The sequence below is a fragment of the Plectropomus leopardus genome, chromosome 9 (assembly GCF_008729295.1).
Source record: "Plectropomus leopardus isolate mb chromosome 9, YSFRI_Pleo_2.0, whole genome shotgun sequence".
Taxonomy (NCBI): Eukaryota; Metazoa; Chordata; class Actinopteri; order Perciformes; family Serranidae; genus Plectropomus; species Plectropomus leopardus.
The window spans coordinates 10527916-10600004 of NC_056471.1; positions in this window are offsets into that span (position 1 = coordinate 10527916).

Here is a 72089-nt window from a genome sequence, read left to right on the forward strand (position 1 = left end):
GAAGATATTGAGCTGGGGAACACAGAACCCTGAGAACATGTGCTCCCTGGTTAAGTCCCATGCTCCATGTGTGTCATGATTTATTCATTGGGTGTGTTTCCATTGCACATCTTCCATTTTGCTTTTATCAGTACACCAGCCACTCCTGCTGTTTGATGTCTAGTGTCATTTTAAAGCTGCTCTACTCAATACTTTTGATAATAACAATGAAACACATGACTATATGTAGCTATCTTCAGTAAAAAATGCTCTGATTAAACTGACTATATGCTACATGCATGGCACCAAACAGCAAATAGACAAAGACAGAAAACAGATGCCAGTAAGCTTAGAGGAGCATTTAGCTGCTAAAGAGCAACATATTCCACTCAACAGTTGATGGAGACCAAAACAAAGCTAAGGAAAGACTACAAATGGTGTGAAAAGGTTCATGTCGTCTCCACTGAAACTTAATTAAACTTTAGGAGAGCCTAAAATCAGCCACATCGGACCAATACAAAAGAGAAAACCACATCAAGGCCACAGGTCATTTGGTCAGAGAGCAACAACCACCACCGTTGGATCAGTAAGGCCATTGAGATCCAGAAACGGGCCCAAAAGACAGTAAACGGGGCAAGGGGGCATACATGTTAGCGGTCGACAGATTATTGGGGCTGATATTTGGCATTTTACTGATGATCTGCACCAGCATTTTATTTTAATGATCACTGATCACATTTATTAATTAAAAAGTGCAAGAAAAGGGTCAGCATGGAAGGAACTTTTACTATGCAAAACCTGAGGGAACTATTTTTATTTATTGATTTTTAGACTTTATGAAAAAAAGAAGTTGCTGGGTACTTGCTGTATATGAGGTTGAACGTTTCAGTTTTGAATAAACATTTGCTAAAGGCATTTAAACAAAGTTTTGTGTTGGAGTTTGTTATATTCCAAATTCTAAATATTGACAAAAAGATCTTCATTTTTATTGTAAATGCATATCGATTCCAAATATCGGTTATCGGCCTCAAAAAAATACTATCGGCTGGGATACTGTACTCAAGAAACTGCCGGACAACAGAGGGATTAGTTGCTCTGTCAAAACTAGATGGGACAACCCAACCTGTATGAAAAAGCTGACAGGACATGTCACAACAACATCACGTGACTCTTCTGAGAAAGACTGCAGGAAGACCGCAGTTGAAACATGTCAAAGTAAAAAACACCTTATTAATCTGTCGATGAGAAAATAATTAAAAATAGAGCTACAAATGGATTATAATATTGTTCAGTGTCTATTGAGTGTGGAAATACGCACAAGTCCATCAACATTAGCCATATCCAGTGTATTGTTATTTTATTTTATTGCTCATTTTATTTATTTATATGTATGTATATTGTATATATATGTATATATATATATGTATATGTATAATGTATGTATGTGCACGTGTGTATATATATATATATATTTGTTCTTGTTTTATGTCTTTTAATCTGTCTTGTATTTTACTTTTGTACAGCACTTTGGTCCACTGTGGTTGTTTTAAAGTGCTTTATAAATAAAGTTGGTATGGTATGGTATGGTATGAGTTTATAGTATGTTAATGTTGGATTTACAGCTTGTTCTGCTGCCCCCAGGTGGCCAAAAAAACGTGATCTGAATCCCATGAATGTATACTGCCAAAGCAATCTGAAGATTCGGCAACACTGCTGCATGACACATATTACTCATTTATGAAAGATATTGCTGAGGTAATGACATCACATCAATAATTGATAGACATTTACAAATGCAGAAAGCGTATATTGATGTAATTTGAGTCCTGGCATATGAAGTGGGTCTAGTTAATGTACCCAGGGGATTTAAAATTCATTAATTCTCTGTAGCTCCGATGGTTTAGGCTTAGTATTGAGGATGTGCCAGGAGAGAGAGAGCGAGAGAGAGAGAGAGAGAGAGAGAGAGAGAGAGAGAGAGAGAGAGAGGGAGGACAGTGAGCACCAGGTCAAAGGTCAATCCACTGAGGTATAATATAACATGCACAAATGAATGAGCTCACTTCTTCTCATTCACTCTCCCTCTCTGGTTTTCAGGGGCTTGGAGGGATTTCTTTAATCAGGGGGATCAGAGGGACTTATGAATGTCCACTACTTTACACAGCCACGTACAGTGTGTGTGCAGAGGTGATTGGTCTTTGGCTTGTCTCGTATAGGGTTATGTGTGTAATGTCACCCAATTAAATGAGACAATGTCTCTGACAGATTAAGATTAATTTAAGGTATCCGCAGCCATATTAGATGCGTATTAGCTGGCCAGAAGTATGTAGATGTCCCAGTCGAGATTGGCTACCTTTGTACATTCTTGTATGGGGCTTGGGCTAAGCCTCTTAGTTCCAATTAAGGGGAAAGTTAATGCTACTGCACACAGTAATATTTTACACAGTTACATCCCTTTTACTTTGTGGTGAGAGTTTGGTGAAGACCAGGGTCATGTCCTAAAATCTGGCCATCCCTGGTTAAAACACCATCCTAAACTACTTGAGCCCAGTCAGAGGCGAGATATTAGTTTGAACCAACTTTTTGATGATTCATATTCAAATATAAGACACTGTAAGATATTGTGATGTTAGTCATTAAAGTAGATGTGAGTGGTGGTCCAACGTCTGTGTGTGTGTGTGTGTGTGTGTGTGTGTGTGATGATGTCCTTGTGCACACAGTAACGAATTATTTTCCCAGTTTGATGTGGAAGAGCTTTACTGGCCTGCACAGAGCCCTGACCTCAACCCTATCCAACAGCTTTGGGATGGATTTTAGGTCTAATCTCCAGCATCAAAGGCCGCCTGCACTAACACTCCTGTTGCTGAATGGGAGCAAATAACACCCACCATCCCAAAGAATTAAATCCATATTGGACCAATCTGTGCCTCACGATTTATGTCAGATGCCAACATTCTGGGACAAAGCAGGAGGTAGTGTGTCCTATATAGAGCAAGGAGGAAAGAAAGAATGTGTGCAGCAGTCAGGGTTTTGGATGGGTCGTAGCAACCCAATCCTTTCCGAAACTTTTCGGATATGTAACATTTGTACTTGCACAGCAGATGTGTTGAAAATTTATGTCTGCTTACCTTTTAACAATGCTGCGGTTAACTCGTGGTTATGTTAAGACATGAAAACCACTTGGTAATGGTTAGGAAAAGATTATATTTTGTCTTAAAATACCTGAAATTAGTAGCACAGTGAGATCTGGAAAAGCTAACCATGTCTCACTAAAAAAACAACCAGTTTTGGTGGCACAATGCCCCCTTGAATTGTTGCAATGTCTTGCTAAAAAAACAACCACTTAGACTGTTTGTTGTCTTGAACAGCGGTTTGCAGCACTCTGCCTCATTCCCTCTCCCCTTGATCAGAAACTAAGCTTATACATACATGTAATTTGAACTACATCAGTTTAGAAACATTAATATGGTACATATAGGTACAAATTTAACATATAGTTTTAAGAAAAATGTTAAATAGCAACATTTCCTTATGCAAATGGACTGCGTATACAGAATCAGACTAAGACAACCAGAGCTTGCATCATTTCACAGACCAGGCCACCAATGTAGTTCGGCATCAATATTTGGTCAAATTTAAGTTGTGACAAAAATGACAAAAATTCAGTGACAGGGCAAAGTCTAATGCCCATGTCAATTTGATGTAGTATACTGATTACATATTATGATGATTTCTGAAGGTCTACAGTATGGAGAACAAAACTGTAAAATGTCATAATGTTAATATCCACACAATTAAAATTCAAACATCGTTGGACCTTGAAAATATAGTCAACCCGATTGTCATACCAACCAAAATTTGATGAAGGAGTTCAATGCCCTCCTGTCATATTGATGTCCAGTGCAAGATGGATACTGTTTGCTTATTTATTCACCATAACCACCATCTTACCATATACTTTTGGCCATACAGTCTATCTAATCTCTGGATTTAGAAAAAGGAGTCAAACTTACTCATCATATTTTAGTGTTTTCAATTCAAAACTGTTCCCAAAGTTGCCTCTTTTTTTTCACTTTAGCGGTGAAGAGCTCATCTACTGGATATCGCAACAGGTACTTAGGTGATGTAATCAGGTCAAGGCCTCAATGTTCAATATCCATTTTTGGAAGAATGGTCCTTGTTTGAAAAGAGTGTGCGGATAGAGATATCCCTAGAGCTCTTATCAGTTTCACTTCTAGCTGATACATGCTGACACACTTGAAGACGCACACGTGCACGCGTGCATGCGCGCACGCACACACGCACACGCACACACACACACACACACACACACACACACACTATTATCCAGAAGAAATGCCTTGGGTACGATAAAAAAGGGGCTTTACACTGCCTAGTCCACTGTTGCCACTTCATCTGACACGCACTGGATTTGGGTTCCAGTACAACCACACACATACATAAATACAGACAGACAAAAACACTTGTACATGACTACACACACACACACACACACACACACACACACTCACAGGTTTGTGTTCTCCATGATGCAACTCTCAGGTGTAAAAGTGAAAGAAAAGACGTAAGTGTTGAGCTGTCGCCAGATGCCACTTTTTCAAATCCACTTTCCTTAAAGTCAGTGAAAGCTTTATTTACAGACTTTCACTGCTCGGCTGTAACAATAGTTACTTTTCCATTACTTTCTCCACCTATAAAAGCACAAATTTGCCAAGAATGTTATGAAATGTGATGCAGAGGACAACACTTTGTTTAAAACTTTCCTTTTCTTCTATTGCCCCTTAGTTTGTTTGGCCAATAAAGTAGGGCTGCATTTGGCCGTAGAAACACAGCATCCTTCTGTGTGGACACCTACAGGATTGGTCATGATTATTCCGCACTGTACCAAGGCTCAGAAAACCCTGGTACGAACACAGAGAGGAAGAGAAGAGAGGAGAGACAAGAACAGAGAAATTCCGGACCACACGCTGATGTGAAACTGCAGAGCGGCCAAAGAAAGGGAGAAAATAGAAACCCTATTTGATATTTAATTGGAATTGATCCTGTGGAGCAGCTGAAAATTTTAACACTGGACAAATCCATACATTTCAGGCACCTGTGTGCGTTCTGTGCCCGAGATACAGAGAAAACGCCACGCAAAAACAAAAAAAAGGGAACAAAATCCTTGTGAGTCATCAGAGGAAGGGGGGTGAGCGGAATAAGGGAAGGACATGAAAAAAAAAGGATGAATGAGAGAGGATTCACAGCAACAGAGAGCAGGAGGTGGGAAAACAACAGACAAGTTTTAATATTTCTTCAGAGGTTATTTATTTATCTACCTTATGGCAACACCACCCATCTGGGAAAAACAAACCAGAAAGATCCTCAATAATGTAGGCACAGGAGCAGGGGAAATGTTTAGTTTGAGCTCATAGATGTTGTGTTTAAAAATATATGTGTTGCAAAATCAACCACCTGTTTATCAGACAATACTGTAATACGGCTATAATTGGCTCCTCTTGGTCAGCTGTGTGAAAAACTGCCGATATTCTTCTTTTTGAAGACTTTTACTGACTTAATGCATCTGTTGACTATAAATAATAAATCGTTTCAATCAATAAATCATAATTGATTGTGTGTGTAATGTGTCAGTGAGCTGTAATAGATAGTGTGTGTGTGTGTGCGCATGCAGCATTATAACAGAAAAACCGGCCGTTCTGTACCCACCGGTTTCTCTGAAAATGGCAGTAATGAGCCCAGATAAAAGAAACACATGAAAGGAGGAGGGATACATTACTGTGTGTGAGAATGACGTCCCGTTCCTTCCCTCCTCCATCTTTGTCTACGTGCCCGCATGTGGGCATATATATGCACCTGTGCACAAACACTTTCGCACACATGCCTACACAAACACAGAGGCACGCAAACAAAAACACAGAAAGCCAATGCCTAAAGACAAAAGCTGCGCTGCGGAACAAAAGACGACCAAAAAAGCCATCAAGACACCCGCAGCAGGCACCCATTGTGATTAATGAAAACAAATATTGGGAGAGAGTGGGGAACAGGCGCAGAGAAACAGCACAAACAATGGAGCAGACAGCATAATGCATTCAGGGTTCGCTGACGGCCCTCTAGTGCAGAATGAGAATAATAGGAGGAGAGAGAAAGTGGGATAGAGGGACAAGAGGGAGAAGGAGGGGAGGAAGAGGAAACAAGGGCACTAATGCGAAATCCATTCTCCCGAAAAAACATCAACACACACACACAAACACATGCACGACCTCACACCAGCCAGCTTTCAAACCCACGGTGCTGTCAGTGCGTCTGTGCTTACACCTGCTATACCGAGCGGTGCAACTGTCTTTCTTGCCAACCTGAAAGAGTGTGTGCGTGTCTCACACACATAGCCACATCTCAAGCTATATCTGAATGCATTTGAGAGCTTAAGTGGGTTAAATATTGCTGTGGCATATTTGAGAGTGTTGGGTTCTTAATGTCATGCCGTCTTGGGACGTGAAACCTGTCATTGCAGAGTAATGACAGCTTTAGGCTACATCAAAATTACACGTAAGCATGCAGGTTGACAAACAGCCTATGATTTTTTTGCTCCTTTTATGATGGGTCAGTTCAGAGTTTATTGGTCTGCAGCTTGGTACCTTTAGAAAATGTTTTTAAATAGACTTATTTGAAAAAATGATCTCACTTTCCACCTACATGGTCCACATCACATCAGGTATGTGCAGAGGGGGAGGCTGAAGGTGCTTGAGTACCCGCACCTTTGCCTCTTTGTCTTAAGTGCCCTTTTGACAAGGCTTTTTTTTTTTTTAGTTTTTTTGAATGCTGATGTGTGCCCTTTATATAGTTCCCCAGGAATGAGTCCTATTTTGAAAATGAGTTAGAATTTTGCACTTTTTTTTACTGTTGCTGTTTTTGTTTGTGAAATAAAGAATAAAAGGTAATTAAAATAATAAAATAATAAAAGATAATTTGTTTAGTTCTCACGAAATATTTCAAATCAAACTTTTAATTTATCTGACATATAAAACTAACACTTATTTTGTTGCAGTTGTATGTTCTTGAGATTAATAATATAAAAATTGTTTCCATATTTTGTGATATCATCAAGAATATCATTATTGCAAAAATGTCCTAAAATATCATGATATTATTTTAGGATAACATCACTCACCCTTATTTGCGTTTCCACTTTCTTTGTCGTCAATGGGTAATTTGAATGGGTTTTTGGTTGGAAGGCTAAAATAAGGTGTGTGGTTAACACAACCTTAAGAGATGTTCATGTTTTGTTCTATGACATAAAATATGTCAGTAAATACCCCACCTGTGAATTTTAAATCATTTATGTTTGTTTAAAAAGCTGACTGGTAACAAGTGGAGAAATGAGACTACAGGGCTGTGAAGAACGTCATAGCACCGAACATGGCGTGAGGATGTTCCTTACAGCCCTGTTGTGGTAGCAATTCTCAATCATGCAACCGCAGTGTTGTTTATTTATAGCCCAATGTTAGCATTTTACTTCTGGTGATTGCATTTATACTTCAGCAATCCTAAATCTGTTCATCTGTGAAGATTATCTTGATAAGCAAAATATTTGAGTATCATATAGGCCTACATTTGTTTACCACAGAGTTTATTTTCTGCCATAATCCAAAATCCAATGGAAAAATCCCATAAGTTTCAGGCAAAGACCCCATGGCGACCTCAACTTCTGTGTCAGCCTATAGAAAAACAGCACTCTCTCTAGTAGAGCATTTAACAATTATATAATACTATAACTGTTAATAAAATGATCTGGCTGCCATCAGTCAATTCATATCACATGATGACCTTTACCTGGGGGAAGTTGAAAGGTCATCCATGACATGCCCTCTGCTGCAACACAGGACGCCACAGAAAGACACTGAACACTGGGGACATTCAGATAGGCTAATGAGTCTCATCTGTGTTAATGGTTATCATGTTATATTTATTTAAAGTTACACAGCATCACCTTCAAATCAGTTATCGCTTGAATTCTGATGATCTGTATTCCACCCATTATGTCTCACATTAGATACACCAAGTTAATTCACATTATAATTCACATCAAATTAAAATTAAGTTTAAAGTCATTCTGCTGTACGCTTTTTTTAAAAATTATTATTCAAAAAAGGGAGCTCTAAAGTTTAAATGTTAAATAGCCTGATCATCTTTGACCTATCATAAGAGCTTTTCTTTCGTTGGTTTGCTGAGAGGATGACCCTGGCTACGACTTCACAAGAGTTCACATGGATTTATTGTACAGTTTTTGAGAAATATGAAGGTAAAGTCACTTCAAATTACATCACTCATTCATAATTTCCTGACATGAGACTTTACATTAAAAAAATCCTTTATAAGTTATTTTCATTTTAAAAGCACTCCTGTTCACTGTGACCCTGACTATGCCAATGTCAAATTTCAAGTGATTATTGAAAAGTGCAAAGGGAAAGTAAGCTCAAATGACAATATTACATTCATCATTTCCTCATATATATCTATCAAAACGAAACAATGACAGTCGTATGATGTGGTTTGTTGTAAGGTTCCAATAATTCAACAGGTTTTGCTGTAAATTATGTTGGTGTTTAACCCTTGAAGCACCTGCCCCCCCTAAAGGTCTCTGCATCATATGGTCCTTATCAGCAGGTTTACAGCAGCTTGCTCATGGGTAATGGATCTGTTGATGTTTAAACTATCCATTACCGCAATTTGTAGGATTCTAATGCTGGCTTAAAAGTGGACATCAGGTTGACGCGATTCTAATAATTCTGGTTTGCAAGGTCAAAAATGAAGTCAGTCCTTGAAGGTTATAAAACTTCATTAAAATCCATTCTGATGTTCATCTTGAAGGCTTTTTCGAAAACATAAAAAAGGTTTAATATCAAAAATCTTTTTAAGCACTTCACTGTTTAACTTCTAGTTATATTGCTGAGTTGATGCTCCCCAACCAGCTAGAGCACAGCCTCAGATTTTCAGGCAGCACATTTCTGGCTGTTCCAAAGTCCCTCGCGACTGCAGTGACCGGGCTTCTGCAGTCAGGGACCGTCAGTGTTGAAACTCCCTGCCTGCAGAACTGAGGCTTGCAGAATCTGTGACATCCTTCAAGTCACTTCTTGATGCAAAAAAAAAAATCTTTTGTTTTTTTTTGAGACAAAATTTTATTTGTTCTGCACGTTATGTTTTATGTGTTGAATTTGCTCATCTACCTGTTTCTATCTTATTTTATTGTATTTTTCATTTTACTTTTGTTTCTTGGATATTTATTTTATGGTGGTGCCCATTTGCTTTATGTTTGTTTTCCTCTTGTAAAGCTCTTTTTAACATTGTTTTGTAATGTGCTGTATAAATAACATTTATTATCATCAGTGTAATGTCCTGGATCTTAGGGAGCTGAAATCAACAGTCACTGGCTAGTAAAGGTTAATCGTTTGGTTCTAATGCTTAGTTTATGTTAAGTGTACAATCATTTGTAAGCAGTAACATTTAAAGGTTAGATATTTGCATTATTACAAAATGACATCACTTAAATGTTGTGGCACATTAAGTATGTGATCATCTCTGTTTACTGTCAGACAGTGGTCCCCTGAACAATCTGACAAGTCAGATGATTCAAGAAAAATAAACATGTTTGTTACAAAAATAAATATCTTTTCACCTTTAGAAATCCTTCAGAGAAACATGAAGTATCACTCTTTGGTTGAACTGCTCATAAATCATATCCACACATAATCCATAACCTGTGATTAGGGGTCACAGGTTGACACTGTTTCAATTTCAAAGCGTCACGAGCCAAAAGGTTTGGGAAACCACCAACACTAAGGTGTTACACTTTTTGAATTTTCACCAAATCTCTTATTAAAGACACTGCAGTGCATGCTCTGCAGCTTCATCAAATGAAAGACAGCGGGGAAACAAACATTTGTGATGACACTAACAAGACAAACTAAGATCCACAAGACACCTCTGCTCATTAAGCTGCAGCTAATTAGACCTCCGCTGCTTAAATCCTCCTCTTGAACCTTATGTTCCTCAAAGGAATGAATGACACCTACTGATCCTGAATGTCATCTATTAGCCCGAGATGATGTAAAGCCAACTGATGTCAGACTTGATCATTTCGCTCTGAAAGTCCACATTTAGCTCCGCCGCTTAAACGTCCCTGCTTGAAGCCGTCTGTCTGATAAGACAAACGTGGAGCTTCCAGTGGCTTGACTACCCGCTGGGAATCAGTGCAACTTATTTTCCTTCATCGACAGTCCCTAAACAAACAGAGCCAGCAGGAGAGGGATGAAGGAGCAAATTTATATTGTGAGACAAAGGGTAGCCGAGGGAGGAGGGATGGAAGCAACAGTTTCTGGCCGAAGGCTTCCTTTGGTGGTCTGTGTTATTCCCATCCGGCTTCATTACAGTCTTATCTCGAAGCGAGCCACACAGCCAGCAAGGACGGGCCAGAGAAGCTCTGCAAGGTTGTGGACATGGCACACCTGCCACCTCAGATAAAATAAACATCAGAATTAGGGCGCAATTTTGGCTCCTGCTTCTCGACTTTTTACAGTCGCTTTACTGCTTCTCATCTGCCTTTCTGATTAATCCCTCTCCTTTCTCTCTCCATCTGTTTGTCTCTGTTTAGTTCTTTCTCTTCCTTTCCCTCCCCTTCCTTTTGTCCCCCCTCCTCTCTCATTCTCCTTCCTGACAGGCCCGTGATAATGGGACAGTAAATTAGGACCATCCCGTTTCCCACCCATCATTCTCCCAGCGGTTGATTTGATCTCTCACCTATAAGGTCAGAGGCTAATCGTTGTAAAGCGGTCAGTGCCATGGTCAGAATAATCAATCACTCTGCTCTGCGATATCACAGGCGCCACAAAATGCTGTAAACATCACTTTGAAATCTCCCCGTCCCCGGCTCCTACAAACACACCTGCTGCCTTCATGTGCATTTAAAAAAATAAATAAAAAACACACACCGGCAGGTTTTCACTTACTGACGCAGAGATTGAATCATATCCAGATTTAATGTCATTAACAGGCATTTATTTTGCAACCTGTTTCAAGATCAGCCACAGTCATCACACTGCCAAATATTTGTCATTTCACAGTCAAAAAAATGCTCCTTCTGCAAATGCTGCTGGCATAATAGCAAGTGTTTACATGGTTTTCTAGCCTTTCACGTTCTTCCCTTTGCTGGAAAATCTAATCACTCTCACAGGTTTCACTTAATCACATGAAAAACAAAACCTGAACTATTGAGTCTCTTTAATCCACTTTGTGAATACATATTGGAGAACACAGCTTTCAAATTCCAAAAGGGATTAGTTCTAAACGGCAGAGACAGAGAGGCCTTTGAGGGGAGCTAAAATTACAGGTGGAGTGATCCCTTCTAAAATTATCCAACTCTTTTATATTGCGCCTCTGAAGAATTCATGCTCATGTTTAATTCCCAAGCTCTGATAACGAATGTCTCCTCCAAGCACCTGAAGATTAATAGACTTTTACCAGGTGCTCTCTGTCTTTTTATAACACACTCCAGCTATTTAAACGCTCAGCTGTCTGGCTGTCAGCTTACAGCATGAGGTCATTTAGAGGCAGTCTTAACCCATGGATATACCTACACAGCCGTATGGCAAATACAGTCTGACAAACGTATAAAGGAAAGTAAATTCAAAGGAAAACGGAGATGCAAACACAGCTTTGACTTCGGATGTTTACAAGTGCTTTGGCTTGAATAAAACCAAGCTAGCAGCTTTGTGAGGATACACTGAGCAAAATGCTAACATAAGCATGCTAATATGCTCACAATGATAACGCTAATATGCTAATGTTTATTAGGTATAGGTAGGTATGTTTATCATCTTTACCACGTGTCAGCATGGTAATATTTACAAAATAGGACTTGCCATAGAGTACAGCTGAGGTTGATGGGAATGTTAGTGGTTTTGCAGCAATGTGGTTATACTGTTCTGATAATGGCACTAGATGGAAAATGTTTTCATGATTCATCTTCAGAGGGGCAAGAATGTACATACCAAAAAGTGGTTGAAACATTTCACTCAAAAACACAAATGTAAACCTGCTGGTGATGTGAAAGGAAAAACTCAGGATATCAATAAAGACATTCGGAATCATCCTCTGGGGACCTTCAATGTCGAGGTAGGAAAAGTCACAGGATCACTGATGTCTGTAGGATTCATTCTGTAGGAATCACGAATGTCCGTACAAAGTTTAGTGGCAATCGATCATAAAATTTCAATCCGCACCAAAATGGTGGTCTAACCAACTGACCAAAAGCCCAACACTGCCATCCCTAAAATCCACAGAAAACCAATTTCAAAGATGTTGTTGAATGCTTTGATTTAAATAAAACATGTTTTTAAAAGACCCCAAAAGTTCAGACTCTGCAACACCGCAACTAGGAACACAAATTCAGACCAACTACACATCATAAAACCAAACACTCTGCTGTTGCCCACGCGCCTCCGTGCACCAACACAAGCCGAACTTTGAGTGATGAAAAAGCATATTCAGATTTCACACTCCAATAACAACAAGTAATCAAAGCCAGTGGTGGAGCCGCGCCGACAGAGGCAGCAGACCGAGGCAGAGTGACGCTGCCGCAGCCCTCAGTCACACTCTAAACACCTGTCTTCAAATGGACACATCAATCCCTATTTCACAGCCCGCCTGGCCTCCTACACTGATACACATAAACACACACACAGTATGCAATATACTGTATATGCGCACACAAAAACTATGCAGACATTTCCACATATCTGTCCTAGCAGATGTTTAAAAAATGACAGCGGGAAAAGACTTTTGGACAAAGTAGTTATCTACAAAGCTAGAACAGGAAACACCAAAAGGATAGAGGTGAAAGAAGATGGAAAGTGGGAGAGTAGAAATCAATCCGTTACAATGCAGCATACGGTAATCTCACTCTTCTGCAGGACGGACTGATTCACAGCCCTGTAGTGGCGAGAGATCGGTGCGGTATGTGAGAAAATGGTTCTGGACCGAAAAGAGGGTAGTGAGAAGCACTTAGCACCTGGTCTAGGATAATACCCATTCTCTCTCTCTCTCTTTCTCTCTCTCTCACTTGTACACACAAACACACACACACACACACACACACACACACACACACACACACACACACACACACACACACACAAGCACTTTGCCTAATAGAGTAGCAGCAGTAGTCAGCGTTTCCCATGGCAGGCTGTAATCGCATGGCTGGACTCAGTGATGGATTTTGGGTTAGAGGCAGCATCAGCACCACTGCAATAAACACGCGCACACACACCATGTGCATAAACTTAGGTGTTTGCACAAAAGGTTCTGTGTACAAAAGGATTAAAGCTGATATGTGAAAATTAAATGGAAGAGGCATATGAGGGACAATGGTTGTTTTGGGGAGTTTTTTCCTCCTCCATACAATACAGAAACATCTGTATTCTTTACTATGATAATATTCTAAAGTCTCAGAGATGTGCATTTACAGTTTTTTTTTTTTACAGGATGCTTAACAATGCAAAGGGGGTGTAATCTTTCCCTTATTTTCACGTGTTTGAAAAATAAGTAAGTACCCATGCATTATTTATAATCCTGTGATTTCTTTGAAAGGCCGCTCTTCATTAAATCCCATCAACAAGTAGCCCCAGTTTGTGCTGCTCATGTTTTACCATTTGATTTTATTCACAGAGCTGAACTTTGGTTGCTCCAAAAAATAAATTGCTAGTGATCTTTGAAAAACCCAGAAGCTCATTTAAGCACTTACCGCTTGTGCAAAGGTAGTTCAGGAATCCTCAAAGACTCTTTTAACCATCTGGATGAAAAAGATCCCTCTGCCACCTAAAGTAAAAAAATGCAATTACTGATGGTGGCGCCATTGCTCAATCCAAACAAAGATGCTCAATTTGTAGCATGTAAAGCCACATGTAAAAGCTTTATTATCATTTATATTCAGTAGTGAGCACAACACAGATATGTGGTTTTTTTTAGTAACAAGTAGTGTATGAGATTTACATTGAAGTTACTACGTAATACAGGATGACCATATTTTCAAACCCCAAAACCAGGATCCTTAAATGCACACACTCATGCACCTACCATAGGCTTTTTCATCAGTATTGGGGCCAATTTTTTCAGAACTTAGCAGAAGTATTGAGTGTACCTCTCAACACAATGGATGCCATGAACACAGTAATTTTGTTGGCGGCTTCTTTACAACAAAGGAAGGATTAGGCATCCTGGAGCTCCTTACAAAAGACAAACTTTCTCTTCAACATGACAGCTAAGTGTTAGAAAAAGATGCAAGCATTATTGCCTTTGACGCTTGTCTGCAACTCATATGCTAGCAACTGCCTTGACAGTGACACTGATTGATTGACACACATACAGACAAATCAGTGCTGTATTCAGATTCTTGTTTATGTTTTTACATTGAATAAGGTACAGAACTTAATGAACACCTATGTAAACCAGGACAATTCTCGACAAACAAGGACGTCTGGTTGCCATACAGCAAACATTTGGGGATCAACTTTTTTGTTGTATTCCCAGGCATTTAATGGTGGTTTGATACCAATTTAATTTCATTTTATATGTTGTTTATGACTTGCTGCCAATTGCCACTGGTAGCTTTGCCTACATGTAGTTGGGTAGCCTTAAGTTAACAACAGCACATGTTGTGTTTTGCAGGCGCACTGCCTTTCAATATTACGGGGTTTATTCTGTTTAATTCATAGGGGCTTCCCTTGACATGGGAAAAGTTACGTCTACATTGCCAAAACAAGTGTGGAACAAAAACAAAAACTGTATGTAGTGCAATAAATAAAGATCTGCCAGAATGTGATGTATATACACATCACTGCTGCTTGGCTAACACCTCTGACTCACCCACCAAACACAAAAAAATACACCTCAAAGCCTGTTGGTGCACATTTTCCCACCTTTTTGAGGAAACATGGCGTTCCAACCTGGAAATTGTAGCAAAACACTGCACACCATTTTTAGATTTACCAAGCCCCTCACTTTAAGTCCCACCCACTTCTAGTTCAAACTCTACTCATACCAAGTACAGATACAGATACAGTTAATAAGGTACTGATATTGATCATGGTGTGCTCACTCATCCCAATTATTTCAGGTCTTATGTTGTTGTAGTAAGTTTATATTTTGAATAATCAAAACTTTTTAAAGTTTTCTCTTAAATTTTCTTATACCCCTTAAAATCAAGAAGGCCTCATGACCCCCATGAAGCTTTGATGATCCCTAGTAGTGGTCAGGCCCCCAGGTTCAGAACCAGTGTTCTCACCATAGGCGGGCTAATTGTTTAACAACAATGAAGCTTTTTTTTTTAATTATTGTTAGAAACAGAAAATTATAAATATGTGTGTAACTGTAACCGTTTTAATAATTGGTTACTTCACTTTCAACGAGTAGATGATCACATTTTTCAAGTAACTTACCCAACCACACACACACACACACACACACACACACACACACACATATATATAGTTTGCCATTCATAAGAAATAAAATCAAATAATTTTTTTTTGTATCACAGTGAATATTTTTCATCCGGATTATTTGTGGAGATTTTGAGGACTCTGAAAATACCCTCAGAGGGGCGATAAGTGTTGTTTAACTACCTTCTTGATTTGCAAAAGATTGTCTGTTATTTATTTTGGAGAAAAAAAACAACCTGATATTTAGCTCTGTGTTGTGAATGTCATGTGAATACATGAGAGGCACAAACTGCAGCTAATCAACAAGTTAGTGTTTACCAGTTGATGCAAGAGCGCGTAAAGGCTGATTTGGAAGTGAAGACACACGGAGCTGTGATTAGGATCGTAGATTTACGCCGTGTGGCTTCAGGTGCAGTGAGGGATGAGATAAAGCATGTTTGCTTAGAGAGATCTATGGCCTGAGAAGGCTTACAGACAGCTAAATTATTCACAAGCCACCGCAAAGGAATCCTCAGTGCTCAAAACACATGTAGACCTTGAGTAAGTGAGTATACATGTACACAAACTGGCGGACTCTTACAAGTAGGTGTTCCTGCACTACACAAATATACGTTCAATACTGTTATAAGTGAATGAGAACATATTGCAACTGTGAGCAGATGAATAATTTTCAGGGATCCATCAGAATTCCTCCAACTGTCTCTCTCAACTCCTTGAGTACTGCGTTGGTCCATAAATATGGGGTGAGGGTGATGATGTGAAAACTGGTTGCGATAAAAAAAAAAAAAATTATAAAAAGAGGTCATAAAAACGACAAACAGAACAGTCATCTCCATCTTATTCAGCCTCACTTCCATTAGTGTGACAATTTCATTAAACAAACATAATGTACAAAATCATTTCCTCGACTTGGCTGGCTCCGAGAAATTAACAGCAACATGGAAGTCATGCATAATGAATGTGAACATTTGCCATCTACAAGTCTCCCACAGTCAAACATTAATTCAACCTCGCACAGGGTGTGGAAAGGGAGGAGGAGGACAAATGGAGCGGAGGGAAGAGGAAGGACTTTGGTGAGTGAAAGTGAAACCTTTAGAGGTGGTCTGAGCAAGAGATACACTGCTGCGTTTAAGTTCTCCCAGTCTGGATTGATTGCATTAGAGTGTGGGGTGAAAATATGAAAGATAAGAGGGTATAAATTGCCTGACAAATCTTATATCAAAATGATTTAGTTTATGTTTACTGAAATGAAAAAAAGGCCATTATGCTGGTCCTTAAAAATTATACGGCGGACACTGATGGGAATGATAACTTTTCTCATTTGGAAGACAAGAGGAAACAGTTTGCTGTCACAGCCATTAGAATGTGTAATGCTCGGTCCAAAGTGCGTCAGCAAGACAAATATAGCCGTTCGTATAGCATAAAAAAAGACAAATATCAAATAATTAAATTCAGCTTGACAGGGAGTTAAAAGTACACGTCAAGTCGAATGAAGTCAACTTGCTGCTCTTTTCCCATTGATCAAAAACAGGAGAGTTTGACATGACTCTCATGACCGTGCCAGAAACACTTGGCATCATCTAATTCTCTTTGCATAAATCTTACAATCATTTATCTCGACACAACACAACAAAATGCTAATGGTAACATTTTAGGGAGGGGAGCTGGGAAAAAAAAAAAGAAATGCTCATCCTTCATGAAGGGTGATTTATTACCCAGTACAGCAGGGTCATACATTAATTTCGCTCTTTATATAAAAGGCCTGTTATTCATGCATGCATAAATAAAACACTGGGACAGACATGCACACATAAACACATGCATACGAGCACGCGTGCACAGCCACGTGCGTTCTGCAGCCTTCACACTCAGCTTGCATTGGGGAAAATGTCACAGTGTCGAGAGGATGTTTATCTGGCGGGGACAGATTTGATGGCTTGACGGCGGCCCGCTGCAGCTTCGTTGCCTTTTCCATGATGCAATGTGTGTATCTGTGTGTGTATTTTTTTTTTTTTTTTGATTGTGATGTGTGTTGTCTTTGACTGACGCGGGACTATGGGAGATGCCAGCGTGCCGTGCGGCGCTCAACCAGACGCACATCAGATCTGACACTGCTGAGCCAGCGGTGTGACAGGCATGTGACAGGGCAGAGCTGGTTCTAAATGACTTCTTAGGCTCCATTACCCTGCCAAAACACTGGACACGCCATCTCCCATTTCCCATTTCCCCTTCATGGTCACAGAGCCCCTTTCCTATTCACAAATGGAGCGCTGATTGCACCCTACCTTTCGCTCAGTATAGATTAATCACACATAGATGCAAGCTTGCACGCACACAGATAAGACAACCCCTACACACCCCCCCATGCTGCAAATCAAAGAGAGAAGCCGAGCAGGCCGCTGAGTGCTAGGAGCAGGCCAGCAGCAGTGGTGATTATCCTGAAGGAAGCATCAGTTGTTGGTATTTACACTGCCACTCTACCCTCTGATGTTTTGACACTGGCGGCCTCTAGAAAGCGAGAGCATTTGTCAAGAACTGCTTTGAGAGGCATCGTGTTGAAGGTGACCGAAGATGAATGTGTCATTAGCCGAGACACAAATTAGTATAGGGGGAGTAGAGAGGGTAAAGGAGAGAAAGGAAGGGGGGGACAGCTGCAGCTCTGGGACAGGACAAGCAAAAACAGTGTGACAAAGTAATACTGCTATTGTGCAGAAAATTAAAGCCCAAGGAACACTTTAAAGCTGGAGCTGTTATTTGGAGTATAAAGGGCAGCGACCCATTACCTTAAAAGTTGCAGCAAGTGCAACTCTCAAGTGACTTTGTGGCAGATGTAGAACCAAGTTATTGTTTTGCAAATCACAAGTAAGTCCCAAGTCAAAACCAACATGTCCAAAGTCACGTCCCAAGTGCTACACCTTTGGAATCCTACACAAGTCAAATCCTTTAAAAGTCATTTTAACAACAGAATAATAATGTTACATTTGAAAAAAAAATCATGAATGCTTTTTGAAGGTTATAGGTTGTTGAAAGTTGTGTCTCAGTCATAGACTGTAAAAGTAATGAGCGTAACTACCGTGGTTGGTACCATTGGTTTTTGGACTGCAATTTTGAAGCCTTTGGTTCACGGCACCAGAAGTGACCATATTTAGACGAGAGGCTGGTGCTGTAACAGAGTGAGAGGTGGATCTGAAATTACCTATAAAGACCAAGACTATTTTTTTGTCCTAGGATGAAAACAGGTTTATTTCTGCTGTAAAGATGGACATTTTAACATGAAGGTCTATGGGGATTTACTCTGTTTTGAAGCCAGCTTCAAGTGGCCATTTGATGGACTGCAGTTTTTTTGCACTTCTACATTGGCTTTATTTTCAGGCCTAGGAGGTTTCCGCTTGGTCAAGACAGGCAAGTCCTGAGTCAGGTCCCAATTCAAGACTGACAAGTCATGTCTCAAATCCTGAACTTTGGTGGTAAACAAGTCAAATGGGCTCTTCAACAAAAATATGATTTCTTTTAGACAACATCATCATAATATTGAATTTGCAAATTTGAAGTTTGCATTTCCGTCTGCAATTTTTTGACCCACAAGTTTTGCAAACTGCAGTTTGTTTTTTGTTGACCACATGTAGATTTTAAACATGAACAAAATTGTCTTCAGTATAATCTTTTCCAACTGGTAAGTAAAATAACTTCATGGTTCTCCCCCTGCTAATTTATATGATGCTGTTGGATTGGTTCAAACAAAACTGATCTGGGGAATTGTCATCTTGCTGGGAATGAACAGACTATTTCACTGGAATTGTAGTACTAGGTCAACAGCTTGTGAATTTGCGAATACTAGGATGGTGAAGGAATAGCTCGCCTTACTGTGCCTCTAACTGGCTTACCCTGATATTCTAACCCTAACCAATCCCAGTCCACTTGCCTAAACCTAACCAATCCTACCAACGAAGCCATTGAGGACTAGCCACCCAAGTAAGGCAGGTTTACCTAGGATTTGCAAATTTGCGAAACAGCTTGGATCTATGTTTACTTCCTGTCAGCTGCTGTTATTCACATACACTTCAAAACACTCCAACATTTGGAATTCTTATGTAGTCACATTTGAAATGGTCTATAGCATTAAGGTTAGTTGAATTAGTTAGTTAAAAAATAATCATTTGTGGCACATATTCTAATCTTTGGGTTTTGACCAAGGTTTCAAGTATTTTCAAGTTAAAATACCCAGATCCCAAAGTCTAAATCATGTCTAATTTCTTCTAATTTCTTCAAATTCATCCAACCCTCACCCAGGTCTTGTGACTCAAGTCCACTCCCCTGTTTTGTGGTGAGAATGAAAATCAAAAGAATGTATGATCTCCAGTGCAGATGGAGAAAAATATAGGACCCTTATATGTAAACACCTTCTGATGTGAGAAAACTGAAGTCACATTATATGGTCATGAGGGTTTATGATTTGATGCGCTGCTTCTTTCTTTCTATATCAAAGGGGGTTTTGATGTCTCGCCAATTTGCCGAGCCGAACGCCCGCATTAGCCTCCCCTAATGAGGATCGTGAAGTGTACGTTAAACCCTGATGCCTGTTAGTCTGTTTTTCTGACAGGTAGAGTGCTTGTCATCGTTTAGCCAGTTTAGCTCAGTCGAGTGTGGTGACATTTCTGCTGTTTTTCCTCCCTGGCTACTCTGCACACTGGGTAATTGCAGTCTTATATAAAGAGCCACATCACATTTAAAGCGTGTGCGCAGGGAGTTGGGGGGGGGGGGGGGGGGGCAAGTAAACAAGGATATGAATTCCGCCATCAGATGCAAAGACGCATGAATGATTTATGGAACAAAATATTTGCAGACATGTGTTGGGGGCAGATAAGATCTTCTAGATTTGTGAGGTTGTTGACAGAACAGGCCCCTTTCTCTCGATTAGCGGGTGATGTGTGATAACTAGCCGGCACGGACTATGAGAGAGGAATTGATAAGGTGGAGACAGAGATAAAAAAAAAAAAAAAAAAATGGAAAAAAGGGGCAGAGAAAAAGAAAGGGGACGAGGAAATGGCCGGGGTAATTTCCAAAACTGTTTTTTTTTTTCTTCTTTTTGGGCAATTCTCAGCCCGTTGTTGCAGGGCCCCTGGCGCATTGTTTTGAATGAACTCTGGCAGGTATGAATGAAAATGAGATTTCACTGTATCCTGTCCGCTTAACACCGCATGAGTCTCAATAAACACTAAAGCTCTTCTCATTTCATGCTTCCCAACGTGTAGCGGCAGACAGCAACACCACAGCAAGCAATCACAAATTCAAATGAAAAGAGAGAGGGAGGAATTTCTCCTTCACAGCCTTGTTTAATTTGCCGCCTCCTGGGCAATTGAAACGTGCCTCTGCTGTGCTGTTGTCTGGAGGTGTGTGAGGTTCACAGAAGATGTCTTACATGTATTCAGGGCTAGGGAGAAGAGGGCCAGGAGAGAGAGAAAAAAAGGAGAAAGAAGCAGAGCCAAATAAGAAGACAAATTGAATAAACTTGATATGTTCGTTTTCTTTTACCTGGAGCGTCGTACTGAAGTTGAAACACGACGCCAACGCGAGCAGACCTGCACACCCCAAGATAGTTGCAGTGTGTGTTAATGCCTGGAGCTCTCCAGCCGTGCAGCTGCCTCAAGGGAGACATCCTGATAACACAAACTCACTCCTGGCTCGTGGTCCCAGCGGACAGACAAACAAAAGACAAGGTTTTATCTGCTTTTATCTCATTAAACACTCTATAACTTGCCTAATTGTTTACGGAGGGATTTAGAAGAATATCCCACCCAAGGTTTACGACTTTGGCGTGTGTGCTGGCTCCAACCCACACATGTTGGGGGGGGGGGTATGCATTTGTGATTGGTAAAACTTAAATTGTGTTTTAATTGGGATGTGTACGAGGGTGCAGCCCATTAAGATATGGCAAGAGATTGGAAGACAAAGGGCTGCATTTTAAGTCATCCATCACTCCATCTTTGGAGTCCTCACTGGTTTGTAAACAGACAATGCATTTAGATGATGTTAGAAAAACTGAATTATTGTGTGAGCTCACCTAAAATTGGACTTCTAAAATACATGTTAATACTGACTGAAATCATCACTGAATTTTTCGAAAGGACAGACTAACCCAGAATCAAGCTCTTTGATGCATACACCTCAGTCTGACTTTAACCAGCCAAGCGTTCTGCGAGTGCTCCTAGTAACTGCCCCGGCCTCCCTCTGTGATTAGGGTTAGGGACTGTTTGTCATTTATGAGGGGGGAAGGGCTGGTGCAAAAAATGGGTAAGGCATTTTTTCTTTAATTAAGCAGAAGAGAGGGATTTTTGTGTTTGTTTGTTTTGTCTTCGGTGAGGGACATACAACTTTAAATGGTTGTATTTTGTATTTATTTTAAATTTAAAAAAAGTCACAGACCAGCCACTTTCCTCCTCTGATTACTGAAGGACAGTCCCTTTGAGGTTTTTGGTCAGGTTCAGGAAGGAGTAACAAAGATTACTGCTGTGGACGGCGCCGCAGCAAAACATGTTTTAGCCACCTAAAAAAAATCAGTTTTAGATTAAATGTACACTATATTTGAATATTTGCTCCACTTTTCCTTACACAGTAGCTGATCGAGGCAGCGGCAGAGCAGAAACTTCACCATTTAGTGGAGTGAAATGACAATTTCCAAACTCTCAATGGAGTTGGGTGTTTTTGATATAGCAGCCTATTGGTAAGGGCTGTCTTACAGTGAGGTATAGCAGTGAAAATATTCTAAATATAGAGTATATTTAAAATGATTTTGATCTTTAAAAGTGGGCATTTTTATGTGGCTTTAAACTGATCAGTCAGGGCAGAGTTTGCTCAGTGCCGTTTGATTATATGTATGTGTTGTAGTGGGTTTTTACTTGGAAGTGATTGTAAATAAAAATTGTGAGTCTGTTACAGCAGCTAGCTAAAAGCAGGCATATCTCCACCCACTGTGGCGGAGTTGGACATACTTCCATCAACAAATCAATTCTCCCCTGCTTGCATACAAAGACAAGGACAGTACACGGTTCCCACACATTTTCATGGAAAAAATTTCAAAACTTTTCCAGGACTTTTTAAGGATTTATACTAAAAAATCTTGCCTGCACTGCGTTTTTCAAGCATTTTTGATTCAAACTCCACACAAACATCATTTCAGCTATAGTTGAAATGGAAGGAGATACAAAATGCAGGGAGAAAATGAAAAAAAGTACATGATGGTTATCTTAACACTGTCACACATCAACATATATTAAAAGCTATATTATGTCGACACCTGCAGGAATCCATGTGCCATTGTGTTACATAACTTGGAAGATTACACATGGAAGATACCTAAAAAATTCATATCACACAACAAAATTCAATGAGTTTTTAAGGTCTCAAAATTATGACTGCGAAATTCCATGACCTTTCCAGGCTTTCCATGACTGTGGGAACCCTGACAATAGTGCAATTGAATGGCCCAACTGAGCTTAACTGCAGCTCGACTTATCTGTGCATGCAAACCTACTGAGTGTAAAATTTGCGAAGGTTGGGCACAAACATCTGGCTCCAAAAGCAGGCCTCTAAAATGTTTCATAATTCAAAGACGATATTTTCCCTTTTGCAGCCAATTCGTGTCAACCTCCTCCCTTGGCCTCCTCTCCTTCCTGCTTTTTTTCTGCTTGTTAGATATTCAGCCAACGGCACCCTCCTCTGCCTTCCCCGACCCCGTGCTTTTCAATCTGTCCATCGTAACACTTGAGCTTTGATCTTCTCACCCAGGCCTACTCATTCCAGCCCTCCAGCATCTCTTGCTCCCTCCCTCTTAACTCTACTCATCTTTAATACCTCCTATATCCATCTCCATCCCTCTTATCCCTTACTCTACCCCCACCACCACCACCACCAGCACCCTTCCTCCATCATCTCTCCATCTCCCCTTTTCTCCGGCGCACTCTCCCGCGCTTTGACCACGCATGCGGAATGGCTATTGCTCCCAAGGTACTTATTAGTGCAGCGCTTTTAATTACAGTTTGCACATCGATCAATTGTTGCATTACTAGTCGGTCCCCGTCGTCCGGTTACCATGGTGATGGATCACCTGCGAGGATCCGCCGTGGTCATCTGTGACACTCGGATGCAGATTGCTCAAGCCCCAGGCAAGCTGAGCCCATCCATGATGTTGACATCGTAGGTATTAGAGCGTAATGAACGGCGGAATAAGGTGCATTAAAAAGTTCCAGTAGAGGGAAGAGTGAGGGAGCGGGAGGGGAAACAGAAAAGAAAAGAGAATGACGGGAGTGAAAGAGAGAACCTTATTTGCTAAAGCTATCCACTCCACAACAATCTCTGTCGCTGCATTCATATATTTCACTTCATTTCAAACGCACTGATTTGCATTAATAAAAGATAATCTGGATGCCTTTGAAGTTTTATTCTGTCCTCTGGGAACAGAGGAGCTTACACACACACACACACACACGCACACACACACACACACACATATACATTTTAGCATGCAGAATAAGAGCTCCTGCACCTGTACCCCCCCCTAATCCTGCTATAGTCTGACCCCCCACGAGATTAGGATCCCCTTTCCTCAGTGCAATGCTTTCAAACACATCAACACCCTCCCAAACACACACACACACACACACACACACTCTCCCAGCATCCCTAATATGTTAACCATACTTGTGATCCATGTGAAATAGTTTTCTCTCCCTGCATGCCTCCCTCAAGCATGTGCACAAACATATGCATCCAGGTACATACTGTAGACACACAGAGGGGGAGCACACAGTCAGATCAAACACAGCTCAGGTGCTGATGAATGATGAAAAGGCAGATCCTGGTTAACAGATGCCATATGATTATTCTAGTGGTCTGATGGTAGCAACCTTCTCCAGTAAGACACGGAGACAGTGAACTTTGGCAGAGCAAACACAGCACTTTAATTAGTCTGGTTTGGGACTAAAACAAGGATTTTTCCTTTTTTTCTCATCTAAATGACTTATTCTGACTCACCCTTTTCTCACTCACTACACACAATTGCACTGACATAAAAACCAGCACACATGCATGCCCATACTGAAAGACTTGGGGAAAAATAAGAGGAGCAGTGAGCTGTCTGTCCTGAGCCTACCCCTGCCAAAAAGAAAAACCCAACAGGGATTATTGCCGAGTTCATTAACATGCAGAAAAGAGCCAAAGAGTCTGATGCATAGAGAGACTGAGACACTGCAACTTCAAGAGTCACTCGAAAGACGAGGTTGGGGGAAGTTATAACAACACATCAAAGTAACAGCCGGCCCCGATTCTTCTCTTTCAATTGAGACGTGTCAAGAAAGTGCCACAGGTAACCAGCAGCCGCTTTCAGGGAGAGGTGTAATGTGACAGAGCTCAAGCTGCATTTTGTGCTCAGCCAACTCATTTGAATGCCCTTCCAAAAGCTTACAAAGGCAGAGTAGGGGGAAGCTGGCCCCTCCACCTCTGCTAACTTAACTGCACGCAGTGCTGTAGTCTGTGTGTAATCTCATTACCCGTCTTGTTGTCTAACCTAGCCCATAGTGCTGTGATGGGTTGGCATTACTCTGATTAAAGCAAGGAGGGAGGGAGAGCCGAGCAGGGAGGGGAGAAGAGAGAAGGTGTGTGGGCCGAGGTAACGAAAATGTGTGTCGATGGGGGCAGGGATGACATAAGCACTTATTGGTATTAAAGGGTAAACTTTCAAAGGCATCCATCTCAAGTGTAGAGCAAACTTTCCAGTCAAAGTTATTCCAGTGCTTGACTTTGATGTGCCAGTGACAAATGATCTGCAGGAAAAATGACTCTGTTGTTTCTTTTTTTTTGCACTGGAGGGAAAGAAAATGCCCCCTTGGCTTGAACCTGAGGTCATTAAGAAGCAAATAAATAAACACAGAAAGTTTGCATATTGGAAAGCTGTCAGCTTTGGGCCAGAGACTGCTCACTTCCAGCGTGATGGAGAGCCTTCTTTCCTGGGCAAGACCCCAGACTCAGGGCCGATGAATCAGCCCGAGTGGACACATTGGCAGTTGTCATGTAATGATATTGCCTGAGTGTTGCACAAACAGATGCTGACATATTGTAGAGGCACACACAGGGCACACCCCCAAGGGCAAACAATTTGGTGGGGAAACGTCCCTTCCAATATCCAGTGACTAAAGTGTCCCGAACAATAGTTTTAATCAGTAAATTAAAATATAACCACTGTCCATCAGGGTCTTCATATAGTCTCATTCTCTCCTACCAGTCCTGTCTCCCTAACCCAATATTGCTAATGTGGCATTACTGCACTGGACAACTGACAAGTTGATTTTACTTTTAAAAATCTAAGAAACTCATTGCCTTGAAAAAGGTATGAAAATATAACTTTTAGCTTCAGTTATGTTTACTTTCTATTTGTAATTCTAACTTGAAACTTTGTTGAATTAACTGAATTTTGTTAAATTGTTGGAGCTTAAAAAAGACAAGTGAAATTAACTTAATCTTTCTAAGTGTTAGCAACTTCTGTAAACCAAGTTTACGGTGCCTTATATCAGTGCTATTTGTATTTTCTTAAACATGTTAACAAAACAGAATTTGCAGATCCCCTCACTTCATCATTAGCAAAATTCTCTTTGTCATGACCAAATTAAGTCAGATTAACTTGATTTGCTGAAGGTGCAAACACTCAGAAAGTACAAAGTAATTTCACTAGTCATTTTTAAGTTGTAACAACTTCACAATATTATGTCAATACAAAAAACAAAATCTGAGTAAATTTTACATTTAGGTATAAAATAGCCGTCAGCATCGACACGTTAATTGCAATGCGATTAAGGTCAGTTAGTAACGTGGGTTTTTTTTTTGTTTTTGTTTTTTTTACTGGTTTAATTGCCAGCCGACATTCCTGCCTTAGGACGCTGTAATGGCCTAAGTCGTAAAGCTAGGGTGAAGATACTGGCATCATATGAAACTAGAGGACCTAAGGAATTCAGCGATGCTAGCCATGCTAGCTTCTCAGCAAGAGGGCAAAACAATGCTCCAAAGTTAAGCTAAATTTGGTGATGGAAAAACAGCATGGCCATTTAACAGGGGTCCCTTAACCTCTGACCTCAAGATTTCAGAATGAAAATGGGTTCAATGGGTACCCATGACTCTCCCCATTACAGAAATGCCCACTTAAAGCTAGTCCTATTCAGTCATTTAATCACTAAACAAAAAGATCTGGTAAGAATTGCAAAGAATTGTAATTAAAAATTGTGATTAATTGCCATTAAACATTGAAATCTGCCATTATTTGCAATTTAAAAAAAATAATCATTAAACAGCCCTAATTCAGATATGAACTAAACATAAAATAAGATTTTAATATTTACCTTTTTCAATCAGTTTCCTAGATATTTTAAAGTAAGATCAACTTGTCAGATTGTACAACGTAAAATGTGAGAGGCTGCAGACATTTCCGTCCAGAATGTTTCTCACTGAGACGCTCAGGGAAGCAGCTGTGAGCTGCACTGCATTGGAGGTGGTGAAGTTAATTTGTGTGGTCAATAAGCAACACAATGGTAAAATGTATGCGATCATAAGATTTAATGCTTGATCAGTTAGTTTCAGTTTCTATCAACCGATGGATAGCAGTGCACAGCAGCTTCCTAATGCTTTGTCTCATCTAGAGAAAGACACAAACAGGGTTACGTCTCTGTCAGCTTGAAAGGGGTACTACTATATTAGGAGTGCAGAGCAGTAACATAATGCACAACAGACTAGGGCATTTTTCTTAAAATATTATGACTTTATTCTCATTGTTTTATGTTTTTATTCTTATACTACAACTTTTTTCTCAAAATATTACAAATGTATCCTCATCTTCTCAGAGAACATTGACATATGGGATATGTTTTGACAATGCAGAAAATTTTGCGCGTGACAAGAAATCTTGCTGAAACGCATATGAGCTATTGAAGTCCATGGGGTTGTAAATTAATTAATATAAATTAATTTATAACTGATGAAGGTGCCACAAGCACATTTAAAAAGATTACGTCCCCAATTCAAAGACACAAAAGACAACAGAGGAGTAAACTATGCCTGCATGTGTGTTGATTCGACAGGGATAACATTAAATGAGCAAACTTGATCCTCAGGTGAATACATATCTGAAAACGATACAGAATGCCTGAGAACCCCACTGCATTATATTCTATTGTAATTGTATATGTTGAATTGGCACCTGTCGCCAGATTTGTGTTTTTCAAGTTTAAAAACATTTCTACCATAAAAATTCACGAAATTGCGGGAAAATAAGTGCTTGATATTCAAAATGTCCTGGCAGAGCGCCCCCAGACCCCCTGCCATATGAGATAAACAAAGAAAAAAAGTTTTAAAGTTGAAATCTCTAAGAACTTGATGAAATCAAACTCTATTTTTGATATTGTGTGTGATCTGCATTTGTTTTGCAATAGCCATTAGACATATTCAGGTATTAAATTTTCATATATCAGTTCTCATTTTGAAGTTGTCAAATACTGCTGCCAAAAGCCACCTTTTACGTCTGCGTGATATGCCACTGGACGTGTCAGCTGTGAACACTGCTGGACAGAACCGGTTGCTGGTGGACAGTTGGACAGCACCTGCTGTGGCATCATGAGACCCTGGACGGGCAGTATCACTGAAAACACAGCCGGGAGGAACCTGTCGTGTGCTCATGATACCCGGCAGACAGCGGCAGGGTGAAAGGCTGCCAGTAACATCTTAATATAAGGAGGGTGAGGGGGGGCCTATAGGGTGTGAGGTTTGTGGGTGAGTCCAACAAACCCCAAACTTCATACAGGAGTCATGTGTTTGCTTCCTGTCTGAAAGTGATGGGTTTTTTCTACACCATACCAGGTGCGTCCTTCCTCTACTCCTAACCATCAATGCCAACATGTGCGTTTGATGACATCCTGGCGTACCATGTGTTTTTCTTGCATTAACATAACCACATGCAGTGTCATCTCACCGTGTGCTTGTGTTGACATAATGCGAAACTCACTGCAAAGTGATGACTTGGGAAAAGAACGCGTTGCATTGATATATAAACTTCACCGTTACCTGACTGTTCATTGAATCAGACCTGAATTAAATTAGTGCTGATGTAATCCAACATGTCCTCCTGCTACTTCACATTAGGAGTTCAACTTGCAAAAGACAAAGTGGCTTTTGTAGTGAAGCAGTCCCAGCAATCACGATGTATTTGTCATTAGGGTTAGTGATTATATTTAGTTCATATTCGATCTTGAAAACAAAGGTCATCTTAGGACAGCAGATATATTTGTGCAGCTTGAAATCAGAACTTAGTGGTGACTTTCATTGGCCGACCTTCTACAATGTGAATATGTTGGGCTGCATTGTCAATTCTATTACATTCTATTTATAAGATCTATTCCAGTTTATATTTTCTGTTGATTATATCTTCAATAGCACTAATTTCATTACTCACTCATCCATTCACCTTATTTCTATCCTTACATTATATTTCATTTATAGCATCTGTATTTAAGTTTATAAAGTGTTTATAGTATATAGTGTCTAATGTTTACATTTTTCCATCTTCTTGTAATTTAAGGTGCTGGACACCTGAATTTCCCTCTCAAGAAGGAAAAAAAATATCTTCTATCTTCTATCTCTCTATCAACAGAAACATTCTTCTGTTGTATTTCTGACAGAATAGTTGCTAACCTAATCAACCAGGGCTAAAATCTTTAGGATTATAACTTAAAATGACACAAAATGTATGCAATGTCTGTCTTTTAAACACATGTCGATGTTGCCAATATAAGCTAGGCCTAGTCATTGGTATATATAAGCCTCAAACAGTGTTTATATTTGATTGCAACTGCTTATACTATCAAACACTTTTTTCTGTTTAAAAGCATGCAAATTCCATTTGTAATATTAATAATGTTCACTAAGTTAAAAAGTATATACTGAAGAGTGATAGTAAATATCAGTGCACTTCAGTGGAATACAAAACTGTGAAATGAAGGAGCTATAATTTTCATACCCAACATACATATCAGTATTTTACATCTAGTGAAGCAGGCAATTTATGTCTGACTAGACATAAAATTGAATGCAATTTTACAGAGTTCTGTAACATTTTGCTAAAAGTGATCTCTGTTCCATATATTTCCTGTCTTCACCTTGCCTGATCCTGTATAATTACTAAACGTCACTGAGTGCCTTTTATAAAGTGGTTTAGTCTGACAAAACAAGGCTATGATGGTGCAGCCACATGCATTAAGTTCTTTTGGAAAATGGCACAGCCGAATGTATGCACCCACACACACATGGAGGAGTTATCTGTCCCCTCCTGTTATCTCTTATCTTGAGTTGTCGTGACGACCAGTTTCTGACGTGCATCACATCCAATATCATTCCACTTCTTTGACAGGATGCATTATAAATGAGTACACAGAGACGCACACACATGCACACTCTTTCTCTCTCCCTCTCTCTAAGATCAGTCTATTGGATTTATTAGCTTTTTGTAAATGAAGAGAGAATAAGTAAGAAAGACAAGAAACAATACGTCAAGCCAAACCACGTACTGGCAGGGCTGCAGTTTGGCAAGGGGCCCTTAATGATTTAGGGGTCCCGGAAATGGGCGGGGGCCCCGAATCTGGAAAACAGTTGTATTTTTCTGTGTCTGGAGCCCAGGGTTTATGTTCTATTCTAATCATAACACTAGACACTGTTAAATTGTCTGTTTCAGCCTCTGTCCAAAATTGTGGTGGCAGAAAATATCAGATTTTCATTCATTCATTCATATTTGGTTTATTTCCTCATTTCAGTGTATCATTTCCAAAACAAATACAAAAACCCATGATACACTTTTTTTCTCATAACACTAATACCTGCCCCTTTTCTTACTAATAACAGAAGCTACTGTAAATACAGATACAAATGGCCAACCTTTCTATATTCACCATTCTTTTTCACAAATCATATTAAGCTCAGCATTAACAACAGAAACAATCAATTACAGTCCTCTTTACATTACTTTCTACTTTTCTATTCCTTTTATCACATCTTGGGTCTTATTTCCATAGTTCTGGTCATTGTTTCTGTGACACTGTACTCACAAAGTTTTAGTAATTGCTGAGATGTAAAAGCACTGTGACATCCCGACAACAAAGTCCAGCCGGGAAAACCACAGATACTCAGATGATGTGACAGGTTTAAACAAGGCATTAGTTTAGCCAAATTTTCTAAAGCAAGGTCAGGAGTGAGTGCTTCTGAAATGTCGCTCATGATTGCTCTTGGCGCGGGCGGTAAAAGTTAACTCAAGGAGTTGGTTTGTAGACTGTGATGGATGTTCAAAACAAAAAGCTCTGTAATGAGTCGACTTTTAAAACCGGTATGGTTGTCTCACGGCACTTGTTTCTTTTGCTTTCCTTTTCCATCTTTGACTGCAGGTAAACTCAGGATAGCTTTAAACGCCAACGCTTATAGTGAAATCCCTTTTAACCTGGCAGCATCCCATTTAACACTCTAATAATACACTGCAAGGAAATGTATTCAAATTGTATTACTATATGATTCAAACAACAAAAAAAATACACTGTTTTACTCTTTTGTGGCCTCCCACAGAAAATTAAACACAAAAGCCAGCAACAAACAAAATAAAGAACCCAGGCCTGAACACAGCTTGGGAGTAGAGTGTGTGTTAACCCTTTGAAACCTGAGCAAATTGGTTTGATTTTTTTCTCTTTTTTTTAAAAAACAGAAAAAGGCAATGGACCACCTGGCAAGAAATGTTAAAATATGTGGGGAGGGTATTAGGACATTATTGAAATAAATAAGGGAAAAGTATCCAGAAAACTATATTTCAAATTACTCAAATTGTATATATTTTAAATTATGTTACAGAAAAATATGTGTATAATTTTCTTGGAGCACTTCATAGGTAATTTTCTTTCTGTTTGTTATTGCTTTTGTTTTGGCTATTTTCAGATAATTCTCTTGTTACTTTTACAGGACTGTGTTGTTGACAATGTAGTAGCTTACAAGGCTTCATGAATGAGTGGAGTATACGCTTTTAATTGTGGAAATACAGCAGTTTTATCAACAGGCACCTCTGCTGCAGCGCCACAGCATCGACGCTGTCTGTATGGGCCCATGCATGCAAGCTGCCAAAGTTTGGTTAGGTTGCAGTCACATGCTGCACATGCATGCGGTGGGGGCCAGGTTTGACTTATGAAATAAACCTTTTTTTTTATTTTATTTTTTTACCCATGACGTAGTGCCTTCAGTCTATAACTGGAGGAAGCTACAGTCCTGCATTTCAAATTTCCCAGTAAAAGTCTGTAAATCTAGGCACCCTTCTGTGCGGAGTTTGCATGTTCTCCCCGTGTCTGCGTGGGTTCTCTCCAGGGTCTCTGGCTTCCTCCCACAGTCCAAAGACATGCAGCTCAGGTTGATTGGTGACTCTAAATTGCCCTTAGGTGTGACTGTGAGCCTGTATGTTTGTCTGTCTATATGTGTCGGCCCTGCGATAGTCTGGCGACCTGTCCAGGGTGTACCCTTCCTTCTGCCCAATGACAGCTGGGATTAGCTCCATCACCCCCCCTGCGACCCTTGCGAGAACAAGCGGTTATGGAAATTGAATGAATAAATGAATGAAAGTCTGTAAATTTAGTAAAACCTACTTACAAACCAAAGGTAGTAGCGCTTATTATTCAGAATGGTCTTTTTTCCAGACTGTATGCACTGTGTATTTTATTGTGATACTTGATTACTTTTCCCCACTGGTCCCAAGACAGCATAATATAGGACTAAACACCATTATAATGCTTAAAGTAAATACTCGTTAACAAACCCCAACGGCCCAATTTAGGTGACCAGACCAAACAATAATGGTATACTGAGTTAAAATGGATAAAAAGAAGGTGAAAGGCTGATCAGGACTCTGGATACTAAAGCTCTTGCATGCATTGCTTAAATAAACATGCAGAAGTAGCAGCTGTTTGAGGTGCAGCCCTCAAGTATCTGCAGGTATATTTCAGGTAAAGCGAGGAGGAATTGACCACGCTGCTTTAACAGTCAACTCAGGTTTGATGGAGTGCAGTGAATTTGAAATTAGTTCGATGTGAGTAAAGAGCTTAATGCCTTTAAAAACCCAGCACAAGGATATATGGCCAAGCAATCTATCATGTGTGGGTGTGTGTATGTGTGCGTTTGTGTATGTGCATTTGTGAAAGAGAGAGAGTGCATGTGCGTAACAGAGACAGAGAGATAGAGTTCATGAAACTGCGTTAACCTACAGTACGGGTGCATGCACGCTCACACACACGCGTGCGCACACATTCCTTCAACAGACCAATATATCATTGCACTCACACACCAAATGAGGCAATCGCTCAAAATTATTTGCATATAAACTAATGAAATATTACTGGGTGAAACTCAGTTGAATGTTAATTACAAAGGTAATGCACTATTTGCTGATTAATGGATCGTCTCTCTTTTGGGCAGGAGATGGTACAGGCAAGTGGATGATCAGTGTGGGGACAAAAAAAGGTGATTCCAGTGAATGGAGGTAAGCAGGTGTATAGAAAATGTGTTGCAAGGATTGGAGAAATGTATGCAGAGGAGATGCAGGCGAGGAGAGGAGAGGAGAGGAGAGGAGAGGAGAGGAGAGGAGAGGAGAGAAGAAGATCCATTGTTGTGAGGCAAACAGTTGTGCTAAGTTGAGTGGACATGGTCACACGCCACAAATTCTTGTTTTACTGGGGTGGGTGAAATGAAAATGCATTATTCATTTATAGATCATTAATTATGAATCCACCAAAAGCAGGATGGGAGGCCGAGGTGTGAAGTGTGCAAGTCAAAGCATTTTTTTGCTGAGGATACACATTACATATTTCATCTCACTGTTTGACCTCAGAGTTTGTAACAAGCTCCTTGTGATTCCAAAGAGTTGAGACAGTCAGAACAAAGAACATAATAACTGCAGAGCTACATGCACCTCTTAAATATGTACTACATTGATCTCTGAAGAATGAATCCACTGACATTGGAATAACCCCTTTGGAACACTTTTGAGAAATAACACCAGTATTTTGGAGATGGAATTACACTCTAGTGTTGGTGTTAATGTGTAATATTTCTACCACTTGCTGCATTGTCAAAAAAGATGAAATCCTGGAGCAATTACTCCCAACATGTATGAATCTGTCTCAGAAGCACACACAAACTCCTACTGCTGTACTTGTGAGGACAGTGTGCTCCTGTTATTCCCCGAAAGGTTTGCATCAAATTCTAATCCTCATCATAATTCTTTTACAAGCGCTCACACAACTCACACAAAATAATCCAAGTCTCATTTATCCAGTCGTATGCCCAGTACCTCCCAAAGGCATGCAGTTTTGCTAAAACCTTACTATTTACACGTGCACATGCATTTGAACTCTTTTCAATGCAAAGCAAGAGCAGAGTTCAAATGCATGTTTGCCCAAGCACACTACTTGTGTGTGTGAGAATGTCTAATGTCTGTTTTAGCAAAAATCCGTGTGTTTGGGGTGAACTGAGCGTACGACTGGAAAAATGACTCTTGGGTTATACCGCTCAAGCTGTGTGACAGTCTTTCAACAGATTTTATAAAACAGTTTTGCTGTTGTTAAACAGCAACTCCAAGTTACCAAGTATTTTCTCAGTTTTTGGATTCTTCGTTGACTGTGAAGGCATGTGAGAACCACAGTTTTCCTCACTAATCAAATGTAACACTGGCTGGGTAATTGATATACAAATGACCATTGTGTAAGTGAAGTATTCCTTTAACCTAAAAGGGTAACACTGGTGTAATTCTACATCTGTCTTTTTGTCAACAAATCCCACAAAAAAGACAAAAACAGCCAAATCTGACTCATTACTTTTTAATTTCCCTACCTTTCCTGAAGCTCTTAGCTCCAACCATATTCATTCCAGGAGCAGATTTAAATCTTTAAAAATAGGTCACAGTTATTATGTTTCATTTGTGGAAAAAAAAGTCAAGTAATTTCCTAAAAATCTGGGCACCTTTGTTTTGAATACATTTCACTTAAACAGGGGTAAATACTGCATTTGCTGGGGACTATTTTCAGTTGTGGATCACCATTTGTGGGACTGAGTCAAAATAAACTGTAGTCCCGTTTATGGTAATAAAGGAACATGTCAGCCAATGCTACACTGTGGATCATTTATGTTTTTTCTAGATGTTTTGTTCTCTCTCTCTCTGTCTCTGATTAAATATTATTTTGGTCTTTACATGGTAATACAGTGATACACAAACTTATCCTTCAGATAAGGACAAAAGATCAGTGGAGTCTTCAGATTGTTGTGCGCACAACATGATGAATACATAATACACATACAAACACACACACACACTTCTGGAGATCAGCATAGCCTTCAATAAAACTGAAGTGCATTTCTGTCTATTATTTTCTGTGGAAGACCCTTACATCCATGTATTTTTTAAACACTTAACCTCAATAAATATATCACTCATCTTAAAAAAAAAACATCCAGAAAAACAAGCAATCAACAGGTAAAAGTTGTCTAGTTAAGCAAATCAAGTGTGACAGGTATCAGTCTGGACAGAGAAGCAGAGAGACAATCACCTGATGGTCTCCTGTCAGGAAGTCAAGATAGCTGCTAGTCACTCCATCAGAGCTTAACTCACTCGCGCAGCTGCTGCCTCACAGTTAGCATCACCACACCTTAACGCTTCATAAGCTTACAAAAGGTGCTTTAGAGCTCTACGCAAACTTATGCATGTGAAATGAGCAGTTTGTCTCCCTTTTCAGACTAACAGACTATGCATAATGCATGCCCCCATGGCAGCCCTGCAGGAGTGACTGAGAGATTGATAGATTGATTGATTGATGATGGCAGTTATGACTAATTCATTAAAAAGCGAAAGCTGGCCGTGCATGTCACTCATGGGAGTTGAGGGAGTCCAGTGGACAAACTCGGCCTGGATGGGGAGTGGGAGTGTGTGTGTGTAGTCAAGTGAAGCGTGGTGTAGAGTTTGGGTGGGCAAACTTATGTTTCATGCTGACCACCACACCACTACTTGTGACAGAAAGTAATATACACATTCACACACACCACAAGCTGCAGCCAGTGGATATTATTCAGGAAAAAAAAATGGTCACAAATGTATACATCTGCCATGAATATGCAGCCAAGTGTGGTTTTACTCTGGGGGGCTCAGCAAAGCTCTAAACTATGTTTGCACAGCAACAAGAAACCACAAGACAATACACAACTATTGCTAATGTGCTAACCCCATAGAGATAAAGTGTATCTCTGTAGTGTATGCAAAGAGTAACAGAGACATATTTGAGCGTGACAGTATGTTTGCATATGCATTATTATACACAACTCTATAGGGCAGCAGTGTGTATAAAATGGAATCACACAGTTGCTGCACAAAAGTGCTGTAAGCAAGCATTGCATCAGACTTTGCAACAAAAAAATCAAGGTCCGTGTCATGTTTTATTCCGATTTCCACTTCATACCAATGAATGCACAGCAACACAATGTAAAGAGGAGCATGAAACAATGTTGAACATTGTCCAATTCCATAATTCATGTGTCAACAGGATCCTTTGGAGCTGAACAGATCAGAGGATTTTGTGAACAAATTATGCAATAACAGCAAAGACAGAGAGTGACAGGGGAAAAGGGGGGGATTGTAAAAGGAAAGGCAAAAACAAGTCGGGAGAAAGTTTCAAAACAAACTAAAGGCATCAATGAGGAAAAAAAGGCGATCAAATGAATAACTTGCCATTATATATGCAACCCTGTCTCCTAGAAGTTACATTTACATACAACTCTTTTGTTTTGCCAGATTTAAGAAAATGTAGTCTCTGCCAGGATATTGAAGTGCAACACTTTTGTACCAAACAGAATTAGAAGGGTGGTTGTGCAGGTTGTGCACACATGAGTGTACAAATAAAAGGACTTTGCCACCAGAAACAGAGGTTTGCATCAGAGTCTTGCATGAGGTAAGAATTAGGTAACAAAAGAAATTTGGTTAAAGTAATTGTTGCACAATTTGAGAATTCACTTTATTGCCCAGGAGTCGATAAAAAGATTGATAGCAATCTTGCTCAGGAACATGAATGTATAAAGAAAACTATATAAAATGTTGGAGGCAGGGCCCCATTCATTCCCATGAAAGTTGCTCAATGGGGCATGAAACTAAAATGTTTGATTTCTGGCTAAAAAGTAACCTGGATCTTTTGCATCCATACAGCAAGTGCACCAGCCTCTCCTTTAACCCGTCTCCCAGCTGCTCACATGAATGATAGTTAAATAACTCTGGATTGGGCTATTAGTGAATTTTCCAAATTTTAGGATGTAAGGATTTAAAGGTCCAGTGTGTATGATTTAGTGGCAGAAAAACTGAATGTAACATAGAAGTATGATTTCTATAACACTGACTCTAGATAAGCCCATTTATGTTTTCATGCCGGTCACCATAGTTAGCAGCCCATCTGCAAAAATAGATAAAAAACTGATTTGTATCGTGAAACTGCTTTATTCAGTGTTTATACCGGTTTCAATCACCTGGTCCGCTTGTTTTAGAGAGGAAGAATCCTGTGGATACTTCGTCCCAGTAAAAACCTCCTGAACGTCTGGATCAGAAAAAAAGTAATTACACATTAAAACATGGTGAGCACACATTAGCAAGTGCAGGGCTAGCCGCCCCTCTCCAACATTCCAAACAGCGCAGAAGACACACTGATCTGTAAAATGAAACCGCTTTATTCAGTGTTCTTACTTGTTTTAATCAACTGGTCAATTTGTCTTGAAAGGCAGAGACCTCTGAGGAAATTTTAGCTCCTGGTAAAAAGCTCCTGTGCAATGAACACTGAATCCTGAATAGGAGAACTTCTAGCAATCTGCTTTCCTCACCACTAGATGAGGTGACTTTATTTGTGCCCGTAGGTAGATTTGTTTTGCAGCATAACAGAAAGAGCATCCATGTTAGTTTACAACATTAAACAAGAGAAAACACTGACAGAGGACACATGCATAACAGACAGGACAAACACCAGGTACTCACAAGCTCACAAGAAAGAAAGAAACAGGACTCAAGAGAAGCCACTAAAGCAAAACTGTAAAATCAAATATAGCCTAAAAGGCAGATAAATAGTTCATAAATAAATATGAAAATTTTAAAAATTAGTGTGCAAATTAGTGTACTAGGCTTTCTTTAAATTAATGACTGCGGTTGGAGCAAAGCTGTTCCTGCAGCGCTTCATCCTACACCTAGGTACTTTAATTCTTCACCCAGATGGTAGAAGCTGAAATTCCTCAGAAAGAGGACGGGAGCTGTCACTTGTAATGTGACTGGCTATCTGCTGCATGGCACTGAATATCCCTGAAATTTTAAGCACTGGACCTTTAAATAGGGTCTGGAAAGACTACAAATAGGGGGAAACAGTTAGCCTGACCCTGTCCAACAATAACAAAATCAGCAAATCAGCACCTCTAAAACTTAACATGTCATCTCACTTTTTTAAACCACAAAATCTGAAATGTAAGACGCACCACTAGTTGCCTTACCTCTGGTCCCAGCCAAAAATCAGTCCCCTATCTATCCTGCATTTTACTTGGAGTTATGTATCAGGCCATTTCTTGGTTTCATTAACTTCCTGAGGTCTCTGCTGGTTGCCTGGTTTCCCTTGTTCCCAGTATGCTAAGGTAAGATGGTCGGCTTCTGGTAACAGTTTTATGCTTATGGTGGAAAATTGCAAGTGATATCAATCTTATCATCTAACTCTCGCCAAGAAGGTGGAAAAACCCATTTCCAAAAATGTCAATCTTTTGCTGAAAGGTTATGGAAAGATTGTGGGTTTGGTTAAATGTCAAACTAAACAGGTCATACCTCACGCTTCAAGTCTGTGTTGACTTTTTCAGAGCTTAACCCACACAGCAACCTTTCCTTAACCTCAACCAATTTGCTTTGAGTGCTTCGAGAGAAGCATAAAAAAGTTTAGTCGCTTCAAGTGGAAGGAACGTGTTGTCAGTTAACATTTCGCAGATGCTTTCAATATCAATGTTTTCAAACTATGTTAATTGACATTGGTTCTTCATCATTTCAATGAAAATCATAATCCAGGAAGCATTATGTTTCCATGAAAAGATAATTAATGTTGCAACTTAGTAATATTTCTCTGAGACATTGTTGATATATGTTAAGATACTCAATGAAGTAACTCTGAACTGTTGCAAGTTAAATGTGTGTCCACCAGCCTACAGCATCTTTGATGTTCTCTCAGTGTGGGGCTAAACCAGTCACACACACAAGTGTAAGCCTGTATTACTCACACTACTACGACTCACTTACTATATACGCATACACACACACACACACACACACACACACACACACACACACACACACACACACACACACACACACACACACACACACAAACTTTGTCCATATCCGTGCTAACTAGCTCAAATGCATAACGATAAATCAAAGTGCGTCTTTGTCAGCTGGATGGTTAGACTCTAAACACACACATGAAAAAAAAACAAAAAACAGTTGGTATCTTCGCACACAATTAGGAAGCGTGCAACAGGATCCCTTTGGGTTAAAAGCATGGACTGGCCCACATATGGCATGATTTGGAATTCTCTTTTAACACAAAAACATCCGCATGAAAGTGGGAACTGTGTGTGTTTGTTTACACACATTTGCATGTAAAGGTTTTCCTCTGTCTTCAAAGGAGGAAGTGCAGCAGAGTCGAGCATAGAGGGAGCAAAAGAGCTGCAGTGTAGCAGCCCTTCAAGCCTGCTCTGCATGCTTTATGTGTCCGACAGTAACAATATGTATGCATTTCCACATTCAAAGAGAACAGTGAATATTTGAATAAATTCCAACCTGACAGACCATGCTTTAGAGAATCAGAATGAATAATGTGCAGGGAATTTCTCTCTTGATAAGTTCAGCTAGTTCTATACTATTTTTTTCTGTAAAATGAGGAGATAGAGAAGAAGGTAAAACATTGATGAGGGAAAAAAAATCATTACTGAACGGTAAATTAAAAGCAAGGAGAAGAAACTAATATAAGAAACATGCAAAGAGTGTCCTTCTTTTCTAGGTAGAGCCTGAAACAAAAATGTTTAAACAAAGCCTCGGTCAAATTTCTACAAAAGCTCAAATATTAGAAGAAATATTACAGGGCCCCTGCTATGTTTGCTGAGTTAAATATGCGGTGATGCATTAGTATCACAGACGGCTTGTCTGCTTGATAGCAGCAGACATATCAGTGAAACCTTGCCTCCAGCTAGACAGAGAGTGAGCAGAATCTAACCATCCGATCTGCTGAGCCTCTCCAGGTGAGCTGAGCTCTAGAAACCTGGCTCACTGTTGTCTGAGTCACCGGCTGCTACGTAAGCGCGCAGCCGAATCTATCCGACACAGAGCTGCTGCCTGCTGCTTCAAAGACCTTCTTCAAAATATTCCCCTCCGCCTCTCCATCTCCGCCGATCTCTCTGCCACTTTGTACCTGCAACAGTAGGCTGAAAGCTCTCCCTCTGCCTTCTCAAACGGAGAGAATGGGCTTTGAGATGCTATCTCGCCGAACGCACCGTATTCCGAACAGATGTAACTCACAAAGGATGGAATATATAGAACAAGACAAGTGGAAGAGTTTTATTACTTAGACAGGGATGAAATTTGAGGCATTAGTATGCATGAGTGCATCTGCACGTGCATGCCGTCATACATATCACGTCTTGCTCTACAGATTATGATTAGGAACAATGACATTTAGTTTGGTAAATGCCAGAGCCTAATGGGCAGAGTTAAGAACAGTTAATGATGTCTGGTGCGAGGCTCTGCTGACTTAGTGTGAAGACATTAGAGAGATGGAGAGACCTGTTTTTTTTTTTGAACAGTCACAGCTTTGGTTAAGGTGCGATGAAAAGGAAGAGTCCAGGCACTTAAAAAGCTCTAATGTGTGCCACCCACTGTTTCCTTTTTGCCTCCATCCCTCTCCAATTCCTAAGACTTTACTATTTGTGGCCTTCTTTGTTAAAAAAGCTGACTCCCCACTATCAACCTCTCCCATTTCCTCGTATTCGGACTCGGCCCCCACCCCCCGTCCAATCATTTCCTCCCCCAGTCGTACTCCAGCATAAATCACCTCTCTGCGATAGTTTTAATGGCTTTTTAATGAGCCTAATGTTTTCTGTTTTAATGAACTTCTTACGTCAGCCTTAATCATTTTAGGGGGATGAAAAATGATTGAGAAATGGCCTACATTAATTTAATTTACTGTTCAATCTGCACAACCCTCTTTACAACCCTGGGAAGGCCGGGGCAAGCAGGAAAGACAGGAAGTGGGGGATGGTCCTGTTATACAGTGGGATAAGAGAAAATTATTTTTAAAGGAAGAAGCAGGAAAATGGGTACGAAAAGCAAAGAATGAGAGGCCACAATGTGTGGTACAAAGAGGTAAAGAGAGGCGGGATTGTATAAAGAGAACAGGAATGGACTGGGCGGTGTAGGAGCAATAATTTATGAGACCATGCTATAGGCTTGTTGTTCAGGCTTATCTCCAATTAGGCTGCATTGTTGAGGCCTGCCAATGCTAGTTTCTACCACTCTGTGAGACCAGCAGATTTACATAGCCATTAACACAGCAGGCCCTGAATAAATGAGGACAATATTCAGCATCTGTTGCTCTATGCCGGAGTTTTCCATCTCGCTTTTGTTGATTCTTAGTCATTCTTACTCTAACTTTTTTTTACTCTCTCCATCGGTCTTCCTCCTGAGTGACACTTAAAGTTGTCATTTTGCCAACTTCAAATTAACGCAGCCATAAACCAGCTGGTGAGGCCTTATAATCTAGGAGCGGAATACAATCTCTTCCTGTTTGTACGTCAGTTTATCCAAGGACACCTTACCTTGCCAGCATGCTGTGAGAGTCAGCCCTCCGTTTCACTGTGTTGATAGTAAAAGGCTGCAAATATGCCAAGCCTGGCTGCCAAGATTGCTTTGCACTACCTGAGCTAAGTTGTCCTTTACGGTTTGTGTGTGTGAACGAGTGTACGGCTTGCCTGTCCTCAAGGCTGGAAGCATTACCATGCACCACTGATTATATGAAAAATCACAGCTGTGGCTGGTTACTATAAGTGCTGATGTGTTTAATGATCCGGCACTGGATTTGTGTGAGGGTGGACACAGGTCTTGGTAGGAATGAGAACGTTAATGTTTGAAATGATACCAAACTCATATATTATTCTATCAAAAGCAGATCACTGTCTGTCCCTGGCGACATTTTTCATACAGCTGTGCAACTCCAATCTTATATGTGTGTGTGTGTGTGTGTGACAGATGTGCCTGTCCGCTAACAGACGGACATGTTGACCCCAGCTCCGCCCTAACACTGCCTGAAAGATGAGATCCAGAGATGGGATACAGTCCTGCACCGCCCCTTACACTGATATGTCTTCCTGTCTGCTTAAGATACTTGACATGCAGAACCTCCACAGCCTGCTGCCTTCACACCATTTCAGTATTAGTATCCACCTGTCTCAGCTTCGCAATTATTTCACTATTTTTTCATTCTCTCTTAATGTCAATCTTCTCTCCTCTGTCCTTCAATCTTTTTTGCTTATATTCTGCTTTGCCCTCCATATGCGCAATTTTAGACCTGTTTATTTTTTAGGGCTCAATTCAGATTCAGAATTAAAGAGTGTATTTCAGCTGTGTGCTATCACTGTTTGAGAATCTGTACGATTTGGAGTTGTCAAGGGGATTGACAAAGGCAATTTCTTGTTAGAAAAAATCTAAAACAATCCTCCAATCACCAGACTTGAGGTTTTTCTCCGTCTGTGTTGTTTTTTCAGCATTGATTGGAATGATGTGATCTGGAAGCGAGTGGTATTGTTTGAATCTGATTTGTTTGAAAGCAGATACTTGTCAAGATGCTTATCCCGTGTGTTGTGGCCTGGAACATATTGAGTGAGCTGTTGTGAATAAGTTTGTCATTGTCTGAATATGAAGCGAGGTGCATTTTGAAGGTTGTGTTTGTAATTGGTTGCAGTTGTCTGGTGGTGGGATATGATTCAAAGAGTTACTCACTTTACAACAGGTGGCCAATGGCAAACACAGGTGCTCAGTGCATTCATTAAGCCACTTGAAAATGATGCTGTTTAAATGTCTGCGCAGGGGTGTTCACATTATTACTGAAAGTAACCAAGACTGTTACCACACCATTTAAACATCTTTCTATGTACACATTTCACAGCTGCCCGAGGCTGGCCTGAACTGATTTATCCAGGTCACCAGGCTGCATATGAAACGCGCAGCCATAGGTAGGGGTGTTGTCACACTATTAGCACTGTTAGGCCCCAGGCTCTTGAATCAGACTTTTGTTTTACTGCTGCAAAGAATCATAGTACTGTCACAGTGCTAAATTGCTCTGCAATCTTAGTAAACAGTTTATTACATTTTTAATATGAGCAAGCCATATGCACACTAAATATGCTGCAAATACTAAAGCCCAGAACACAGAATTTATTCATCCACATAAAATTGGAAAGTTTTAAACAACAGCAGATGATTGTTAGTTATTTTTTTTGAAGGGGTGGTAACTGTGGTCTGTCATTCCATCACTTTGGCCTAAGCTGAAACATTTCAAGGATTTATATTTAATGACGTTCTTGTCTGCTTCAGGTGTATGTTATGCTTAGTGCTAATTATGAAATGTAAGTATACTAACACGCAAAACTAAGATGGAGAGAAATGGAAGCACTATACCTGCCGAAGTCAGCTCAAGTGATACTGTAACACATTGAAAATGTCCTATGTTTAAAACACTCCAAATTAAATAAATAGGCTTAATGTTTCCCTTCAAAGGGTTGCTGAAATTGTCATTGTAATCTTGCTCAAGTAGTCCCTGAGTGTGACCATGTAAAATATTTCTGAAAATTACAGGGAAAGGTGTCTAAAATTGTTACCTATTTAAACTTTCATTAAAAATTTTTTTTTTTTTTAAATCCTTGAAAGGTTTACTGATTTTTTTCAATGGAGGCCTCTTCAGAAAGACCCTGACCAACACCCTGTCAAATTTGAAGTTATTTTACTGAAGAATTTTAGAAAATTAAAGGGAAGATCACTTCTGAAAGTTTCAATGCAATCCTCATCAGGATGACCCTGACTATGACCTGAAGTAATTTTTACAATCTCTAAACTGAATTGAAAAGTTGGCAGCCCTGGCCTCTGTGCGTATATAAGCATTTAGCTTTAGCTGTCTGTTTGCTATGTATCTGCTTTAAAAGTGCATTGATTTGCAGTGCTGGGGAATAACCAGTTACCAACATGTAACAGGGTTACGTAATTAAATTACAAAAAAAATAAATGCAGTTGTTACACTTACATTACACTTCCTGAGAAAACATATGTAGTTAAATTACAATTACAAATGAAAACGTTGGTGATTACAACGTGGCCACATCCAGATATATTCTTCTTGTTAAAAAGCTTTATGCATAGAGTATAATACTCATTCTGTTGCTTTGCATCTTTTCTCTGTGCAGGAATGATTTTGTTTGGTATATTTCCAGACAACACTGACCAGCACAGCCTTTGGTACACCACATGGTAAGAGCCAATGTTTATTTAAGACTTTTTAAAGACAGCTTTATTGCACTGTTTAAAGCATTTATTAGAAAAGTAATCAAATGTAATAAGTTACATTACTTTGATGAGGTAAATAAAACAGTCTTTACAACATTTTTAACAATGCAACCAGTAGCCTTCCCAACACAGGACTCTTTCTGAAAAGAAAGTTACTGGAGAGGACCTGTTGTTGTTCAACTGACAGAAGGATGTGGCCCCAGAAGCTACCTGATTACAGCTATTCTTAATTTTTTGTATTGGCAACATTTCCCAGTATCTCTCAAGTCAAATGTTTAAACTTCATGGCAAAGATAAAGTACATCGTGTGTAAAAATGTGCAAAAACTGTGCTTTGTAAAGGTTGAGATTCCCTTTTTTTGAGAACAGGATGACATATGTTCTTTATCTGGGCCTACTTATTGAAAAAGACTAATAAGATTGATATAGACAGAACTGATGTTTCTGTCTGAGGATGTCCTAAACAATTATCACTAAGAACTAAAGCAAGAAATGAAAAAAAAAAAACAACAACAAAAAAGCAGTTAAATGTATTTGTTTTTTATTGTCTTCAATCTTGCTGATACTGAAGTAGGAAAAAAACTAATCTAGTGTAGGTCACCTCACTGCCCACAGTGTGTCAGCTCCATGTGTATACAGTATTTCCGTGGTTGTATAAAACTTATCTTGCCATTTAAGTTGTTAGTCACTGCCTTTACTTTTTTTGGCCTGCTCTCATATTACATTTCCAAACCTGCGCATGTCTCCACGCACTCTCTGAGCTGACCCATCAGCCAATCTCCAGACCTTCAAACTGACTCATTATGTAACCATCTCCACATAGACAGGTAGACTAGACATGTCACAGTCAATCTATTCCCCCAAGACTTTAACAAGCTAAAGTGGATGGACAGGCCATTTCACAGGCTGATCCTCCACCAGAAAGAAACTAGTAGTTCTGGACAAGCCCTTGCTCAAATGCATATGTGTGTGTGTTTGTGTGTGTGTGTGTGTGTGTGTGTGTGTGTGTATGCGTGCCCATACTGTTTGTGCAAGCACAGTGAGATTTCCCCCTGCCTTAGGACACTTATATAAGACTGTCAGAGCGCGACAGGTGATGAGATGGTGGAAAGGCCAGCAACCAAGGTGAAAGACTGAGACAGATTCTGTGTGTATGTCTGTCTGTGGGTAGGTGGGTTGCTGGAGGATAATTAAATGTAATTTTGTCAGCTAACCAGCACCGTCTTCCTTTTCAGATATGGGAAACCACAGACGTAGAAAGTAACCAGATGGGTCATGGCTAGCAGGGGTGTTTGTGTGTGGATTTATGTGCAGGTGGGTGGGTGAGAGAGAATGAGACAGCTTTAATTCCCAGACACCACCCCTCAGGGGCTGGAGGTGGAATTGAACATAGTCTGGAAGGGACAGCTTTGACAGCTTCCCTAAATACGCCCCGTAATGTTTTCACTCACACTGGACTGAGGGAGATCTAATCTTAGCCTGGATGCACATTACTGGCGCAAAAGCCCCTTGCACAGTCTTTGTGATTATCACAACGGAGAATGCCAAGGAGGTCGTTTTTCTCAAGCTGTCCTGGATAGAGCAAACTTCTGAGGAACATGCACAGAGAATGCAGATTTACAGTATAAGAGAGGCTGTCTTCTTGAAGTCTCATGATCTGGATGATTTGGATGCACAAGTCTTTGTTTTCCCACCTTGCTCAGTCAGCACAATTTTATAGTCTACCTAAAGCACCCTGTAGACATGATGCATCACCCTCATGATGAGCCTTGGGGCTCCGCATTCATCCTCATCTGTGAGTAAACTTCAGGGTTTATAATTCACCTTCTGTCCTTGAATTCCTTTGTTTTGAGACTGCACTATGGCCATTAGGTGCTTTGTCAAATAAGTCATGGAGAACCCGAGAACATATTTTCAGAGAGACACACGGTCTCTGAGATACATGTCATGGGAAATTTCTGGAGCTCAGGTAATTTCAATATATCAAGAAATGAGTTTCAGCACAGCATTTCTCTACAACTACAGTATATTATGGGTCTGTTGCATTTAAAGGGCTGTTGTCCTTCAATGAAATAATGCTTTGTGATTTTTTTTTTGTCTTGAGTGTGCAGTCATTTCCTCATTAATCAAATGTAATCAGGTCCTCAGCCCATTAAACAACTCAAAATCCTCCGCACCCTCATGTTACATCATTTGTATTCAATAGGTGTATAAATATTGCATCCACTCAAACCAATTTCCTTGTGGGTATACAGTTTTTCCAAACCAATCAGAAAAGACCAATGTACCTGCCTTAATCACGGCATTATTAGTCCAAACAAATTCATATGCTAAAATATCTGTTTTGCCACGGCTTTAAGAGGAGTGGAGTGAAGTAAAAATAAACTATGATATTGAAAAGTCAATTTACAATAGCCTTGATAGAATTTTGTCTTTAGCAGTCGTCACTGTTGTTATTACTCCTTGAGGGCTCTAGTGCATCCCTCGACAACACTAGCCAACAGCTTAACAACAAGGTTAGTCCCACCCCTGGCACTGATTGACTTATAAAGTCCCCTCCTCGATGCCAGACTAATCACTAAATTAGAACTCCGAACTAGAAGTGTCACAAATTACCGCTTTGTAGTGGACTTCTGCATCTACATATAACGTTCTAGGTATCCTTCTGTGTCTGCTCTTTACGTTCTGGGATGCCACTACCGTAATGTCAACACAGGCACATTGTGGGATGACGCTGCACATGGTTATGTTTAGGTAACAAAGGCACATGGCAACCAACACTGGGACGTCAAATGTACAAATGTACATGCTGGCACGAATGGTCAGGATTAGGGGAAGGAGGCACATGGTAAGGTGTAGAAAAAAAACTTGACATTCACACAGAAAGCCCTGTAGGTGCCCTTGTGCTCCCTATATTACGTCCTTACCGGCATTGCTTCAACCTGACACCGTCCTGCTGCATATCATGAGAATGTAACAGGTTCTGTTCAGCCGTGCTCTCGGTCCACATGTCATTCGGACACAGCAGGTGCCGTCTCACCATGACTGATGTGATGACTATAGGATGAGAATGGATTGGGCAAGTAGAGATAGAAAAAAGAAATTTGTAGTTTACTAAGCAGTCAAGTTTGGAGGTATTTCCTGACCATCCACAGCTAACATTGCCCTGCTGACTGACTGCATGCACCAACTGAAGGGTTAAATTAAATGTACAGTAATCTGGCAGCATGGCAGTAGGTTAGCAAGCCTGCTCTTTAGGTCAAACTCTTTGGATGCCCATAAACCCACTCAGAACCCCTTTGTGTAAGTTTTCGCTTTAAAGGATTACTTCACAATTACACAAACTAAATGACTGAGACAATGGTACACAAATACAGTCAGTGGTAGCACTTGCCATAGGCAATCTAGGCGGCTGCCGAGGGCGCCATCCCGAAGGGGGAACCATAATTGCGCCCAGAAAAAATCTGTCTGAAAAATGCTTGATGATGCTGAAGTGAAGTGGACGTAAGAGGACCTCTTCTGGCCGTTTACAGTATACCCACCTATATCTATTGTAATACAGACGGGTATATCTACTTCATCCTTAGTAATCCAACCATCTACACCCACCAGGGGGAGGCTCACCTACGGCACCAAATGTGCTAGAACCGCTACTGAATACAGTGATATACAAATGGTCATGTGGGGGGTTAAGTATTTCTTGCACTGTGAATTGTTGAATCTCTGTATGACATCGGAAACAGAAAATCTCTGACTCCAAGCTCACAGTATACCATGCTGTGGATGGTGTTGAAACTGAACCAGTTTTTAGTTTTGGATGACACTTTTCTCGGGTGCTGCTCATGCACTAATGGAGATTTGCTCAAGACAAACATCACAACCCACCCAGACTATTTTGTGGAGCATGCTGACATTACTGCCAGACAGAAGCCTAATGGCAGGACCAGTGCCATCACTAATGCTTGCTGTTGGAGATACACTAATTAGGGATGGTAAGAAAAAAAAACTATAAATGTGCCAACCATCATATTTTGTGACTCAGCCCAGAAAATGATACTGAAGCATGTGAGCGTCAAAGTGATCATCATTAATGTAGGAACTAATGACTTTTTAGTCAGGATGTTGACTCTGATGTGATGACTGGAATCATGATCTTTCAGTGATCAGCTGATGACCAGAAGTGTCACCTCAGCACCTTCTCACACAGCAAGAAATAATTATGACACTAACAATTGTGACCTGCTAGTTAAATTAATTAGAGTGAAGTCACTTGACTAAAAGCCTGTCATGCCAGTTTAGCAGGACAGCAGCAACTTAAGCCTCCCTGCCTACCATCTGCATGTTTAGTGGGGTTACCTGAGACATCGAGCACCAAGTAGAAGAAATACTTCATATATTTTTATTTTAAAAAATGGGGGTTGGCAGACATTTTTGAGCAAAGCCCATTAACAAATTGGTACTGTGTATCACCTGTCATAGTTTTCTCTTACACTGGTGGATTCTGCCTTTGCCATGAGGTATTCATATTAGGGGTGGACAGAAATTGGTTTTTCAGGGCCAATACCAATATCGAATTTAAGTAGTTTATGAGACCCATAACTGATATTTGGAACCAATATGCATTTACGATTAAAAAAAAATCTTTCTGTCAATATTTAGTATTTGGAATTTAACAAATTCCAACACAAAACTTGTTGAAATGCCTTTAGCAAATGCTTTATAAAAACTGAAATGTTCAGCATCATATACAGTAAGTTCCCAGCAACTTTGTTTATAAAGTGAAAAAAATAATAAATAAAAATAGCTCCATGAGGTTTTACAAATTAAAAGTTCCTCAAGTGCTGACACTTTCTTTGCACTTTTTGATTAATTAATTAATCATTAAAATAAAATGCAGATACAGATAATCAGTAAAATGCCAAATATAGGCTCCATTGGCCAGGCCGATAATATGTCGACCCCTGATTCATATGGGCACAAAGAATAAACATGCACATACTGAGCATGAAGAACTTGCTACTGCATGTGCATGCACAAAAGGTTATGCACACAATTTGTATGATATCTTAGGCTTTGGCCCCCTAACGGTTAAGTTTAGGCAAAGAATTATGACTAGGTGTTGTTAGGTTATGTGTATTACTTTGTATGTATAAGCATGAACAGTTTTGATCATTCCATTTGAAATCATTTAGTGGCTTGGGTGGTTCAAGATATTAAAGTGTACCTGGGTATGTAAAAATCCTGAAGATATAATTTTCAATACTGTCAAACATACAGACTCTCGTCTTTCTGTTAAACTGATACAGAGATGCTGTATTCGGGAGGTCAGTCTGGAGGATCATGTAGCGGAGCTGAGAAAGATGGTGACTGCAAGTGGTGGGGTTAAGGTTACAGGACTAGTAAAATGAAGGAAAAAATGCCTGTGCCCCTGTTTGCAAGTACAGAAACATATAACTTAAACTTATGATTATTTCTTCCAACTGCAAGAGTTGAGCTAAGTTTACTAGCCACATGATTTTATTTATCACTTGAGCAAGAAGGCATGAAGGTATGACAAAACAGATACTATCCAAGTCTATTTTCTTAAGTCTTCTATATTGAAACAGCATGATGCAATGAATTCTTTGTTTGGGTGCACCCTAAGCCGATTCTCAATGTATCTGCTAACAATGTGACTGGTTCCCTTAGTGATTGATACATGTAATTTCCAACACACAGGGACCCCTAATTTTAAAATGCACTCCCTGTTACCCACAGTGACCACATGTTTCACAATAACAACCAGAACTGACATCTAAACAAATCTGAATTATAACTTTAAACAAAAGGAAAACTTCATGGAAAAGGAGGCCCATCTTTTTTGAGTTATTTCGTTGGAGTAACCAAATCATAAATTCTCAACAGTGGCACAGTTTCTACTGTCTGCTGAATGCACGACAACGGTGTGGTTGTTAGTGCTCATTACAATAGCTTGTGCTGAATAAGCAAAGTGCTTTACAGCCACACAGTTGGATAAGAGTTCAAAAGGCTTCTCTTTATGCCATGGCCTCCTTTATTTTCTTCACAGGCATTTTTTTCACAGCACTGTGCCAGAAGAATAAGATTTCTTACTAATTATTAGCACCATTCTCTCCCTTCAAGCATGTTGCATTATGAATGCCTTTGAAAAATTAGTTGAGAGTATTTTTTCATAATGTTGTATATACAGTAGCTGCTCTCAACTGTATAACACAAAATCCTTCTTCGAGAAATTCTGCTGCGTATAATATCTATAGTAGACCGGCATTATTCAGCACCCAAACTGGCATTCACCTGTGTGTGTGTGTGTGTGTATGTGTATGTGTGTGTGTGTGTGCGTGTGTGTGTGTGTGTGTGTGTGTGTGTGTGTGTGTGTGTGTGCGTGTGTGCGTGTGTGACACACACTGGCCCCTGGCTCTGTAGCTCTGCCTAAAAGAGGGGCATTTATTGTTTAAAGTATCCGTGAAAGGAGAATATTGATTCCAGCACCAATAGTCTGAAGCCCTTCTACTGTCATGTTGTGCTGAATAAATTTACACCATAAAGCGTCTCTTCCAAGTCTCCTCCTAAGACTAAGACTGAACCTTCTTACTGAAAACTACATTCAGCAGCAATTGTTCCACCTTAAAGCTTCCGAGCTTAGAGATTCATTCTGCAATTTTCGGTCTTATACCACGAAGGTGTAATATATCAATTCATTGCATTGGCTACTGCAACTTGGTGATGGAGAAAAGACAGTAATACCACTGAAACCTTGAACCATGAGTGGAAACTGTCAGCGATTCATGCATGACATAAGTATTTTTTAGCCCTATTCACCTATTAATGTCCTGTTGTCTAGGCTGTGAATTGTTTCTGGGCGGTGTACAACCACAGATGGATCCGCTGTGGGGTTCTGCTGGTGATTCATATTAATGGACCTGACCCCAATCCCTCCTTCCCTTTTTCTTCTTCCAATCTTTCTCCCCCCGTCCCTCCCACTGCTCACTGTCTTTCTCATCCCTTCCAAACACCCAGGAGACAGATGGACCAACACTCAACTTCACACCATTTAGCTTTTCAAGGCTGCTAAAATAGTGTGTGTGAAGAGGTAGAGTGAGTGAGTTGGGAAACAAGGACTGTGTGTGTAGCTTTGTGTGTATGTGTAACAGAGAGAGAGAATAAGCAGACGCACTGCCTTTATAAAACATGTCTGTGTGCGTGCGTGTCGTGTTTAGTGACATGACATGTAGTTGTGTGTTTGTGTGCACATGAGGGCATCGGTGTGAGGTTGGCAGGCAGAGGAATGTGGGGAGTAAATGAAGGACTTAGTGCTCTACACGACTGACTGGTCAAATCTATGATGCTACCTTGAGCTTCCCTGGCTCCAGTCAGACACTCCTGCTCTTCCAGTAATAGAGACTGAGTGCTGCTCTGTAGCAAGCCAAAGACCTGCACTGCACTGCCTGCATACAGATAGATACATAGTCAATTTATTGTATAAAAATGTGCTTCTACTTTTATACTGCAGTTAGAATCAGGACGCATTGGCAGATTTGACTTTAACGATGCCTTAAGAAACGCGAGTGACTCAATTACTGAAAATCATGGATGTAAATTATTTGCATCAAAGCTTCGGTGTGGACAGGTGATGTGGAGAAGACACCTCAAAATAGAAGACATGATTTGATGGCGCAGATTTCAAAACAGAGGAGGAGAGAGAAAATAGCAAGGGGCAAGGAGAAGAGTCAAAAACATAGAAAATGACAGAGTGACAAGTGTTAAAAGTTTGGGATTGTTTCATCCGGCATCCAGTCCACGGAGCGGACTTCACACAAGGCAACACTGACATTTGCATTTAAGGTAAATTAATGGTATTGCTACAAGAAAGAGAGGAAGACTTATTGCCAAAAAAGACATAAATGATCCAGGTCCAAGCACTCAAGATGGTTTGAAAAATAAATAAGGCTTTGTGCCTTTCTCAGGGTGTAGTGAAGCACAGAAACAGACAGAGTAATTTAGCTGCATTCACCGCGGGTGTCCATAGGTGAGACTAAGCAACATTCTTTTAGGCCTTTATAGGGGCATAACACAATAAGTAGGAAACGTAAAGAAGGCCCTTTTTTTAAACATTAGACTAGCACTATGGCTTTAAAAAAAATTGCGATATTTTAAGGCTGTGTTGCGATAGGCAATAAATATATCTCGATATTTTTAAATGTCCTTTAAAATAATGTTTTCTACTAAGATACAAAATTATTAAATGAACTGCAGTTACAATTAAGTTAAATCAAGTTGCCGCTGTCATGTAATTAAGTTGAATACACTACTGTTATAATAAAATTTCATAAAATATGGTTATAAAGACATTAAATAAAGTACTTTTATAATGAAATTTTAAAAAGTATTGTTAAAATTAAATAAATCAAAGCAGGAGCCATGGTGCTTTTATTTTGAGGAGCCTGGCTTGTCTCAGGCCGGATGCTTCGATATTTTTGCTGTGGACTTGAAACCTCCGGTAAACAGTTGGATGTTAGTGTCAGCAGACAGTTAAACAGATACCGTGGCACCTACGACCGTAAGGATTGATCCACTGCGAGTAGACAACAAACAAACAGCTCTGCAGTTCATATATTGCAAAGATTTGCAAATTGCACTGTTGTAGCAAAATGTGACAAAATAGTCACAGTCTGGAGCTCTGCAGAAGCCTTGCTTTGTGAGTGTGTGTGTATGAGAGAGAGAGCCATAGGAAAGAGCACAGGAACCCAAAATCAGATGGCTTATGAAAACAACTTGACAATTCATACTTCATGTTCGTGCTATCATCACTTTATATATCGCATGTGGAACAAGCCGTGATACCTCAAGTATATTCGATAAATCGCCCACCCCTACATCAGACATTTTGATTAGTTACAGAAAAAGCACAGGTGTTAGTAATAACATTAACAATGGCTCGGTTCTATTCAAGTGCCCCAGTGAGCCTTGACAGTGTGCCAGCATGTACAATACCAGGTCCCTGAAACTGAATTAATTCTATTATTTACACCTGTGCTTTTTCTACAGTGACATGTCAAAATGTCTTCTGTAAAAAAGACCTTTTATATGTAGCCTCACAATTATAGTTTTGTATGAAATTTGAATTATATAACTCAAACATTGATTTCTTTCATCTCCTTTTTAACCCCTGAAGACAATTACTGCATAAATTCAAGACATAATAACAAGTAGTGTCATTCTTCTCTGCTGCACAAACACAAGGTCCATAGAGTCACTGAAAAGACCTCGTGGTGAGATTGAAAAATAATTTCCAACAACAAGAATGAGCCTTCAATCTTAACTTTTATGGCATGAAGGACAAGAAGTCCTTCGAGTGGTCTGAAAAACTTAACATAAACTTTATCCAAGGAGGCTACTCTTTTGTGTTCAGACCTGTAACACACATTTACACGTGAAAACTGCCCAGTGCAACAGCATTCTGACCAGCCCTCCTGATGTAAAAATAAAGCAGATGTGACTCTTGAGTCTGACTGCGGCAGCTATAGGTCGAATGTTTCGCATACTTTGTCAGTGTTTTCCAGCAGTTCTACTCCCATTCAGTTTCTCTGTGTGTTTCTTTCTCTGCTCTCTGCACAGCCCCTTAAACTTTAAAGGCATATGACATCATTGAATCCTATGACTAATGTAAGATAAAGGCAGCGGACCCCTTGAGCCCATCCAACTTCACTGAAACCAAACCTAAGCCTTTGTCCAATTGTAACAGGATGTCTCCCTCTGTGTGCGGAACTGTACTTTGATATCTGAAACCACAATTCTCTCCTTGAAATAGATGATGAAATTGACTGTCATTTTGGTGCAAGGGCTACGGTAATGCAGCTGCTGTATTAGACCACCGCAGCAAAGGGAGACAGCAGCTCCACAAGGCCAAACTCTAATTTTCCCACTCAATTCTTTGTTCTGACCCTCACCTGGAGTCACAAGTTTTGACAGTAACTGGAAGATACGATCCAAGAGACACGTAGCCAAAATGAATTTCATCCACTGGTTGATTGGCCTCGCCCTCTGTGACAGTGTTGGGATCTGAGAGGGCCTCTGGGTCAGGCTGCAACTTCTTTACACTAATGAAAGCCAGGGAGGTGGCTCAGGGACCGGGAAAAGACACCTCCTGGGACTATAGGGGTTGGACAGGCCACGGCCCACTGCTGGGACGAACTAGGACACACTGGAGGGACTACAACTTCCAGCTGGTGCAGGAGTGTGTGGGGACTCCCAGGGAGCAGCTGAAAAGGCGTTCATACTCTGTTGTCTACTTGACACTAATGAGGATGAGACAGTAGATGGATCAATGGAGGATTTCACTGCCGCGACTGAACTCAAAATTACATAGATATTAGGCCATGGAGTTATTCACAGAAGATTTTTTAATGTGTCACTTTTCTTTTTACAAGTCACAGAGGGGTTGTGTGTGTGGGTGTGTATGTGAGAGAGGTTAATGCTCGACTGGGGCCTACAGGAGTGTGCCTCTGTGATACATTGCTTATCTGCTTTGTCCACCATTTGCTAGCACATCAGAGACTTCCTATCTAACTCCAGGGAATTACAACTGCAAGTGAAAAGGCCCAAATAGCTTGAACATACAACTACTTTATATATAGAGTATATGTATACTGCAACGATTTGGGATGCAATGATGCTGAAATACTTAAAACTTCTGATGTACAGAGTTTGTGCACTTGTATCTTGATGTGTTTCTGACTTAGACTGAGATAATTCTCTTTTTTTTTAAATATTCAGAGTAATGTTTTTTGCAGTCAAGATGTACAGCCATATAAAGATTAAGATTTCTAGGCACACGTCAAGGCCAGGGGATAGCCTTCTACATATACAGATTTGATCTGATCAGTGAGCAGTGAGCTAAGATAATTGGACAAACAGTCAAAATGCCAAACTTCCCCGAGGGGAAAGCCAACCCCCTTGGTAGCGAAATGAACCTCTGGTTACCCGAATGCCCTCTCCATTGTCCCGGCCCTGACCAATAGCTATAATATAATTTAATTTAATTTAATTTAATTTTGACAGAGCATATCTATTTTAACCGGTGCAGCATTTCCAGCCTGTGGCATTGGTATACTGGCCCAGAAAAACTTACTGAAATAATATATCTGCTAAGTCATTTCACGTGATGCCACAAAACCAATCAAATCAGTGCATTAGCACTGCAACTTAAGGCAGTGAGCGAGCGACACACACAATAAAGAGACAAAACAAGAGACAACAGTCAGTGTACGTCGTTGTGTAAGTGAGTCAGACATATCGCCAACTGAGCGTCTACGATAAAACAAACAACACTTAAACAGTATCACTTTCTACAAAGCGATCCCTCTTCTTTCCAGATCCTCTCGAGAATTTTACCCAAACTCCTCTAACTTCACTCTGAAGACCAAGGCTTAAAAGATCTCCCATGTCATTCCACACCTCTGTTGTCCTTTTGGATGCCATCTCCCCCTGCTGGCTTTTATTGGTGTGGTCACTCTGTGCTCACTGCTCTAACTCCACTGATACAAAGGAGTTTGTACACCCATGGACAAAGAAGAAATTCTTAATTTAAAACTGCAGCAGGACTCCCATGATCAACATATGAAATGTCAAACTAATACTAAACAAGACCCAGAACTGAGGACTGCACAACAAAAGCCCACTATTTGCTTTAGAAAATCTGGAGTATGGGAAGGCTTGTCATCAGGAATGAAAATCATGGATCAGCTTCTACCCTGAAATTCTGCACTATTTTAAAAGATTTCCTCATCCCCGAGACGATTAGACATTGAAAACAAACTGTTAAACTGAGAGAGGTAGTGAATTTATACACTGAACACAACTGGCTCTTTCTAAGTCCAACCCCTTCTTGCTTTGTGCTGCAATACAGAAGCTGAGAAAGCTTGGTACCCCACAGACCCAGCTTTGGTTACAAGACGTGGCTGGAGGATCTGTGAAAGCAACATTTAATACTCTGACCATACCCAAGGCACTATGTTTTTCTGTTCGCTAAACCATTAAAAAAAAAAATTTCCTATGATGGGAGTGGATTTAGCTGTGTGATAGGCCTTAATAATATAAATCATATAAAAAAAAAACTATCAAATGAAATAGTTTCCTTTTACTGTGGAAGTTTTCAAAGCCTGACACTGTGGTTCCCCTAACACCACCCAACCTCCCAAAAACATGACCGACGCTTGCTTAAAATTTTTGTCATGCCTGTCCCTTTCACCTGGGGACACACACTGCACAGTTTGAAAACCCTGAACCCTGATATAGTAGCACACAATACTCATACCCAAAAACATACAAAATAAACACACCCACAAGGCAAATCTTCTCAACATGCAAAGCACACAAAACCAATTATACTCCTCTTTCAACATACACATGCGGGCACACATGAACCTGCGTGCACATGCATAGACACACGTTCACGCACAAACATGCTCTCAAGCCAACTTTTATTGAACAAGAATCCAATTACTTAACCCAGCTTCAGGTTCCGCGCCCTTTTTGCTCCTCCACCTTGACAAGTCTGCGTTAATATCTGCTGACAGCCAATGTCCAACGTGCACACGCACACACCTCGCACACACAAGCATACAGCTGATCCCCATAAGAGTCTGATTAAATGAAAACTGTGATGCCCATTTCTCCATCCCAGGGTCAATGAATACCAATGAGAGACACATATCACAGTCCTCGCTGTGTGTGTGTGTGTGTGTGTGTGTGTGTGTGTGTGTGTGTGTGTGTGTGTGTGTGTGTGTGTGTGTGTGTGTGTGTGTGTGTGTGTGTGAATGGCAAAGAGAAAGATGGGGAACTTTCATGCATTACTTCTGAATATGTAGCTCTGTGGATTTTTTTCCATCACCTTTTTTTTTTGATCTCTTCTGTTCATATGTCTCCATGACATCTGGATCTTTATTGTTCCCAGTCCATAGATCACTTATTAAGCCAAGTAATGAGGAGGTCATGCATAATTTCATTTGCTCTAGCGCTACCTGGGGACATTTTCTTACTTCACTAAAATCTATGATAGTTTCCTTTTGAAAGGCCATAACTCTCCTTCAGTAGCAGGCATCGGGGTCACAGATGCTAAATGGGCCATTTATAGATTCCTGGTGGAGAGAGAATATTGTGTTGGGTCGTTTCAGACCTCTTATTGAGGCTATCTGACTCTACGTGGTTTAATTTGCTCCCGGTGATATATCTGATAAAAGACCAACCTTTCAAATCATTCTTGTAGCTTTGCTCCTACATGCATGCTCTCTCCCGCACCAAGTGTAGGGTATAACGGATGTTATTTAAGATGAGCGACTTCAGTTAAGCAAATCGAATATCAATATCATCTTACAATAGATATTCTTACCAGCAGTGACCCGTGGGGACTAGCAATGATTACTGGTAAATACAATTACTATGTGCAAAGCAATGGGGGATTTAGCCAATGCACAAATTTGAACACAGCGGTCCTGCATTCTGTTTTGCAGCTCAGTAATCACAATTGGAACCTATTTCCATTTGCGCAAGAGATATCCACAGGCATCATTATAATGCATATATTGAGCCATGGTATCGTTTACATTGGAGAAAAAGAGCATACACAAGCTATCATTTCCCTTTGTTTTGCCTCCCTTTATTTTTCTTTTGTTTATGTTTGTATAATGCATGTGATAACCCCACGTCGCTCCAAGACGAGCCACCCGACAGGCTTTCATATGGAGAAATATCAAATCAGTGCAAACAAATAACATCGGCACAGCACACTTTTAAAAAATTGATGTCCTTGGAGGCGGTTCATGTATGACAATCAGAGACTTAGAGATGGGGAATGCTGTCTGTGTGATATGGCACGTGTTTCTCCCCCCTCCTGTCCTTCTCAGCTTAAGAAGTGGGCCGCCATTGGTCAGCTGTCCTGCAGGGATGCTTGCCAAGCTTATCGGTCTGTTACAAATCAGGCAGAGAAATTGCAGCAGGAACATCTCTCCCTTTTCTCTCTGCTCTCGCTCACCAGGATCACTCGAGGGGATTGAGGCGCTAAGAACAGCACAAATCTTCACATCCTACTTTGCCTTGCATCTACCTCTGATTTTTCTCCTCTTCTCCCCACATGCTGAAAAAAACATCCTGCTAAATGTGAAACTTTTTTTTTTTTTTAATCGTGTTTTGTTTTCTAAGCTGCATTGATGTCACATTACAGTTTGTATCCAACTGACTGCAGTTTTCGGTTCATGATCCAGTATTAGTTAATCTGGCTTTTGCATAATCCATGTCTGAAATGGCTCAAAGGTTAAATATCCCTTTGCAGTGCGTCCCCCCTCCCTCATCTAAATTCCTGTTCTTGACTGTAGTGAATTTACAGATAACATGTGAACTCAGCGTGGGTGTAGCTTTCACACAAATTTACCTAAAAGTATGATAAAAGGAGCCCTGAAATGTTTAATAAGGTTGGGCGAAGAGAGCTCTTGGGAATTTGAGTTGCATTCATGGGTCAAATTTGTTTAATGATGTATTTTCCTTTTTCATGTGGATAATTGGCCACATGAAAGAGGCTAAGATACCAATTTCACCACCGACAGCAGCCTCAGTCGCCCATAAAGCAGCCACAAGAAACGTTACATCTTGTGCTGTAGGAAGCAAAAGAAGGATGGATCTTTGTTATTACCCCTGGTTTTGTATCGAAGGACAGTGACAGATCATTATGGTCAATTGTTCTTTCAGCCAACGTACTGTGTAAAAGGCAGAGGCTGTGTTTATGCTGTAAATCCAGTGACTAATCCTTTCTCCATTTTACTTCAAACATGTAGGTTAAAGCTAACTTCATCCCAGCTGTACCTGTTGAAAGTCATTCTGAATGATACAGGAAATCCCCAAATGAAGGAGAAGTCAAGGCATGCTTATGGAGAAAACACTTGAGTACAGAAAAGTATGTGCACAGGGGTTTTCATGCAGATACTTCTTTCCAGGACTGGTCTTTATGGTGCAAGCTTAGCCCAATAGCTATTATTAAGATCTTTTTTTTATGCAACAACCCACAATATTTTAAACCCCGTGATGCACAGCCTGGGAGTTGGGACCTGACAAAAGTATCACATAGACAACATTCAAAGCAATGTTAATTGTATCTGATATTTCTTAAAAATTAACTTATTTTCTTCTGAAATACTGGACAATGTTACCTTTTTTTAGAATCTTTCAACTTTTAAACTAGAAAAAAGGACAGATGCAGTGCAGATGTCTGTCAAGCGACTGCCAGAGCTGATCAACGCCACTGTAGACAATACACATGCTGTAGCTGCGCTCAATTAAATTTCCCTTCCACTACAGTCAAGTCAAGATGGCCGCAAAGATTATAAGACTAATTCTTTATTTTCTTTTTTTTCACCTCGTATTGTGCCTAACTTTAGTGGATCATAACATATCAGGTATTAAATTTCAGATGCTCATGTTCAGCTTTTCCATGGATTTCAGTTTTGGGGCCACAGCAAAGGCCAAAATGTAGCCTGCAACCAACAATAAGGCTTCTTGTTTTTAGCCAAGACGATTACCCGAAATGCCTTTTGCTCTATGCTTTTGCTGCATAATTTTACAGCATTTACTGTCAGTAAAAACATTCAAAAAACATGTTTTCAAACAATTTTGACTTACTGAAACCACAAGAAGTCTATGAGCATACAGTCTAAAAAGTGCCAACAAAATATTAGGCTGATAACGAGATTAATGAGATTAGCTGTGGACAGACACACAAACTTCCTGGCGGACATAATGAAGCAGTCTGATTTGGGATCACAGCTGGAACAAGGGGTCATGAATTACATTGCTTCACCATAAAAGGTCACAAGTCGACCACTGGTTTTGAGAAATGGTGTGCTTCCAACTTTAATGTAGTCTTGGGAAGGCCCCTTCCTATTTCAACATGATAATGTCCCTTTATGCATAAAAATGAGGTCCATAAAGAAATTGTGTCTCCAGTTTGTTGTCAAGGAACTTAACCTGCACAAGCACCCACCATGAAAGCACCCAATACCTTTACTACTAATATAGTATTTAGTTCATGTAAATACAACAAAAAACATAGTGTACTTCATTCAACACTACATCAAAAAGTATCTACAATGACTGTCTTATATCTAACACTAGGGCAGGCGCATGCACTTTGTCGCTTAAGGCAAAAAACAATTATGCCAACCCTCTATCTGCAATGTACCAAACCAGCAAGAGACAAAGGCCAATATGTCACACACATAAAGTAAACAACATTAACAACAAACTCCAGTATGGCTTACACATGGCTCAGGGCAACGATTATGGTCTCAAAGTGTCAAAACTATGAAAGTATGCATGACTCATCATTCAGACATATTGAAAATCCACATACAAATAACGCACCAAATACAGCTTCATAAGAACTTCAGCAGAATGATGATAACACATAGCTTTTTTAGAAATAATAATAATATAATTTCAGCTCTTCACCAAACCTACACCACCGTCTCCTGCGTCAAACAGTCAAGACTTAATGCACTGCAACTGAGCTACAAGAGGGCAAAAAAGCTTACCTTTCAGGAGTGCACACGGCGTTTTTCGAGGCCAAACTGATGACCAGCTCGTTCCATTCATGACAACTTGCTTAGCTGATTTTCCATGGGCGCCAAGGATGCTTGACAGATTTTTCAGTTTGTAACTCCGTCTTTTCCAAGCGCTTACTCTCTCACACTTTCAAAAAAAGTTTACAACATAAATAAAACGTCCTTGCTTGCTGAATAAACGAGCCGAAGCCCTTTCAGACTCTCTCCATTTGTTATCATCCCACGATAATGACACACAGAATACGTTCAGTCACCGCCGTTAACTGTGCCCTTCTCTTCGCACTTACAGGTATTGTTTTATGTGAGGGTTTTTTCTGTTTGTTTTTTATTTTCCTCGAAGACAATCAAACTTGTTTTCAGCCGGCCTGTCTGCCATTGGCTGGTGACAGCTGGGGGCGGGAGGTGAGGCGGCTGCAGGTGCAGCGTGATTGACACTTGTCTCAACAATTAATTCTGCTTACAGAAAGTACTTACCTAATATCTTCAGAAAACTCTTGTGCTGCAAAAACCTTTTATTAGAATAGCGTCTTGCTCCAAGTCATGTGCTACAGCTTGTCACCTTTTCTTGAAATATAATGTATTGATCATTTATGATATTAACATTCTCCAAATATGTGTTTTTTATTTTTAAAGTGCTGCATATGAAAACAGATCTACCTATGTATTGTATGTATGTATCTAAAGGGCAGTGCTCTTTGAAATACTGTGGAGCCAAATCATGGAGTGTGAACTTTATCTTTTTAACAGATTATATGACTTTGTCTCAATACAAAAAGAAAGTTAAAAGTGGAATGATGTTAAAAAGATTTGGTTCTGTATAAAGCTGTGTTGTGTGGCTGCTGTGTTTCTCTATGGTACTGATTCATTTGATGTTATTTCTTTTCAGTAGTGATGTTTGATGGAAGATGGGTATTTATATTAATATTTTACTTGGCATCATCATTTTTAAATGTTGTATATTTTGTTGTTTACCTTAGGGAAAGATCTTTAGACAATCCCACTGTGTGTTTCTTACTCACCTGCACATGTAAACTGTTTTATATCCCTTTTCTGTTTTTTTTCCTTTATATCTAAAAATCCAAATAAGCTTAACTAAACTAGAAAGCATAGCCTAGTATGCTAGGAGCCTGCAGTTACTGCCATTGGTTACTGTGCAGTTTTACTCATGAATATTAAATACATTTTGGTAGGCAACTGCCTGGTATGCCAATATAAACACACCACTATTGCGTTGGCAGTGCATAACCCATAATAAGAGATGCAGCTTTTTATTTTATTTTTCCATTAGTCATACCCAGTGCCTTAGAAATACAGATCTTTAGATCACTGGTCTACCGGCACTGGTCCTGCCCTGCTGCAGGTGGTGGTTGTGGAGGGGGGTCAAAGCCTGTTTGCAGCCCCTCCGTGTGAAACAGCTTAAGTAAGCACCATTTCCATATTTCTGATTCTGATAATGGACTGCTTTGCCATCACCAAATTACCCCGACACCACGCTGCCAGCCAAGTGAGTGAATTAGTTAATGTCCAAAAATGGTGGTATTTCCCACTCCCCTTACTTTTAATTTGGTGTGTGTGTGTTTGTGTGTGTGTGTGTGTGTGTGCGTGCATGCGTGTGTGCGTGTGTGTTTAGGGGAGCTTGTGCTTGGAGAGAGAGTCTAATGACTTTTTCACCTCTCACACGTGCCTCGAAGACACATTTCAGTTTACATTTGCGGTATTGAATTCATAATTGCTTGTTGGCCATATAACTTCCTGTATAATGAAATGCTTTCATAATAATCAATAAAGGAAATAGAGCGGGTCCATTTAAATGTTGTGGCAATAGGAGAAACCCATCAAGCTGAACTGATGCTTTCAGTGCTGCAGTGTGTTACCACATCGGTGAGTGTAGGACGTGCAGGAAGAGAAGTGGAGTGGATTCCATTTCAAAAAAAGTCTTCACTTGGGGACCGCTATCGTTCTTTCCTGAATGATGACATGCAGGAGGCGAGCAAGGATGGATGTCTGTCTGCGGTGTTGGAACTGGTCCTGGCCCTTAGGTGCCCCCCTTGCCCAATCTCTCTAGCCAGCTCACAGTGGATTGTGCTTACTCTCATTTAGTCAGGCCTATTTGTCTTCCCCTCTAAAGCCCAACCTGCTCCAAAGATGTAATTCCATAAAAGCATGCAATCAATACAGCAGAAACTGTACTCTCATCTATCATTTTTGATATAAAAAAAGCAAATAGGGAAAATTGTGTGCGTCTGTGTGAGCACATGCATGTTTGAGTGTGTCTATGTTCAGACACAAATATGGCAAATAAGCCTGAGCAGAGCAGGTCAAAAATGCTGGCTCAATCATAAGTGCTGCTGGCACACACAGTTGCACAAGAGAGCTTCGCCCACTGGATGGCACTGTTAAGATTTTTTTTCTTCTTTTTTTTTTTTCAAAGTGGTATCAACAATCAATTCATGTGTGGTGTTCTGTGTCAAAAACGAGGAAATATTAATTTCTTTGCTCCTGGAAACCTTAACATTTCCAGGAAAGATATAAATACAATATCCACACAGACACGTACACCCACACACACGGGCCTCATTAATCTCCTCTGTAACAGGACTCTATCCTCCGGCTCCAATATTACAGTAAATGGTGATGCTTATCTGCAAGCAGTCCTGCCCTTGAAATAGGTGCTGTTCCATTCCCAGCTAATTCCATAGCCATTAAATGGCTGGCACATTTTTCACAGGTATATAAATTGCTTTAAGCTGCGGCTTACTCTCAGCACATTGAAATACAAACACGGATGTTCTCTCCTTTTTATCTCACTCTGCCCTCTGTCTCCCTAATACTTCCAACCCCCCCCCTCACCACCACCACCACCACCTTACATCCTTCTTCCCACCCCTTTGCCACCCCTCCCTTCTCCTTACAAGTGAAATGAGCATGGATTGCCTTCTAGCTTGCAGCAAGGTTGAGGTAATAGCTTATTAGCAGCCAATAAACATCAGTCATTTCCATTTAAGCTAACACTCCAATCTTGTTCATAATCACCAAGACATGGATAGGGCTGGAAATCAATGGCACATTTTAACAGGGTGTCCCCTGTGTAGTGTTTGATCTACCTGATCAAGGAAGAGAGGAGATGTTTTTTCCCTCATCTGAATTCATGCAGGTGCATTAATAAGTCCACAACAACCACAGCTACGCTTGCAGGCTACATCAATAAGACTCAAAAACAAATAGTCCAGAGTTACTGGCATTTTATTTAACTTCATCGTAACATCATTGCACTAATCTATTGGATTGTTTGGACACAATGCACATGCTGTGGAGCCTGGAAGTGTAAATCTAAACCTAAAATCTAAACCTAAATATTTTTGAACAACTTTTTTTACTGTCTGGTAAGAACTGGGCCAACATCTGAGCGCTCATGAATCCAGTGACATGTATTAAGTATGAACATGCTGGGACACATATGAAACAGGGGGTCTGAGGGGTCATAAGCATTAAACACTTAATTTCCTGCATTCGGTGCCTTTCTGCACCAATTCAAAATGAAAGCCCTCTGGTACTTTCATGTTCGTATTGGGGGGATAAATGCACCTGTTCTTACTATTAGGAGGGACATGTCCCCTGTGTACCCATGCATGAATCACGTACATGTAATGTAGTGCAGCAAAAACACTGATTGAGCAAGTGGGGGCCACTTAATCAGACTGGAATCAGACTTCTGCCAGCCAAGGCCAAGGGTGCATCCATGTGCTACTCTGACTTGGGTGTTGTTCATGTGCTTTCGATTGTAAGGTGGACACAACATGGGCACTAGGAAGAAGATGTGTTGTGTTTTATTGCTGAGAACATTTAAACAACATTTTAATAACAAAGAGCAAAAGAAACGAATCAGGTGAGTGATGAAATATGATCAGACTCATTTCTCAGAATCATAAATCATAAATCAGGCTGCTCTCATGCACTCTTTGTACATTTTTCTACATAACATTATCCAGCTTTATCCAACTTTGTATATGTATATCTCACATAATCATGAGCAAGTATTTTGCGCATAATCCCTGTATTTTGGTAGGCTTTGATCATCCGTGACCAATGCACAGGAGTAAAGAAGGATGTGGACCCAAATGGTCCTTTTAGGAAGGTTGGGGTAGTGGATGGGTCACAAAACACAGGAACATTTGATTTATTTTAATCAAAGTGCTCGCAGTGTTTCCTTTTTCCCTAAACTTCCGTAACTTTATGTTAAGGACATAATGTCATTCGTGGGGCACTAACATTTGAGTACAAACTTAGGTTTTGCCTAACTTAGGCTAACTTAGGTGTGTTATTGAATTTATTTGCACCATCTTCCTTACATTTATTCAGTGTTAACAGTGAAGTTTTGATATTCTGGTAGAGGTATTTCCACGAGTTGGCGCTGTTCAGGCAGCTGGTAGCTATTGTTTTTGAGAAAGGAGAGAGGGGGAGGAGAGGGGAGGCAGAGTCGAGATCACAGGAGTTCAAGCAGGTTGTGATGGATTGACTGAGCTGTAATGTTAATTGGACTTCGCTAAATTTATGAGGAAAACCCCGATCATGTTGGGATGTTTAATTTCTTCTCACAAACCCACGTCGCTCGCACAAAATTGTGGGATATCAGAAAAACTTTTGTGTGTGCATTTTCATAGAATGCATATGAAGAGTTTACAATACATTGCACAAATGCAGCACAAGGCTGCTGAGGTAAATAGGAGGTCTGTTACTTGTCCTTCAAAAAACAAACAAATGTTGTTCAGTGACATTCCCTTAACATTGCATTAAGCTTACATAACCTACCTACATACAAGTGTGATGCTGTTTCAGTAGATTAAAATGACTATTTCATCCTCATTTATGTCATTTTGAACATATAAACTGGTAATGCACTGAGGAGAAGTTTTGTGCTGTCAAATGTGCATGTTCTTCACGTGTCAGGGAGAAACTGACACCAAATTTTGCCAAAGTACCAAAACACAAAAGTTTTGAAAGGTTTGACACAATTACATGTATCAACTGGAAGGAACTGATACTGTGAAAAGAATCGATTCGCCCATCACTGCTAAAAAAACCACCTGAAATCAGCCTCTCCTCAAGAGAAAGTGGGTGTCGATCACACATTCACATCACACCCCTGCCCATCCAGACCTGACAGCAGGACACCTGCAGCCTCACTGATGAGGGGATGAAGTACTCCTCCCCTCCGAACTCTCGCTTCCTCTCATCCATCCATTTTATATTCTTCTCTCCCCGCGTGCCCACAGCCACAGAGCAGCTGGCCAGTTATTTGTGACCTGCCAGTCTGCGGGTGTAACAAGGTTTCGATGCAATTAAGAATACATTTCCCAGGTACCAACGCAACAAATCACAGGCTTGGGTCCCTGGAAACACACACATAAACTTTGCTTTGCTAGTCGCACAAATCAAACGGTACACAAATGGCAACATGGAATAACTACTCATTGTTAGAGAAGAAAAGGCAATTATTAATCAATCCATTTGTGTTGGGCTGAAAGGGGTTCAAACAGTCCCATTCTTTAGAGGAAAAATTTGCTGTGGTTGTGCAGCTTGGCTGGCGCAATCACCACCATTTATGTGTGTTGATTTGAAAGTAAGAAGCAAAGTGGTCAAATACATCACAGGCAGCCATTACTGCGTCAATCCGAAGAAGGAAAAACAATCCATTGTATGCGATAAATTATAAACATGCACAATGCAACATGAACTTTTTTCAATGTGTTGATTTTACAATCTCGGTGGAGGAGTGAGGCTGGCAGGAAGAATGTGTTTTTGGTCTTACAAGGAAATGGTACACTGTCATACCAGAATTACAACCTAGAGTTTTCCTGTCCAGTTCACTTTTCCACCCACTGTGTAGTAATAGGCAAACAAGCAAAGATAAAGGGTAATTTACAATTACTAGATCTTGATTTTTTTTCTGTTGTTTTGATTTTATTTGGGGAAAGTTCGACAGCTTCAGCACATTTATCATCTGTGTAAATAAATGAAACTTATTTCAAGATGCATGCATTTTATTTTGAGTATTTAAGCTCTGCATTAGTAACTTTAATAGTTTCTGTAGACATAAAAATACCTTTTAACCCTTTTCAATAACCTTGATCCCACTACTTTTAGGTCTCTTTAAAGGTGTGATAAACAAACCATGTAAAGGCTATACGGAGATGATTAGATAACAACTTTTATAGCACCATATATAAAATAATTATGTTTTTTAAATGACGATCATAAAACTGATGCCAGTAAAGAAGACAAGCTTATATTTTTCTTTTATCATAGATCATAAACAACTGAGAAGCTAAATACATATAGTTTTGCTCACTGACAATCTTATTTGAAGTTTATTGGACAACAAAGGGAAATGTTGTGAGACATGCAGAAAATCAGCAAAAAAAGGTATCAGTTTTCTCTTTTTCCTTAAAGGTCCAGTGTGTAGGATTTAGGGGGACATATTGTCAGAAATTGAATATAATATAATAAATATATATTTTCTTTAGCGCATAATTGTTTGAAAATAAGAGTGAGATTGTGTTTTTGTTTACACTGAGCCGTTGATGTCTACCTTGGAAGCTGGTCCTCTTCCATGGACCCTTGCACCGCCATGTTTCTACAGAAGCCCAGAATGGACAAACCAAACACTGGCTCCTGATAGGGTCGTTTACTTTTTTGCGTCAGCCACCGTAGTTAGCAGCCCTTTCTAATGAGAGCATCAGGAAAACAGTGATTTTTTAAGGTTAAACTGCTTATTAAGTGTTTTAAATTACTGGGACTGTTTGTTTTGGAATGGGAGTGACTAACATTCTCATCCCAAGTCATCACATGTGTTGCTTTGCAGTGGACTTCTGCATCTACATATTACGCTCTAGGTATCCTTGTGCATCTGCTATTGAAGTTCGGTGATGCTGTCTGGCTGTCTAGCAACATATAATAACACTGCAAACCGTTCTGTCTGGCCACGTTCTCAGCTGATGCCATCCAGCGGTGTATCATGTGGAAGGTGGCTTTTGGCGTCTCGATCATATGCCAACAGCATTACAAAAGTGGTGGTATTTGACAACTTCCATAAGAGAACAGGCAAGGAAAACAAGATGAAAAGCATAGGGTGACGAGACCTCTGTGGATAATTTGACTCTTACCCCTGGATCTTAAGTTATCAGAGAAATAAGTTCAGCACAGATTAGGAGGTGCTTGGCTAGCGGCCCATCTCAGACATGCCAAACAGCATTGAAGAAACACTAATATATAACATGAAACGGCTTTGTGCAGTGTTTCTAGCAGTTCAAATCAACAGATCTATTTGTCTTGGAAAGAAAGAGAACTCTACAGATAATTTGGCTCCTGCTAAAAACCTCCGAACAATAAATACCAAATAAATTCTAACCGGGGGAACTTTCAGCTGGTTGCAATCTGCAGTCCTTGCCACCAGATGTCGCTTAATCCCCCTAAATCTTACAAACTGGACCTTTGAATCAACTTTTTCTTTAAAAAGCATGCATTAAGAACTGCAGCTTAGGCAATGGCCAGGGCAGTAGAATACATCATTAAAAATGTGTGAGAAAGCAATTTTATTACAGTGATGTGGGCTGTAAAGTAAAGCCGCCTGTAATTATTTAATATGTGGCAGAAAATTTAAAAAGTACTTACAGTGTAATTCAGATTTGGGTCCCCTCTAAATACAAATTTTTCCCCCTCATTCCCTTTACTTATTCCCTTGTACCTACCTGTAAGCGCCCAGTAAACATTTTATTTGTGACCATATGCAATAAATAATTAAACTGAAATTTGAGGGCTGTAATTTGAAACATTTTATTAGCGCTCCATGCCCGTAAAATTAGTAAATTCAACACTGATAATGCGTCATACGTCTTCCACACATACCACCTCTCAGTTGTGTTTGTCTGGAGCTCATCACTTAGCATGAAAGCATATCAATATTAAATCCAGCCACTGTCAGCAGAGAGCAGTAATCACAACAAGCACTAATAATGAAGCCCAGAAAACCTTGTCAGTTTGCTGGAACATTCTATAAACATCAATACACCACCCAGCGCACGCATCATACAGATGACAGGTATTGTTAACGCAGACTGTATGTCTGCATGGTTTCAAGTGACGCTGCTGCTCATCTAGTGTCACATCATAATTTGCCGTCGGTTGATTAAACTTTCCATCATTTATGCTAATTGCAGGATGGGTGATTTCTTTTTATGCTCGGCTCTTTCCTGGTTGGCAATTTTCTGCAGTCTACTAAATCAAACTATTAAGAAAAATCATAAATTCTTTCTTTTTATTTTTGTTAAGAAAATGCACACGCAACTGCTTTCAAATTCCACAGCCTGCAGTGAAAGATCCCTCTGATTACTGATTACACATTGTGCATCATGCAATTTGAAGAAGCTCTGGTTTTAAATGTTTTATCTTTTTTTTACTGCTCCAGGGCATGAGATGTAATTTTAATTTAAAATATTTTTCATAGAATGTGAGTGGTACAGCCTTCACAATATATACTGTCATAGCATGACACACAAAAGAACACACTGATCATATGTATGGACCGGAAAGGGTTTGGAGTGCACCCCCTCTCCTTTTCAATCCCCCCGACTATTCTGAACAACACACTTATCTCTGCCTGATATAGTTTTGTACTGTATGAAGCACATAATAAGCAAGTATGCCGCATTTGTGTTTGCGTGGCTTTTTGTGTGTGCACATGTGTGTGCTTTCCTCACAATCCAGACATGGTGTGACGATGGAGGGGAGGAGGGGGGCAAGTTCGACATCTGCAAATTGAATTCTGCCCAAACGTGACAGTGATGAAGTGTTGTTCATAGCAGCCGTGATTGTCTCTATCTTCACTCCTGTCCGCGAGTATTACAGCAGGCCTGCCCGCTCCACAGGCCGCAACCCCAGCCCCAGCCAGCTCATCTATTAATGACAGTATTGGAAAATCAAATTCATACCAGATACATGTTTTATCAGCGCGAGCTGGCAGGAAAGAAGCTTGGTGTTTGCGCGCCTCCGTGCTCCTTGCTGCGTGTTTCTCTCTCCTTGTGTTTCTCCTTGTAAGATCAGGTGTCCTTAGCCCTCAGGCTGGCTTTTAATAATAGGATAAGGTGCAGAAAATTGATCTGGCTTCACAGGCGCAAGCTTTTAGGATTATGTCAATAATAAAACAAAGTTTGGCCTTTCCCTATCCTGCATTTCTCTTCAGGCGAGCAGAGGACCTCTGTGCTGCACTATGACTCTCTTTGTGGCTTATACCTTTCAAAAGAAGAAGAAAGGGGAGGGGGAGGAGGACAGAGGGAGGGAAGGAGGAGAAGGTGTGGTTACCTGGGGAGATGAAAGAATTTAGAGAGAAACCGAGGCGCAGGTATCTCAGCGGAGCTAGCGTTCACCTACAGAGTGTAAAAGAGCATCGGGGAGGCAGAGTAACTTAAGGGGAAAGAAGTCAAAAGTAAAGAGGGATGGAGGTCATGTCCTGGAGAGAGGAGTGAAATACGAGCCCACAATAGAGGTCGTGTTGAATAAAGAGGCGATTGATCACATGGAGAAGGTAAGAGAAACATGGTTAGCAGCTTACATATGTTCAACAGCAGTGCTGGATGCCCTCCAGGTGTGCTGGAAATAGTGCAGCAGAGGAAGGATTTCAATAGCTGCTCTTCAAACAAACACTTGAAAAGGTAAAGTGGAAAAATATGGCTCCCCATATCCAGTTCCTTGGAAATCAATGCTCTCTGAAGTTTGGGTAACAACAAATAGTATACAGTCTCCTATAAAAGCATATGGGAGATCCTTTTCTCTGCTGCTTTTCTTGTTCTGTGGGTGTTTTTTTCTCCTTTTGGTATTCTGGACACAGAAGCACTCAGGCCCAAGCTTCCTCCTGTGATATGTGCTGTACTGCTCCCGCTTCTCTTTTCCTCTGCGCCTCCACATCTCACTAAATGGCAGGCGAACACAGACAAGACTCAGCTGGTTGACTGACTCCTTCAGTTCACACCAACAATGGCTGGCGGTGGGAGACAGGGCTGCTTCGATGGATATAGCCCCCCATAAACTAGAATCATTTCTCTCCTCCTCTCTCTCCCTCTCTCCATGCGTCTGTTCCTTTTTCTATCTTAGCAGAGAGTGCCGCCGCTGTCACAGTCTGAGTGATGTAAGGGTGAACTTGCACTGACCTCTCTTCTGGTAATAAGGATGGAGTGACAGAGCCTTCATCACGACACAACCCGACAGTGAGCGAAAGGGAGACAGACTGTATGTGTGTGTTTGTGTGTGTATTGGGAGTGTACGCAGCTATCTTAAAAATGGGTGGCAGCAGCAGTCCCTACATCATAGTTTATGAAGGTTAAGCAAAAATGTCTCTAAATTTCATCATTCTCAGCAAAAGCGCGAGAGGACAAAACAAAGAGAAATAAACCTCTCAGCCGCTGGGAACTTCTGAGGTTTAGGGGGAAAAGTCACACCAAAAGCAACAAGCATCTTGGGTATTTCTTGATGACTATAGTTGCCATGGTGAAGTCCAGCCATGTCCATTCTGTGTCTTCGTTTGACATTAGAGCAGTCGGCGCTCTGGGAGCTGCTTAACATTAACAGAAGGCCCTCGACTTCGCCACTCTGCTTTTCACCTTAATATGACTGAAGAGTGTTCTGCTGTTTATTGAAATGCACAGAACAAATATAGAGTGTACAAACCAGGCAGAGGGGCAGACAAAGCATAAGGGTACTTTAGGTCAACAATGGGAAACATTTTCATGCCTTTGCATGTCCCCTCTCAAGGCTTCTGGCCCTTGAGTCATTAGAGTGAAATAAGTGAGCACACCAGAAACAGCACTTTCTCTGATTACTAGCAAGCATGACTAACTCTGCACACTAAACCATATCCTTACACGACATCTCTGCTGAATAATGGAGAGAAAGAAATAGTTGGAGATTTTGAAAAATAACTATTTAATGTGAAGCTGGAGCTACTTTAGACAGTGCCAGGCAAAAGCAGGTTTCCCTGGGTCAATTTTCCAACCCACTTTAGATGACACTACCAGTTTTGTAGTCATGATTAACCAAATTAAGACCAAGTCATTACCAAGACGAGAGTGTATCAAGGTCGACACAAGGCCAAGACTTTAAGGGTTTGAGGCCAAGTCAAGGCGGCAGACAAAAATAAACCAACACCAAAGAGCTAAAATCAACATCATTACTCAACATACCTTTTTTGCACAGGCAGTTTAGTGATATCCCTAGAGCTGTG